This window comes from Oncorhynchus kisutch, unplaced genomic scaffold (assembly GCF_002021735.2).
Source record: "Oncorhynchus kisutch isolate 150728-3 unplaced genomic scaffold, Okis_V2 Okis06b-Okis10b_hom, whole genome shotgun sequence".
NCBI lineage: Eukaryota > Metazoa > Chordata > Actinopteri > Salmoniformes > Salmonidae > Oncorhynchus > Oncorhynchus kisutch.
The window spans coordinates 3,754,744-3,825,522 of record NW_022261983.1 but is presented as its reverse complement, the minus strand read 5'-3'; the positions used below and the strand labels follow the sequence as shown (position 1 = coordinate 3,825,522).

Here is a 70,779-nt window from a genome sequence, read left to right as displayed (position 1 = left end):
GAGCAACAGGACTACATTCAGTACACTTTCACCTGAACTGACTGACTGAAAGACTGGACTGACTGAAAGACGGACTGACTGACTGAAGACGGACTGACTGACTGAAAGACGGACTGACTGACTGAAAGACGGACTGACTGACTGAAAGACGGACTGACTGACTGAAAGACGGACTGACTGACTGAAAGACGGACTGACTGACTGAAAGACGGACTGACTGACTGAAGACGGACTGACTGACTGAAAGACGGACTGACTGACTGAAAGACGGACTGACTGACTGAAAGACGGACTGACTGACTGAAAGACGGACTGACTGACTGAAAGACGGACTGACTGACTGAAAGACGGACTGACTGACTGAAAGACGGACTGACTGACTGAAAGACGGACTGACTGACTGAAGACGATGAGACTGAAAGACTGAAAGACGGACTGACTGACTGAAAGACGGACTGACTGACTGAAAGACGGACTGACTGACTGAAAGACGGACTGACTGACTGAAAGACGGACTGACTGACTGAAAGACCGGACCTGACTGACTGAAGACGGCGGACTGACTGAAGACGGACGGACTGGCTGAAAGACGGACGACTGCTGACTGCTGAGGACGGACGGACTGGCTGACTGCGAAAGACGGACTGATGAAAGACTGACTGACTGAAAGACGGACTGACTGACTGACTGAAAGACGGACTGACTGACTGAAGGACGGACTGACTGACTGAGACGGACTGACTGACTGACTGAAAGACGGACTGACTGACTGACTGAAAGACGGACTGACTGGCTGACTGACTGAAAGACGGACTGACTGGCTGACTGACTGAAAGACGGACTGACTGGCTGACCTGACTGAAAGACGGACTGACTGGCTGACTGACTGAAAGACGGACTGACTGGCTGACTGACGAAAGACGGACTGACTGGCTGACTGACTGAAAGAGGACTGACTGGCTGACTGGCTTAAAGACGACGGACTGGCTGACTGGCTGAAAGACGGACGGACTGGCTGACTGGCTGAAAGACGGACGGACTGGCTGAAAGATGGACTGACTGACTGGCAGAAAGACTGGCTGAAAGACGGGCTGACTGGCTGAAAGACGGGCTGACTGCTGAAAGACGGGGCTGACTGGCTGAAAGAAGGACTGACTGGCTGAAAGACGGACGGACGGACGGACTGACTGGCTGACTGACTGATTGACTAAATGAAAGATGGACTGACTGACTGATTGACTGGCAGAAAGACTGACTTACTGGCTGCAGAAAGACTGACTGAAAGACTGACTGACTGACTGAAAGACGGGCTGACTGACTGAAAGACGGGCTGACTGGCTGAAAGACGGGCTCGCTGGCTGAAAGACGGCTCGCTGGCTGAAAGACGGGCTCGCCGGCTGAAAGACGGCTCGCCGGCTGAAAGACGGGCTCACTGGCTGCCTTACTGATTGACTGAACAAGTCAATCGCACAAACAAAAACCTCTTAACACACTCAAAAATAACATACAAATGATGTGCACAAATACAATACAACTTTACAACAGACATTTGTCTTCTGCTCTGCTCTCAAACTCTCTACATGGCACACATCACACATGCAGTTGAGACAAGCACAGGGTCAAGCCTGCAGTGCAGATAGAATGGAATGAGAATATATTTTTTTACTAATTAGTGTTAACTTTTCTTTGAGTTTAATTTGATAAGTTGTTGACTCTCCTGATATTGGTTGAGAGCTGTGACCTTTAGGAAAAACTGGAGGGATTCAAACCTACAATTCTTTCCTCTTCCCCGAATCATTCTTCTGCTTCCCTTTATCTATCTTTTCACTCACTCACTCACTCACTCACTCACTCACTCACTCACTCACTCACTCACTCACTCACTCACTCACTCACTCACTCACTCACTCACTCACTCACTCACTCACTCACTCACTCACTCACTCACTCACTCACTCACTCACTCACTCACTCACACTCCTCAGGCTTGGCACAGACACTCAGACTCTCACTCGCAGCCCCAGTCACTCTATTCTGCTTGACTGAACACTGGAGTGTCTTGTGGTTAACAGGTATGACTGTCTACTGGCTAGCTGTCTGAAGTCCTGGGAGAACACTATTTCAGTACAATTCAGAAGAAAAAAAATGACCCATGTCTTTTGAGATGTATCAGTCCCTTGCCTCCATTACAACTTCCACCTCTACTTGAAGTGTTGTGTAATTTGAGTGTGAAGGCTACCAAGTAGCAAATTACTATTGGCTTTGTGTATTGTGTTAGTGTAGGAAGTCAGACATGGTGACAACTGAATGGCATGCAGGCAATCTCTTTAGGTTCAGACAAGGACATAGATGTGGAAGAAATGCCAGCTAGCTGCACTAATGCCACTTATCAGACAGATAAACATAGACTGCCTACCTGAAACTTCTGGAAGTGGAACTTTTGAGATGATGTAACACCCATGCACACCAGTATTCCCTGAGCTCCTCTCTTTCTATAGTCTGTTTGTGTCTGAAGTCTGAAGGCCTCAACTCCTCCCATAGGATCCACTAGTGTCAGTGAGACTACTGCCTGAGCACTACTCCGTTAATGTTTATGCACTGCATAGACTCAGCCGTGGCTGTCAGACAGTGATATACACACTCATCTCTCCTCTAAAACTTCACAGAGCTCCAGAGTGAGGTTCCTGGAAGCTCATTACCTCTTCTGTAACAGAGAGCGTTCTCTATTAAGATGAGCTTTGATCTTTCTATAGGGCAAACAGACAGGCAGCAGAAAGACAGATATAAACTCAGCAAAAAAAGGAATGTCCCTTTTTCAGGACTCTGTCTTCAAAGATAATTCGTAAAAATCCAAATAACTTCACAGATCTTCTTTGTAAATGGTTTAAACACGCTGTTCAATGAACCATAAACAATTAATGAACACTCACCTGTGGAACGGTCGTTAAGACACTAACAGCTTACAGATGGTAGGCAATTAAGGTCACAGTTATGAAAACTTAGGACACTAAAGAGGCCTTTCTACTGACTCTGAAAAACACCAAAAGAAAGATGCCCAGGATCCCTGCTCATCTGCGTGAACATGCCTTAGGCATGCTGCAAGGAGGCATGAGAACTGCAGATGTGGCCAGGGCAATAAATTGCAATGTCCGTACTGTGACAGCGCTACAGGGAGACAGGGCGGAGAGCTGATCGTCCTCACAGTGGCAGACCACGTCTAACAACACCTGCACAGGATTGATACATCCGAACATCACACCTGCAGACAGGTACAGGATGGCAACAACAACAGCCCAAGTTACACCAGGAATGCACAATCCCTCCATCAGTGCTCAGACTGTCCTCAATAGGCTGAGAGAGGCTGGACTGAGGGCTTGTAGGCCTGTTGTAAGGCAGGTCCTCACCAGACATCACCGGCAATAACGTTGATCGTCCTACCTGGCACAAACCCACCATCGCTGGACCAGACAGGACTGGTAAAAAGTGCTCTTCACTGACGAGTTGCGGTTTGTCTCACCAGGGGTGATGGTCGGATTCGTGTTTATCGTCGAAGAAATGAGCGTTACACTGAGGCCTGTACTCTGGAGCAGGATCGATTTGGAGGTGGAAGGTCCGTCATGGTCTGGGGCGGTGTGTCACAGCATCATTGGACTGCGCTTGTTGTCATTGCAGGCAATCTCAATGCTGTGCATTACAGGGAAGACATCCTCCTCTTCATGTGGTACCCTTCCTGCAGGCTCATCCTGACATGACCCTCCAGCATGACAATGCCACCACGCACAGAACAAGCTGTATGTCTGATTTCCTGCTAGACAGGAATGTTAGTGTTCTGCCATGGCCAGCGAAGAGCCCAGATCTCAATCCATTGAGCACGTCTGGGACCTGTTGGATGGAGGATAAGGGCTAGGGCCATTCTCCCCCCAAAATGTCTGGGAACTTGCATGTGCCTTGGTGGAAGAGTGGGGTAACATCTCGCAGCAAGAACAGGCAAATATGGTGCAGTCCATGAGGAGGAGGTGAACTGCAGTACACAATGCAGCTGGTGGCCACACCAGATACTGACTGTTACTTTTGATTTGACCCCCCACTTGGTCAGGGACACATTATTCAATTTCTGTTAGTCACATGTTTGTGGAACTTTTTCAGTTTGTCTCAGTTGTTGAATGTTGTTATGTTCATACAAATATTACATGTTATATTTGCTGAAAATAAACGCAGTTGACACGAGAGGACGTTATTTTTTTGCTGAGCTTACAAGCTCCGATCTATGTGGTGATTTGTTTTTAAATGCCCAATGCAGCTGATTTTGATAGTCAATGTCAAATCATTTATGGGTAAAAATTAAGTACATTACCGTAGTAATAGTTGTTAATTAAAAGGGTAAGAAAGAAAATAATCTATAGCTTTTTTAGCAAAACTATTTCTCAAGCAAGAATTTTGCTAGGATCGTCTGGGAGCTGGCCTGTGAAAGGGCCTAATGGGAGGGGCTTAATGGGAGGGATATGTAACCTCAAAACGATCTGTTATTGGTTTGGAACTCTCTTTGTTATTGGTCTATTATTGTATACTGCTTAGTGATGTCACCAGGCAAGCTACAACTCCATCCATGCAAAACCTGCTGATTAGAAGGTCCTGTGTAAATTATATTTTTAACCAGCAAGGAATAACACTGATCACATTATTGCAAACTTTTACAGTGTTAGTTTTAACAGCTGTTGTACAATATACAAAAAACTGAGTTTTGACTGCACTGAGCCTTTAGTGGAGTGTGTGTGTTTAGACTGCCAGGTAGGTAACACTCCTGAGACCTGCGCACGGCTTCATACAAAATCAACAACGCCACGGCTAAGATGGTTTAGGTCAATTAAAAACAACGGGTTGAGTTGATAGCATGACCAAAGCCCTATTGTTAATCCAAGAATGCCAGGCATACTTTTACTTTACATTTTAAGATTAGCTTCATAGAATTACTTCCAGAACGCTAACAGGATATTTGTGTGCTTAGCTAAGTTTCTATGTGTTGTGTTCCTGCAGGCCTAAAGATGCCATCCGGGCGCTGAAGAAGAGACTGAGTGGGAACAGGAACTACCGGGAGGTGATGCTAGGATTGACGGTGAGACAGGCTCTACTTGGGTTCCCAATGTTGACCCACCTAAATCTTTTCAGATGAACAATAGAGGGTGTGTGGTGTTGAAAAGCCTGGAACATACAGGTCACATCACTGATCATGTGTCCTAGGGCATCTGGAGATGTTTTGGAATGTCTTGAGCCCACAATCTGCTACCCAGCGGTAGAACGTGACCAATCAAATCAATCGGATGTATTTTCTAAAGCCCATTATACGTCGGCAGTTGTCACAAAGCGCTGAAGACCCACATTTGGAAAACACTGGATGAGCACACCTGCAGGGACGGAGCGAATCCATCCAGAGCTAGGCCTAGATCTAAGTGATGCTTATTGTCTGAACTCACCCTCAACAACAACCAGTCTCTGGGAAGAGAAACGGACAAATAGACCTTTCACATTTAGAGCACACTTACCACACTTGCAAACACGCCTGCATGCTTAACTAGGACAGTGCTATTATCCGTTACACTTGTTCTTCACGCCTGAGCTTCAAAAAGCCACCAACACACGTCCATGAATTAGCTGTCTGCTGTGTTTCACTGTGACTTCTCCCTCAGGCGATTTCTCAACTGTTAGGTTTTTTATGTCTTCATATTTTCTTTTGTTAATGTGGATCTGCATCAAAGCTCCTTTATTCCATGTCAGATGACAGAAGTCGGCTCTTTATCAATATCTGAGCACACTTCTCTTCTTCCAGGGAGTTTCTGGCTCTCTATCATACTTTCTTACTTCCTGATGTTTTCTATCCTCTCCTCTTTCAAGTTAAGGGGCTTTATTGGCATGGGAAACAGGATATATGTAAACATTCTTTCTTTCTGATGTTTTACCTCTGTCTTTCCATTTCTAGGTGCTGGAGACGTGTGTAAAGAACTGCGGCCACCGGTTTCATGTCCTCGTGGCTAACCGGGACTTCATTGATGGTGTCCTCGTCAAAATCATCTCCCCCAAAACCAACCCCCCCACCATCGTACAGGACAAAGTCCTGGCTCTGATCCAGGTACAGCACATGATAATAATCACATGGCACATGATAAGAAATCCCTAGGTACTTTTACATCTGAGATACGTGGATAGGTATAAGCAACATGGTGAACATTTCACCAAGCCAGTCAGGGGCGCAAGGTGGAGCTCCAACCTCAAATCTCTAAGGCAATTGACAGAGAGCTGTAAGAGGCCAGGCTGCAGCAGTTAGGATAACCCTGCAGTTAGGAAAATTCTACATCCAAAATTAGTTCAGACACCTCAAACAAATCTCTCTAAATACAGTGAGAGGAGGAGAGAGGACACCTTGTACCTGAGCAGCTCCAGGCAGGTAACCAGAGACTGAACACACACACACACCTACACACACACACACACACAGGACTGAAGTCGGCAACACAACACCTGGGCTCTCACTATTTGGCCTTCATCTATCCACTCCTCTCAGATGTCCACCAGGATGTAACAGGGTTGTTTCCAGCCCTTATTCTGTGTTTGTCTGTGTGTTGTCAGGCCTGGGCAGATGCATTCAGGAGTAGTCCTGACCTGACGGGGGGTGGTCCATATTTATGAGGAGCTGAAGAGGAAAGGCATAGAGTTCCCCATGGCTGACCTGGACACTCTGTCACCCATCCACACACCACAGAGGGTGAGACCCAACACGCATCCACACACCACAGGGGGTGAGACCCAACACCCATCCACACACCACAAATCAAATGTATTTATATAGCCCTTCGTACATCAGCTGATATCTCAAAGTGCTGTACAGAAACCTAGCCTAAAACCCCAAACAGCAAGCAATGCAGGTTGTAGAAGCACGGTGGCTAGGAAAAACTCCCTAGAAAGGCCAAAACCTAGGAAGAAACCTAGAGAGGAACCAGGCTTTGTGGGGTGGCCAGTCCTCTCCTGGCTGTGCCGGGTGGAGATTATAACAGAACATGGCCAAGATGTTCAAATGTTCATAAATGACCAGCATGGTCCAATAATAATAAGGCAGAACTGGAGCAGCAGCACGGCCAGGTGGACTGGGGACAGCAAGGAGTCACCATGTCAGGTAGTCCTGAGGCATGGTCCTAGGGCTCAGGTCCTCCGAGAGAGAGAAGGAAAGAGAGAAAGAGAGAATTAGAGAGAGCACACTTAAATTCACACAGGACACCGAATAGGACAGGAGAAGTACTCCAGATATAACAAACTGACCCTAGCCCCCGACACATAAACTACTGCAGCATAAATACTGGAAGCTGAGACAGGAGGGGTCAGGAGACACTGTGGCCCCATCCGAGGACACCCCCGGACAGGGCCAAACAGGAAGGATATAACCCCACCCACTTTGCCAAAGCACAGCCCCCACACCACAGGGGGCGAGACCCAACACGCATCCACACACCACAGGGGGCGAGACCCTACACGCATCCACACACCACAGGGGGCGAGACCCAACACGCTCACACAGGCGTACATGAACCCATGCTAAGGAGGTAGAATCATCTGAAGCAGTGACTATACTGCTGTAGTAGCAGAGCTGTACTATCTACATGTTGTGTTCTCTATAAAGCTCTACTAACTAACTACATGTTGTGTTCTCTATAAAGCTCTACTAACTAACTACATGTTGTGTTCTCTATAGAGCTCTACTAACTAACTACATGTTGTGTTCTCTCTACAGAGCTCTACTAACTAACCTCATGTTGTGTTCTCTATAAAGCTCTACTAACTAACTACATGTTGTGTTCTCTATAGAGCTCTACTAACTAACTACATGTTGTGTTCTCTCTACAGAGCTCTACTAACTACATGTTGTGTTCTCTACAGAGCTCTACTAACTAACCTCATGTTGTGTTCTCTCTACAGAGCTCTACTAACTAACTACATGTTGTGTTCTCTCTACAGAGCTCTAACTAACTACATGTTGTGTTCTCTCTACAGAGCTCTACTAACTAAGTACATGTTGTGTTCTCTACAGAGCTCTACTAACTAACTACATGTTGTGTTCTCTCTACAGAGCTCTACTAACTAACCTCATGTTGTGTTCTCTATAAAGCTCTACTAACTAACTACATGTTGTGTTCTCTATAGAGCTCTACTAACTAACTACATGTTGTGTTCTCTCTACAGAGCTCTACTAACTACATGTTGTGTTCTCTCTACAGAGCTCTAACTAACTACATGTTGTGTTCTCTCTACAGAGCTCTACTAACTAAGTACATGTTGTGTTCTCTACAGAGCTCTACTAACTAACTACATGTTGTGTTCTCTCTACAGAGCTCTACTAACTAACTACATGTTGTGTTCTCTATAGAGCTCTACTAACTAACTACATGTTGTGTTCTCTATAGAGCTCTACTAACTAACTACATGTTGTGTTCTCTCTACAGAGCTCTACTAACTAACTACATGTTGTGTTCTCTATAGAGCTCTACTAACTAACTACATGTTGTGTTCTCTCTACAGAGCTCTACTAACTAACCTCATGTTGTGTTCTCTCTACAGAGCTCTACTAACTAACTACATGTTGTGTTCTCTCTACAGAGCTCTACTAACTAACTACATGTTGTGTTCTCTACAGAGCTCTACTAACTAACTACATGTCGTGTTCTCTCTACAGAGCTCTACTAACTAACTACATGTTGTGTTCTCTCTACAGAGCTCTACTAACTAACTACATGTCGTGTTCTCTACAGAGCTCTACTAACTAACTACATGTTGTGTTCTCTCTACAGAGCTCTACTAACTACATGTTGTGTTCTCTACAGAGCTCTACTAACTAACTACATGTTGTGTTCTCTACAGAGCTCTACTAACTAACTACATGTCGTGTTCTCTACAGAGCTCTACTAACTAACTACATGTCGTGTTCTCTCTACAGGGTCTACCAGAGGTGGACCCAGCTGTACTAAAGTACAAAGCCCCCATCCAGCCCCACGCTGCAGCCACAGCCACCCTCCCCAAGCCTGCAGCCGCCCCGGCTCCGGCCCCGGCCCCCGCCCCCCTCACCCCCATCCTACAGATACCACACATCCCCAACGTACAGGGCCCCATCACCGCCAACCCTGAACAGGTGAGGATAAAGATGGCCTCTGACGGCTAATGTTAAACTACTGCCAGAGTCATGTTCATTAGGTCAAAAACGGAAAAGAACTGACTGGACATTGCCCAATAAAAAAACAAGTTTCTCCTGTCGTCAGGGTTGCGTCAAAGAACTTGATATGCATAATACGGGAGTGCATCTCACTAATGTTAAGTGGCATCCCCTCTCCTCTCTTCCCTTCCTCTCTTCCCTTCTTCTCCTCTCTTCCCCTACTCTTCTTCAACTGCACTGGTATGACATGATATGTGCCATACAGTATGGTTCTCACTTGTTTTCACCTATCAAGTTCTAATAGTTTAGTGAGGATGAAGGAAAGGATATTAAAAGAATTGAGACGCATCCTGTAGGCCTTTATGCACAATCTTGGGCCCTGTTTGAAAACTGTCAACATACATCCTTCCTTCCTCCCCTCCTGGGTGTTATCAAATCAAATTTTATTAGTCACATTTTATTGATAACACCCAGGAGGGGAGGAAGGAAGGATGTATTTTGACAGTTTTCAAACAGGGCCCAAGATTTTCATGGTTAGCAGATGTTAATGCGAGTGTAGCGAAATGCTTGTGCTCCTAGTTGCGACCGTGCAGTAATATCTAACAAGTAATCTAACAATTTCACAACAACTACCGTAGCTGCCTCCACATAGCTTTGATCAGATCAGGGAATACTTTCTCTCTCTGACCCTTGACCCCTGTGTGTCCTCCTCAGATCGCCCGGCTGCGCAGTGAACTGGACATTGTGAGGGGAAACACCAAAGTGATGTCAGAGATGCTGACTGAGATGGTGCCTGGACAGGAGGACTCCTCGGACCTGGAACTCCTTCAGGTCAGAAAATGGACTACATCCAGCATAGAAATACAATTATAGAACATTGACTTGAATGGGGATGCCCAGATACTACATCCCCATAGAAATATAATTACACACAATTTTAAAACCTTTTTGAAAAATCCTGGACGACGCTGGGCCAATTGTGCACCGCCCCATGAGTCTCCCGGTCGGTTGCGACAGAGTCGTCTGGACTCGAACCCAGAATCTCTAGTGGCACAGCTAGCACTGCCTTAGACCACTGCGCCACTTGGGAGGCCCTCAGGATTCCATAACATTGACTTGAATGGGGGCGTTCAGTCTAGTAATTCTATTTCTCTGACACCCCCTCAGCCTCATCCTACTAAAAATATGTCACTGGTCCTAACTGTGGAAGCTTTTCATCATTAAGAATTTGAGACAGCTGTGTATTGCACGCAACATAAAAAAGGAATTCACACAGCGCTCCATCTGTTTAGTTTTTAAAAATACAAGTTAAACCTTCCCTGCGGTAGTCACCCTGCTGCTCAACTGAAATGTGTTGGAACTCATTTAGCCCACTAGGGGGAGTAGTACCACCACTAGGGGGAGTAGTACCTACCCGCTCTAGGGGGAGTAGTACCACCGCTCTAGGGGGAGTAGTACCACGCTCTAGGGGGAGTAGACCACCGCTCTAGGGGGAGTAGTACCACCGCTCTAGGGGGGAGTAGTACTACGCTCTAGGGGGAGTAGTACTACCGCTCTAGGGGGAGTAGTACTACCGCTCTAGGGGAGTAGTACTACCGCTCTAGGGGGAGTAGTACTACCTGCTCTAGGGGAGTAGTACTACCGCTCTAGGGGGAGTAGTACTACCGCTCTAGGGGGAGTAGTACTACCGCTCTAGGGGGAGTAGTACTACCGCTCTAGGGGGAGTATAACTACCGCTCTAGGGGGAGTAGTACTACCGCTCTAGGGGGAGTAGTACTACCGCTCTAGGGGGAGTATACTACCGCTCTAGGGGGAGGACACGGCCTCTAGGGGGAGTAGTACTACCGCTCTAGGGGGAGTAGTACTACCGCTCTAGGGGGAGTAGTACTACCGCTCTAGGGGGAGTAGGTACTACCGGCTCTAGGGGGAGTAGTATAACGGCTCTAGGGGGAGTAGTACTACCGCTCTAGGGGGATAGTACTAACGCTCTAGGGGGAGTAGTACTTACCGCTCTAGGGGGAGTAGTACTACCGATCTAGGGGGAGTAGTACTACCGCTCTAGGGGGAGTAGTACTACCGCTCTAGGGGGAGTAGTACTACGGCTCTAAGGGGGAGTAGTACTACGGCTCTAGGGGAGTAGTACTACGGCTCTAGGGGGAGGTAGTACTACGGCTCTAGGGGGAGTAGTACTACGGCTCTAGGGGGAGTAGTACTACGGCTCTAGGGGGGAGTAGTACTACGGCTCTAGGGGGAGTAGTACTACGGCTCTAGGGGGGAGTAGTACTACGGCTCTAGGGGGGAGTAGTAACTACGGCTCTAGGGGGAGTAGTACTACGGCTCTAGGGGGAGTAGTACCACGGCTCTAGGGGGAGTAGTACCACGGCTCTAGGGGGAGTAGTACTACCGCTCTAGGGGGAGTAGTACTACCGCTCTAGGGGGAGTAGTACTACCGCTTTAGGGGGAGTAGTACTACCCGCTCTAGGGGGAGTAGTACTACCGCTCTAGGGGAGTAGTACTACGGCTCTAGGGGGAGTAGTACTACGGCTCTAGGGGGAGTAGTACTACGGCTCTAGGGGGAGTAGTACTACGGCTCTAGGGAGTAGTACTACGGCTCTAGGGGGGAGTAGTACTACGGCTCTAGGGGGAGTAGTACTACGGCTCTAGGGGGAGTAGTACTACGGCTCTAGGGGAGTAGGTACTACGGCTCTAGGGTGAGTAGTACTACGGCTCTAGGGGGAGTTAGTACCACGGCTCTAGGGGGAGTAGTACCACGGCTCTAGGGGGGAGTAGTACCACGGCTCTAGGGGAGTAGTACTACCGCTCTAGGGGGAGTAGTACTACCGCTCTAGGGGGAGTAGTACTACCGCTCTAGGGGGAGTAGTACTACCGCTCTAGGGGGGAGTAGTACTACCGCTCTAGGGGGAGTAGTACTACCGCTTTAGGGGGAGTAGTACTACCCGCTCTAGGGGGAGTAGTACACCGCTCTAGGGGAGTAGTACCACCATAGTACCACCGCTCTAGGGGGAGTAGTACACACCACTCTAGGGGGAGTAGTACCACACCACTCTAGGGGGAGTAGTACCACCATAGTACCACCGCTCTAGGGGGAGTAGTTCCCACCACTCTACAGGGAGTAGTACCACCACTCTAGGGGGAGTAGACCACCATAGTACCACACTCTAGGGGGAGAAGTACCACCATAGTACCACCACTCTAGGGGGAGTAGTTCCCACCACTCTAGGGGTGAGGAGAGGGGAACAACAAATATTCCTGTACTTGCTTAAGTGACAGTTGGTGTAGGGTGAAGTTGTCCCTAGATGCTGATCTTGTTAAAAGTAACAAGTAATTAAAAGTAACAAGTTTTTAAAGAGCAGCAGCAAAATAACAATAGCGAGACTATATACAGGGGGGTACCGGTACAGAGTCAGTGTGCAGGGGGGGCACCGGGTAGTTGAGGTACTGTGTACATGTAGGTAGAGTTATTACAGTGACTATCCATAGATGATAACAAAAGAGTAGCAGCGGTGTAAAAGAGGGGGAGGGGCAACGCAAATAGTCTGAAGCCATTTGATTTGCTGTTCAGGAGTCTTATGGCTTGGGGGATAGAAGCTGTTTAGAAGCCTCTTGGACCTAGACTTGGTCCTCCGATACCACTTGCCTTGCGGTAGCAGAGAGGATAGTCTATGACTAGCGTGGCTGGAGTCTTTGACAATTTTAGCTCCTTCCTCTGACACCTCCTGATTTTGAGGTCCTGGATGGCAGGAAGCTTGGTCCCAGTGATGCTCTGGGCCGTTCGCACTACCCTCTGTAGTGCTTTGCAGTCGGAGGCTGAGCAGTTGCCATACCAGGCAGTGACTGAGGGTGTGATAGATAGGTAGTTGAATCAGGTGACCATTCCACTGTTTTATGAGGTGACTTTAGGTAATACAGTTAAACTGTGATTCAATAAATGAAATGTAGGTGTTGTGATTTCTCTTACTAAGTAACACAACTGAGTCTAATGATGGACATGTATGGCTACCTGCTGGCTAGAGACCCGTTTTAGAGAATTCTAGTCATCCACCTTCTGAGAGACAGACTCACCTTTCCATCAGTGATGCCCTGTCCTCACCTTGTGTCTGTCTCCTCACCCTGTGCGTGTTTGTGTGTGTAGGAGCTGAACAGGACGTGCAGGGCCATGCTGTCAGTGTCCTCACCCTGTGTGTTTGTGTGTGTAGGAGCTGAACAGGACGTGCAGGGCCATGCTGTCTGTGTCCTCACCCTGTGTGTGTTTGTGTGTGTAGGAGCTGAACAGGACGTGCAGGGCCATGCTGTCTGTGTCCTCACCCTGTGTGTGTTTGTGTGTGTAGGAGCTGAACAGGACGTGCAGGGCCATGCTGTCTGTGTCCTCACCCTGTGTGTGTTTGTGTGTGTGTAGGAGCTGAACAGGACGTGCAGGGCCATGCTGTCTGTGTCCTCATCCTGTGTGTGTTTGTGTGTGTGTGTAGGAGCTGAACAGGACGTGCAGGGCCATGCTGTCTGTGTCCTCACCCTGTGTGTGTGTTTGTGTGTGTAGGAGCTGAACAGGACGTGCAGGGCCATGCTGTCTGTGTCCTCACCCTGTGTGTGTTTGTGTGTGTAGGAGCTGAACAGGACGTGCAGGGCCATGCTGTCTGTGTCCTCACCCTGTGTGTGTTTGTGTGTGTAGGAGCTGAACAGGACGTGCAGGGCCATGCTGTCTGTGTCCTCACCCTGTGTGTGTTTGTGTGTGTAGGAGCTGAACAAGACGTGCAGGGCCATGCTGTCTGTGTCCTCACCCTGTGTGTGTTTGTGTGTAGGAGCTGAACAGGACGTGCAGGGCCATGCTGTCTGTGTCCTCACCCTGTGTGTGTGTTTGTGTGTGTAGGAGCTGAACAGGACGTGCAGGGCCATGCTGTCTGTGTCCTCACCCTGTGTGTGTTTGTGTGTGTAGGAGCTGAACAGGACATGCAGGGCCATGCTGTCTGTGTCCTCACCCTGTGTGTGTGTTTGTGTGTGTAGGAGCTGAACAGGACGTGCAGGGCCATGCTGTCTGTGTCCTCACCCTGTGTGTGTGTTTGTGTGTGTAGGAGCTGAACAGGACGTGCAGGGCCATGCTGTCTGTGTCCTCACCCTGTGTGTGTGTTTGTGTGTGTAGGAGCTGAACAGGACGTGCAGGGCCATGCAGCAGCGGGTGGTGGAGCTGATCTCCCGGGTCTCCAACGAGGAGGTGACAGAGGAGCTGCTGCACGTCAACGACGACCTCAACAACATCTTCCTACGATACGAGAGGTGGGCATGACAATACACACACACAATTAGGCTTACTTGACTTCATAGGCTTACAGCTACACCAAGTCCACTGGTGAACAAGGATATCTGCTGTGACATGATGTTGCATGTGGAGCACATTTCTACAAGAACACAGTTAATCATCTTGGGCCCCGGGGGACCTGTCTGAAGCATACACTTCTATTGAAGATTCCATGGTCTCAAAAAGTCAAAGCGTTCCTTTCATGTTGTTTTATAGATGACAGAAATGTAAATGTATGATTGATGCCACGTGTTCTTTACATGGAACTCCGAGGACTTGTGGTGTGTTGCAGGTATGAGAGGTACCGGTCGGGTAGAGCGGCTCAGAATAACGGGGTGAGTTATCTCACTGATCTATACATCTATGAACAACTCAACAGGAGTGGATATTAATGTTACTATCTGTCAGTTTGTTGTGATCACCGCAGCACTCTACTCACGCATGCTTACTTTACGCTGACACTCCAACACACACACACACACACACACACACACACACACACACACACTTCCACATCACATACACTGCTGCTACTGTTTATTATCCTGTAGTCTAGTCACTTTACACCTACCGATATGTACATATCTATCTCAATTACCTCGTACCCCTGCCCATCAGATTGGTACTGGTAGCCCATGTATGTAGCCAAGCTACCACTCATTGTGTATTTATTCCTCGTGCTACAGTTTTGGTATATTAATATTCTTTTTGTTATATTATACTAAGAATTTGTTATTGTATTCTGTGTTGTTTGGAAGGTAAGTAAGCATTTCACTGTTAGTCTCCAACTGTTATTTACGAAGCATGTGACAAAATACATTTGATTTGATTGTGTAATTTGTTTCAGTCCATTCTCAATGTATTTTCTGAAATGCGATATGATTTAGATTTGTCAATGTTTGTGGTTAATTTGCTGCATGTGTATAGCAGTTTTATGTCTCTGTGTGTTTCTCTGTTTCTCTGTGTCGTGGTCAGCTAATGGAGGCAAGTATGGCAGCACTCCATTCTATCCCAGCTCAGTCTTGAGATGAATAGAGTCAATGAGGAGAATGTTGAAACATGTCTTACTACTGTAATGTATGGACCTCCTTATTGGACCATATGACATGTTCACATGGAACCTTTTATATAGTGGTGTTGTTCCAGAGAACTAGAATATTCTCTCCCTCTCTCTCGTAAAGCCCTCTGATGTCCGTAGTCTAACGTAGAGGACAGTGATGTGTTGGACTAGTAGACATCTCCATTACCTCCATCCTCCTACCTCTGTTAATTTTCTCTACAAGAGCCACCGCTGTGTGTGTTGACTGTGTTCTGTTGTCTCCCTCCAGATGCTGAGTGAAGCCACAGAAGACAACCTGATAGACCTAACGCCAGGCTCACCCGCTGTGGTCAGCCTCCGAGCCACCTCCACACCCCCGTCCAGCATCCCCCCTGTGACCGCCCCTAGGGCTGGGGCTACAGCCTCCCCTGCCCGGACCCTGATCCAAGACCCTACCTCTGGTCCCTCAACTCTGTCCACTCAGCTCGCCGGCCTGGGTAAGGATGGGGAATGGTTCAATAGGAACGCGAATGATACTCTGTGTACTATATACAAATGATACTCTGTGTACTATATACAAATGATACTCTGTGTACTATATACAAATGATACTCTGTGTACTATATACAAATGCACCAGATGCTAGGTACGCTATACTGTAATGATGCATAGCCCATAGCAAGCAACACACCGCCCATACACACACACACACACACATACACACACACACACACACACACACACACAAGGGCAGTGGAGTGTAAGAAGGTTTCTAATCAGAGCTCTAATGGGAAATAAGCCCTGCTCTATACGTCTCTGTAAATGACTTGCCTGTTAGCCTAAATGATGTTGCTGCACTCCGTGGCACTATGCTCTGGCTTGAGACCTGAGACATAGAAAGGGGGAGAATATGGGAGAATATGCTCCTTTGCTCTACAGTGCTTGCGTCTCAAATGGCACCCTATTGCCCCTATAGTGCACTACTTTTGACCAGAACCCAGGATGAGGACCGGTGCAGGATGATGACTGTCATTGATTCTAGAGGACTGGTGCAGGATGATGACTGTCATTGATTCTAGAGGACTGGCGCGGGATGATGACTGTCATTGATTCTAGAGGACTGGCGCGGGATGATGACTGTCATTGATTCTAGAGGACTGGCGCGGGATGATGACTGTCATTGATTCTAGAGGACTGGTGCGGGATGATGACTGTCATTGATTCTGGAGGACTGGCGCAGGATGATGACTGTCATTGATTCTAGAGGACTGGCGCGGGATGATGACTGTCATTGATTCTGGAGGACTGGTGCAGGATGATGACGGTCATTGTGGACATTTAGATCTCATCTATTTATTTTTCTCTCTTCCCCACACCCCCCTTTACACCCTCTCGCAACTCTTCCTTTCCTCTCTCTCCTCTGCCTCTCTCTCTCTGTGCGTCTCTGCCTCTCTCTCTGCCCTTCCTCCTCCCCTTCCCTCTCTCTCTCTGCCCTCCCTCCCTCCCCTTCCTTCTCTCGCTCTCTCTCTCTCTCAGATGTGGGTGGGGTTAGTGTCAGTGGTACCCTGTCCTCTCTGTCAGGCCACAACCCTGGAGATGACTTTGACATGTTTGCTCAGACCAGGACCAGCTCTCTGGCAGATCAACGCAAAAAGTATGGCTTCCTCAAACTTAGCTCTCCCCTTGGCTTCTAGAACCCCTTCCAAACTTCTAGAACCCTGTTACTATGGATTTGCAGCTTTGATCCTGTCGGACTCGGACTGCTGTGTTGCAGGCTTTTGGTCACAGTCCCGCAATGGCACACCTGATTTATAAAATCTATTTATCATAGTCTTCTAGTTAGACTAACATCAATGTAATCTGGTATGTTAGAACTGGGCTGGAACAAAAGCCTGCAATATGCTGTCCCCCAGGACCAGAGTTGTGAATGTGGTGTTGTCCATTCCTGTTCTAGAGCCACTCTCAGCCTTCCAGAACCATCTCCATGCCACATAGTGGGTCGGCCTCTAACGTGTTCTCTCTGTCTGTGTGTGTGTTGTCAGTGTGAAGTACGAGGACCCTCGAGCCCTGGGTGGGCTTGCCTCAGCTCTGGACGTCAGACAACAGAACGCCACTGGAGGGGTGAGTGCACCAAGGCATGCTGGAGGATGTAGTTTAGATTCACATCCCACCACAATGAAGTGTAGAGTGTGGTTGACGTGCTGTTAAAATGGCTGATAAGGTTAATTTCTCAGCTCATGGTCTCCTCTCTCTGCATGTGATGGCCTGTAGTGTGATGTTAGTTGACCTCTGCTCTCTGTACCACTAATGGCACCCTATTCCCTATATAGTGCCCTTGTCAAAAGGTAGTGAACTATATAGGGAATAGGTTGCCCTTTGGGACACAGGCCTCTGACTTTCCAGGAGTAATACCAGATGAATACAGTAGTAGACCATGGCTAGCCAGCTCTGTATGGTGAACTACACTGTTGGAGTAACAAGCACATACTACCACATGGCTTGTAGTCTAGTATAACTAGGTATTCTAAAGAGCTACATGTAATACTCTCTCTAGACATTTTAAACTATAAACTCTCATTACTTGGTCAATCTGTCATTGCTCAGTAGTGTTTGGTGTTTTTTCTTCTTGTCTTGGTCATTGCTCTCTGTAAGACAGTATTTTGTCACGTTATGGGTGTCAAAGGTCATAGGAAACCATGCTATTGAATTCCACTTTTTGCATGTCACCTTTTCTCCTTCAAATTGTCAAAACTCTTGTATTTATTTTTTTCATTCCACTTCTTGTACCACAGTCAGTCCGTACTAACAAGGCACTTTGTAATCAGGTTCTACACCTGTAAGGCCAGACATAAAGTATTATGAAATCTAAACTCTCTCACACACACACACCGATTACATAAACCGATTACACACACCCTTCACCCTCCAGTGCCAGTTGAGATTGCCTCAGATGGAATGTATCTGCCAGTCTGGGGCTTAGTGATCAGCTGAGGGTTCAAACTATCCTTATTTTCTTCCCCCTTTCCCCATGCGTTCACCTTTTAATTGGAATGATTCTGGCATTTTCCTCTCGTTTGTTCCCCCCCATCCTTTCCTCTCCCTATATTTTCTTCAGTCTAGGTTGTTGCATTGCATTTGATTTCTCTGTTTCCTCTCTGTGCTCTGTTGCTCTGGTCTGGGGCTTCCTCTATCTTGTGTAAGGTGTTGTTCTGTTGTTGATTCAGCTGAGGGTCATAGGGGATGATAACCCAGAGTTGGAGCTGCCCATAGACAGCTGGCTTATTACCCAAGGAATGGTGAGGACTCCATCCTCAGTGTCCTCCCCCTATGTCCAATCACGCCATCATCCATATCCCCCTACACCGCTGGCACCCTAATCACCATCCCCCCCCCATCCATCCCCCTGACAATCCATATCCCAGCACTGCTAAACCAGCTAGCGCCAACAGTAGAATGGAGACACGTCAGAAAAAGCCAGACGACGACTCCAATTGTACAATACCCACACAATGATGAATAAATAAGCTGTTAGAATCTTAATTTGTCCTTGTGTGCTCTGAAAGGAATCTAAACTCCTAGGACCTCTGAGCTGGTGAATATGAGTTATGCATATTCTGAAAACAAATGTGGACTCCCTTCACTCTGTCCCTCCTACTGTTGGTCCTGGTCCTCTCATCCTCCCTTCATGGATGACGTGAAAGGTCTGCTTGGTCCCCAGGGCCAGGTGTGGGTTTTCATCAGTCACAAACAGTTAATGTCTAACAGTCACACACTAAACCCAGGAGAGGTACAGATACTTTACTGCTGCACAACAGGTTATGTTGCCATGGCTGTTGACATTATAGAAATATAATCACTGGAACGGGAATCCCCATTCAAGTCAGTCGGTCTAGAATGGATAGATTGGCGGCCATTTTAAAAGGGATTCTATTTCTATGGTTGACATCAGATTTGTTGTCAACAGTATCATTATTGCTGATTCGACCTGGTTCAAACGTCTGTGTAGCGATAAGTATCATCATCTCTGTCAGATGCATTGTCAAGCTAACGGTCTATAGATACATTTTTATTGAACTACACTGAACAAAAATAGAAACGCAACATGCAACAATTGCAAAGATGTTACTGAGTTACAGTTCATATGAGGAAATTAGTCCACTTAAATAAATAAATTAGGCCCTAATCCATGAATTTCACATGACTGGGAATACAGATATGCATCTGTTGGTCACAGATACCTTTTTTTTAAAATGGGCCTCAGGATCTCTTCACAGTATTTCTGTGCATTCAAATTACCATCGATAAAATGCAATTGTGTTCGTTGTCTGTAGCTTATGCCTGCACGTACAATAACCCCACCGCCACCATGGGGCACTCTGTTCACAACGTTGACATCAGCAAACCACTCGTCCACACAACGCCATACACGTGGTCTGCGATTGTGAGGCCGGTTGGACGTACTGCCAAATTCTCTAGTAAGACATTAAGGTGGCTTATGGTAAAGAAATTAACATAAAATTCTCTGGCAAAAGTTCTGGTGGACATTCCTGCAGTCAAGCATGTCACTTGCACGATCCCTCAACTTGAGACATCTGTGGCATTGTGTTGTATGACAAAACTGCACATTTTAAAGTGGCCTTTTATTGTTCCCAGCACAAGGTGCACCTGTGTAATGATCATGCCGTGTAATCAGCTTGGGACCAACATATGGGACAAACAATAAACATGTTGTGTTTATATTTTTGTTCAGTGGAGATACTATACATATTTAAAGACAACTAGCATAGAAGTCCTGTTTTAACACTGGAACACTAGTGCATTAACCCATTTAACATATTACACCTATTAGCTACAATACTGTTGATGATCTGACGCATTGGTTGCTGTTGTGATTGGTATAAAACTCTTCAATATTGTACCATACTTTATTTATTTTAATTATGGTCCTTCTATGTCAACAGCTGCTCATCGAGAATCTCGTTCTGAAATCATGGGCATTATTATGGACTTGGTCCCCCCTTTGCTGCTATAACAGCCTTGACTCTTCTGGGAAGGCTTTCCACTAGATGTTGGAACATTGCTGCAGGGATTTGTTTCCATTCAGCCACGAGCATTAGTGAGTTCAGGCACTGATGTCATGCGATTAGGCCTGGCTCTGTCGGCATTTCAATTCATCCCAAATGTGTTCAATGGGGTTTAGGTCAAGGCTCTGTGCAGACCAGTCAAGTTCTTCTACACTGATCTCGACAAACCATTTCTGTATGGATCCTTCTTTGTGCACGGGGGCATTTTCATGCAAAAACAGTAAAGGGCCTTCCCAAAACTGTTGCCATAAAGTTGGAAGCACAGAATCGTCTAGAATGTCATTGTATGCTGTAGTGTTAAGATGTCCCTTTACTGGAACTAAGGGGCCTAGCCCGAACCATGAAAAGCAGCCCCAGACCATTATTCATCCTCCACCAAACTTTACAGTGGGCACTATGCTTTCAGGCAGGTAGTGTTCTCCTGGCATCCACCAAACCCAGATGGTGAAGCGTGATTCACCACTCCAGAGAACCCATTTCTAGAGTCCAATGAGGCAAACTTTACACCACTCCAGCCAATGTTTTACATTGTGCATGGTGATGTTAGGCTTGTGTGCAGCTCGGTAGTGAGTGTTGCAACCGAGGACAGATGATTTTTATGCACTTCAGCACTCGGCGGTCCTGTTCTGAGCTTATGTGGCCTACCACTTTATGGCTGAGCTGTTTTTGCTCCTAGACGTTTCCACTTCACAATATCGACACTTACAGTTGACCCGGCGTAGCTCTATCAGGGAAGAAATTTGACAAACTGACTTGTTGGAAAGGTGGCATCCTATGACGGTGCCACGTTGAGTCACTGAGCTCTTCAGTGAGTCCATTGTACTGCCAGTGTTTGTCGAGATTGCATGGCTGTGAGCTTGATTTTATACACCTGTCAGCAATGGGTATGGCTGAAATAGCAGAATCCACTAATTTGAAGGGATGTACACATACTTTTGTATGTCAACTTTGTTGGCCATGCTATGTCAACCCTGTTGGCTTTGCAAAGTTGACTTTGCGTAATGTTCAACAACCGGAATCTGTGAATAAGGCTTAAAAACAATACATTGTGAAGTTGCTGGAAAGGAGTTTAGCTAGCTAGACAGCCAAATCCATATGATCTGACTTTCATATCATTATGCAGATCACGTGACTCTGTGGGATATCCCTTACAGTAACTCACCCTCTGTTTTACCTTTGAGTGAGTTTTCTATCTACCGCTAGTGACCTAGTGTATGGAGCATCCTACACAACAGTACCTGTTGATGTTTTCCTTGATTCTTTGTTTCAACATCTCTCGTCAAAGTCCCAAAAGAGATAATAGAATCTTTAAGAGCACGATACGTTTATGTCCTTCTTATATCGGTACACAACAGTGGAATTTGATCTGATAATCTAGATTCTAAAGACTAGATTGTCGACATGACATCAGTGAATGCAGATGCCTGGCAGCTTGAACATGATCTCTTCTCCATCATAGTGTTCTGCTCTCAACACCACTAGTTTGTGTACTTCTGTGTAACTTCTCAGTATCTCCGTCTCTTGGATCTTTGTGATCGGCAACTAAAAGGAGATTGAAAGAGATCGGCTAGGATTCAGTTACATCGTAATACGGATGTTTTAATGAATGGTTCAGGTTAGGATCTGGGGAAGGTAAACTGATCCTAGATCTGTGCATATGGGTATACTTTCACCCAGAAACATTAAACCAGGAGTGTAAGCTGATCCTAGACCTGTGCATATATGCAAATGTTAGGGCAGCCTTCATGACCATTGACCCCTCTCCTATCAGTCCCGATTGCTGGTACTGTACCCTGAGTCACTCCGACCTCCACATGACACACAAACCATGGCATCCACCCTCTCACCTTCTCCTTTCCATTCTCACTATCACTGCATGATGTCATGCAGCCAGCGTTGCTCATGCTCTGTGTGTGCTTGTGTCATTATGACATTAGTCCTCACTCCCAGTCTTCGGTGGTCCCTGTGATTTGCTGGTTGTCCTTCCAATAAATGATTGACTCATGTGAATTTCCTGATCTACTAATTGACTAATGACCTGGACTAATTAACAGTGTTACATAACTGTAGCTATCAAATCAGCTGGTAGTTTCATGCCTACTCATTAGAACTAACGAGGACAAAATAAATACCTTGGAAGTGGTCTGGGACAAGAGTTTTCCCAGAATCCTGACCATGTGATTTGACCCAGGTAAATCTCTGGGCCCTGGTTATTGCCTATGAACTGGTAATAGCCTATGAACTGGTTACTGCCTATGAACTGGTAATAGCCTATGAACTGGTAATAGCCTATGAACTGGTTACTGCCTATGAACTGGTAATAGCCTATGAACTGGTTATTGCCTATGAACTGGTTATTGCCTATGAACTGGTTATTGCCTATGAACTGGTAATAGCCTATGAACTGGTAATAGCCTATGAACTGGTAATAACCTATGAACTGGTTACTGCCTATGAACTGGTTACTGCCTATGAACTGGTAACTGCCTATGAACTGGTTACTGCCTATGAACTGGTTACTGCCTATGAACTGGTTACTGCCTATGAACTGGTAATAGCCTATGAACTGGTAATAGCCTATGAACTGGTTACTGCCTATGAACTGGTTACTGCCTATGAACTGGTTACTGCCTATGAACTGGTTACTGCCTATGAACTGGTAATAGCCTATGAACTGGTAATAGCCTATGAACTGGTAATAGCCTATGAACTGGTAATAGCCTATGAACTGGTTACTGCCTATGAACTGGTTACTGCCTATGAACTGGTAATAGCCTATGAACTGGTAATAGCCTATGAACTGGTAATAGCCTATGCACTGGTAATAGCCTATGAACTGGTAATAGCCTATGAACTGGTAATAGCCTATGAACTGGTTACTGCCTATGAACTGGTTACTGCCTATGAACTGGTAATAGCCTATGAACTGGTAATAGCCTATGAACTGGTAATAGCCTATGAACTGGTAATAGCCTATGCCCAGGGACCCAATTCTTCTTGTTTATTTTTTCCTGGTCAGGTCATGTAGTCAGCTAGAAATCCTGTCCCTATGCATAATAAATCAATGAGTTGAACATGAAAGAGGAACCTGCACACACAGAGACTGTCTGAGGACTACTGCCATGGCGTTCTCTTCCTCTGATCTTGGTTTTGGTTTGATGGCTTTGTTTTGTTATTTGTCATTTTCCTCTCAGAGCCTCCGGTGAATCTTTTCTTGTTGTTTTTCTTTTGTTTTTGTCATTTCTTTGTTCTGTTGTGTTGTCGGGTCGGTGTGGCGGTGGGTTTATTATTGTGTGGCTTTGTGCCGTCCGCTGGGTTTGTCCATGGCTTTGCTCCATAGATCCCCGTATCGCAGTCCTCTGTCATGGATGACATAGAGGAGTGGCTCTGTGCTGATGTGGTGAGCTTCTTTACCTTGATTTCTCTCGCTCTCTTCTCTCTCTCCTCTCTTTTCTCTCTCGTTTCTTTTTCTTTAGTCACATTTCTATCCATCTCACGTAACCAGGTAGATCACATGTAGTGTTCTAAACTTTAGTTGACCATCTTCCATCCATTCATTATCTGACTAATGGTTTTCCACCAATGATGAGTGATATAACTGTGACCTATCTCTCACATGCTACCATAATGCTAATCTAGAGAATCTATTGGAGTGAAGAATAAAACCTGCCTGTCTAAAGATGACATTGGTATTGTATCATATCACACCAGGTGATGCTACAGTGGTTCTCCCTGATGAATGTGAAAGGTACTCACAGGTCCTTAAAGGGATATAGCAGAGTAAACAGGTTCTGAAAAGTTGGATGGACGAGTGGATGGGTCTATTGAAGTATGGTGGAAGCATGGGTCCGTCACAGTGGTGGAAAGTACATGTTCTGGAAGTACCTCAATGTCAGTACAAAAGCACTGCGTGAGAGTGACCTCCCTGAGTTGTGAATGGTGTCCTGTAGAGGTCAGGGAGGTAAGTAGCTTAGTCAACTTGTACGTAGGGTTGTAACATGTCCGTAACTTTCCCAAAATCCCCTGGTTTTCAAGAAATCCTTGTTGGAAGATTCCTGGAATCAAGAGGGAATAAGCAGGAAATCTGTGAATTCTACTCGGAGATTTAAGGAGAACCAGGGGGATTTTGGGAAAGAATTTTGCAACCCATACTTATTCAATACCGAAGGGAAGACTAATGTTTCGACTTTGACGCTTAACAATGTCCATTTACTGTAAGGCATCTTGGTGAGTCAATGGTTGTGTGCTCCTCCTGGCAGAATGTTATGGATTCACTGATTTCCATTTCTTCTCCTCTGAATAGAAAGGCGATGGTGAGGAAGGGGTGACGAGTGAAGGTATGGATGGATTCAGGGCACTAACACTTGATACTGTAGAAGCTCTCATTAAATGTGGCATAGATTCAGTTTCCTAATTTGTGTCAAAATTCTCTGATCAGCTCTTTAGTACTTGATATATTAGGCTGCGTTTACACAGGCAGCCTAATTCTGATCTTTTGACGAATCCAATCAGATCAGAATTGGGCTGTCTGTTTAAACGCAGCCTTTGTGCTGTTATTCTCAATCCTGCTCCTGGAGAGCTGCAGTACTGCAGGCTTTTGTCTCAGCTTAGTACCATCACACCTGATTCAACCAATCTACTGATCTTCAACACATTGATTGGCTGAATCAGGTGTTTCACTGCTGATATGTGGGGCAAAAACATGCAGTACTGTGCCTCTCCAGAAGGTGCAGCAATGAGGATCACTACGCAAAAAGTCAACAACTGACTAACCATTTGTTTATGTCCTGCTGTTAACAGGGGTTTTCTCTCCTCTTCCTCTAGAGTTTGATAAGTTTCTGGAGGATCGAGCGAAGGTGGTCGATTCCTTCCCATCGCTCCCTGGTGATGAGCCTGGTCCCCCTCTCAGCGCCCCCAGCGGCACCCGCAAGAAGGCTGAACGGACGGAGGATGCCCTCTTTGCCTTGTAGACTCTCCCCCAGGAAACCTCTCTCTCTGAGGCATCTGCAGTACCTAGGTATCCCCTATCCGCCACTCCTGCCAAGCAGCAGTGTAGCTACTGAACTGAACACCAATCCTCCTCCTGCAGAGGACCATGCTTGCTGTCTGCCTGCCCAGCCGCGTTGCATCATGTATTACTATTGAGGTTTTGATCCGTCTGTCAGTGTGGGATGTGTCTGTCGTCTTGTATCTCATCTGCAGCTAGCTACCCTAAGGAGGATATAACCTAACATTGTGAGGATGAGGATAACATGACAAAACCTCGTCTTTATGTTCCTCTGAAGGTGTGAAGGTTAACAGAAAAAATCCTTCTGAAAAAGCAGACCGAGGCATATAGTCTATACAAACAGAGGAGGACTGTGTTATTTTAATAAATGTAGCTTATGAATAATTGATGCATTTATTCTTTTAACGGTTTGTACTGTACTATGTACTAGCGCTGCACTCTGTAGTTGTCTCTCTTTTATTATTTACTCATGTTCCTTTTTTGGTTTCCTTAACCCTTTCATTACCCATTCTACAGTTGTGAAATGTTGGTACAGGGAAAGGCAATGCATGAGGAAGGACTACTGTTTGACAGACTCCATGCTAGTGTTACTCAATTATGGCACAATAGTTCTGCAGGGCCAAATAGCAAACATTACTTACCCGTATCTGCCTGTCTCTACATTTCAAAAGGGAGAAGGAAAAAATATATATAGCTGCAAGCAGCCATGTCAAGGTTCAAGCCCTATGGCACCACAGCAAATATCTGTCACACAGCTTTTATATTTGCTTTCCTTCTTGAAAAGCTGTTGTCAACTTCCCTCCATGTGGTGTGTACATACTGTAGGGAAGGAAAAGGTCCAAAATAGTGTTTTCAATCAGAACCTAAGTAACACCCACCAAATATTTCTGATCGATATTATACAGGGGGTACCGGTACCATACATTGACTCGTTAACGTTACCCCCTGTATATAGCCTGCACATTGACTCGTTAACGTTACCCCCTGTATATAGCCTGCACATTGACTCGTTAACGTTACCCCCTGTATATAGCCTGCACATTGACTCGTTAACGTTACCCCCTGTATATAGCCTGCACATTGACTCGTTAACGTTACCCCCTGTATATAGCCTGCACATTGACTCGTTAACGTTACCCCCTGTATATAGCCTGCACATTGACTCGTTAACGTTACCCCCTGTATATAGCCTGCACATTGACTCGTTAACGTTACCCCCTGTATATAGCCTGCACATTGACTCGTTAACGTTACCCGCTGTATATAGCCTGCACATTGACTCGTTAACGTTACCCCCTGTATATAGCCTGCACATTGACTCGTTAACGTTACCCCCTGTATATAGCCTGCACATTGACTCGTTAACGTTACCCCCTGTATATAGCCTGCACATTGACTCGTTAACTTTACCCCCTGTATATAGCCTGCACATTGACTCGTTAACGTTACCCCCTGTATATAGCCTGCACATTGACTCGTTAACGTTACCCCCTGTTTATAGCCTCGTTAGTGTTCCTTTATTGGTGCTCTTTTACTTTGGTTCATTTAGTAAATATTTTTCTTAACTCTCATATTATTCATAAAACTGCATTGTTGGTTAAGGGCTTGTAAATAAGCGTTTCACAGTAATGTCTGTTGTATTTGGCGCATGTGACAAATGGAATGTGATTAATACTACCACGACAACGGTAAAACAGCCGTATGAGTTGCAGCAGTGACGTTCCTCTCTGGTACTACCTGTACACTATGTAAGTGTAGCGATTTTGAGTTCTTCCAAATACTTTTTAATGACAAAGTCATTTAGTAATTGTTTATCAGAGGAGGTTGGTGGCACCTTAATTGGGAAGGGCGGGAACGTGGTAATGGCTGGAGCGGAATAAGTGGAAAGGTATCAACAACATCAGACACATGGTTTCCATGTGTTTAATGCCCTTCCATTCGCTTCTTTCCAGCCCCTCAGCAGCCTCCACTGGTGTCTTCTGATATTGGGCTATTCTTCAATGTTTTCCTTCCCCTTCTACCATGAGACCAATTTCATGAACTTCATGCACTTTTGGACCCTTGACCGTTTCAGTATGTTTATCCTTGTGTTAATAAGATGGGAACTGTTTTTATAGGACACAAGACATTTTCTTAGACTAATTGCATATGATTTTATATCTTTATGAAATTTCAGCCCTTTTCTGCTCTACAAAGCACACTTTACAGACAGTCGTAAATAGAAAAACGGACCCTTTTCCTGATATGGAAATGAAAGGAATAGTGCAGGTGAAATATGGCACTGAAAATCGAATCAAATTGTACATTTATGATGGCGTATTGGTAGCATACTTCACAGGAAATAGTTATTGCAAACATGCATGTACGTATGTTTACATAAATATGTGTATATACATCAGAAATATGTGAGTATTACCTGCAGTACATGTTTAAAAGTCCAACTGAATTATTAGCTTTTGTGTAGGTCGCTAAGTCGAAAGGCTAACTCATTAATGTATTGTTTGGTCTCCTGGTTGTATATGTACAGTAATGTCATGCAGGAAAATGAATTCCTCCCAGATCCTTTCTACTTTGGGGAAGCTCCCCTGCTCTCCTCTCTTTACAAATACATGTGTGGAACAGAAATAGGTTCGGCTGTGCTTCGGGAGGATGACCAAAAACGTTATTTTTACCGTGTTTTATGTGTTTTTACTGTGGTCTAAATTGTCTGGTAAAGCTTCCTGTCTTTTATTTTTGAGGATTACAGTGGGTAGTAGCTGTGGGCTGTGACTCTGCTAGTGGGACTCCCCCTTTTAACCTGTTAACATTCTATTTTACTTTGCTTACCTACAGTAGGTAATGGAGTTAGATGAGGGCATAACATTCTCTTCCTGTTGTCAGGAAAACATGGGCTACAGACCTTTGAGGCAAAAGAGGTTCGTTCTTCATTTCAACTCTTTTGCCAGTACTTTTCAAAGTTAATGCTTATAAAGCTTCTACAATTAACACCAAATGAATAACTACAAAACGCCACGACGTTTCACTTCAATAGGAACTATGTGTTTACTTACAAGTATCCTTATATACTTATCAAAGTTGTGTATTATACTGTAAATGAGATACTCAAATAAGTAAAAAAGACCTTACTGTATTTTATTGAAAAACATCTGCTTCCAGATCAAACATTATTTGTAACAATCATTTATAAATGTTAGAGGGTGATATTACAAACAAGTACATTATTTGTAACAGTCATTTATAAATGTTAGAGGGTGATATTACAAACAAGTACATTATTTGTAACAGTCATTTATAAATGTTAGAGGGTGATATTACAAACAAGTACATTATTTGTAACAATCATTTATAAATGTTAGAGGGTGATATTACAAACAAGTACATTATTTGTAACAGTCATTTATAAATGTTAGAGGGTGATATTACAAACAAGTACATTATTTGTAACAGTCATTTATAAATGTTAGAGGGTGATATTACAAACAAGTACATTATTTGTAACAGTCATTTATAAATGTTAGAGGGTGATATTACAAACAAGTACATTATTTGTAACAATCATTTATAAATGTTAGAGGGTGATATTACAAACAAGTACATTATTTGTAACAGTCATTTATAAATGTTAGAGGGTGATATTACAAACAAGTACATTATTTGTAACAATCATTTATAAATGTTAGAGGGTGATATTACAAACAAGTACATTATTTGTATGATTTGTCTTGGGCATTAATGTTTGAATGTGTTTTAGAATACTGTAACAGAATAAACTGTTATTAATGCGCTTGAACTCCTGTTTCATTCTTGTCCTAGTTGGTCTTCTGTTGCTTTAATTCCACCTCTTATGAAATAGTAGCATACATTTTACAATCAACAGTTGCTGTTCCTCTTATGTCTTAAGGCTGGACAAAGCATAGAGATGTTTGAACTAAGATTCTTTGTTACTGAACAAATATAACATGTCACTTTAAACAGTTGATTTCTATGTGTGTCACTTTTTATTTTTATAACCAGAAAGCGTTATGTATATGCTTACTCTTTTACGCTGTCCTCCGATCAGATGGTTGTGTGAACCTGTTGGGTTGCTATGGATCATGTGAACCTGTTGGGTTGCTATGGATCATGTGAACCTGTTGGTTTGCTATGGATCATGTGAACCTGTTGGTTTGCTATGGATCATGTGAACCTGTTGGTTTGCTATGGATCATGTGAACCTGTTGGTTTGCTATGGATCATGTGAACCTGTTGGTTTGCTATGGATCATGTGAACCTGTTGGTTTGCTATGGATCATGTGAACCTGTTGGTTTGCTATGGATCATGTGAACCTGTTGGTTTGCTATGGATCATGTGAACCTGTTGGTTTGCTATGGATCATGTGAACCTGTTGGTTTGCTATGGATCATGTGAACCTGTTGGTTTGCTATGGATCATGTGAACCTGTTGGTTTGCTATGGATCATGTGAACCTGTTGGTTTGCTATGGATCATGTGAACCTGTTGGTTTGCTGTGGATCATGTGAACCTGTTGGTTTGCTGTGGATCATGTGAACCTGTTGGTTTGCTATGGATCATGTGAACCTGTTGGGTTGCTATGGAACATGTGGACCTGTTGGGTTGCTATGGATCATGTGAACCTGTTGGGTTGCTATGGATCATGTGAACCTGTTGGGTTGCTATGGAACATGTGGACCTGTTGGGTTGCTATGGAACATGTGGACCTGTTGGGTTGCTATGGAACATGTGGACCTGTTGGGTTGCTATGGATCATGTGAACCTGTTGGGTTGCTATGGAACATGTGGACCTGTTGGGTTGCAACAGGAATGAGCTATTGGACATTAACCCAATGTATCTCTTCACTACCTGCAAACTGGTTGAAATATGTAATTTCAACAGCAAAACTAGTTAAATGTTTTTTCAACCAGTTTTGCTCACCGAGTATGGACATGGGGGAGCTGGAAATTGTGTCCTCCGGTGTTCTGTTGAGGAACAGCTGTTTTTCCTGAGTAGGAAATGTTCCGGTCTAGACTAAATGGTCAGGAGAACTCTTGTCCGTCCTGTATGATGATGTGGGTGTTCTATGGCTGTGCTGTTCTGCAATTCATTACTTTGGTTTCAGCTTTCTATTGTGTGACCTGATTATGCACATATTAACCAATAAAACACTAGCAACGTGTGACCTCTACCAACACTTTGTTTATGGTTATTTTCTTGTGTGTATTACATTTGTCTTTGCGATGGCGTTAGTATATGAAATATGATAGTGAACACACATGGTAAATTCAGGCAAAGATGAGCTCATAGTTCAACCTGGCGTAGTGGCCCACTGAGTGATGCAACAGACTCACTTCTTGCACCATGTTATTCATAGCACTGCATGTTTCCCCTGCTCTGAATCTTTCCCCTTATACAGTGGTGCAAAAAAGTATTTAGTCAGCCACCAATTGTGCAAGTTCTCCAACTTAAAAAGATGAGAGAGGCCTGTAATTTTCATTTATAGGTACACTTCAACTATGACAGACAAAATGAGAAGAAAAAAAATCCAGAAAATCACATTGTAGGATTTTTAATTAATTTATTTGCAAATTATGGTGGAAAATAAATATTTGGTCAATAACAAAAAGTTTATCTCAATACTTTGTTATATACCCTTTGTTGGCAATGACAGAGGTCAAACGTTTTCTGTAAGTCTTCACAAGGTTTTCACACACTGTTGCTGGTATTTTGACCCATTCCTCCATGCAGATCTCCTCTAGAGCAGTGATGTTTTGGGGCTGTTGCTGGGCAACACGGACTTTCAACTCCCTCCAAAGATTTTCTATGGGGTTGAGATCTGGAGACTGGCTAGGCCACTCCAGGACCTTAATTCTTCTTACGAAGCCACTCCTTCGTTGCCCGGGTGGCGTGTTTGGGATCATTGTCATGCTGAAAGACCCAGCCACGTTTCGTCTTCAATGCCCTTGCTGATGGAAGGAGGTTTTCACTCAAAATCTCACGATACATGGCCCCATTCATTCTTTCCTTTACACTGATTAGTAGTCCTGGTCCCTTTGCAGAAAAACAGCCCCAAAGCATGATGTTTCCACCCCCATGCTTCACAGTAGGTATGGTGTACATGACATTCTCCCAATCTTCTTCTGGATCATCAAAATGCTCTCTAGCAAACTTCTGCTGTCCTTTTGACAGCTCTTTTTGGTGTCCTTTGACAGCTCTTTGTTCTTGGCCATAGTGGAGTTTGGAGTGTGACTGTTTGAGGTTGTGGACAGGTGTCTTTTATACTGATAACAAGTTCAAACAGGTGCCATTAATACAGATAACGAGTGGAGGACAGAGGAGCCTCTTAAAGAAGAAGTTACAGGTCTGTGAGAGCCAGAAATCTTGCTTGTTTGTAGGTGACCAAATACTTGTTTTCCACCATAATTTGCAAATAAATTTATTAAAAATCCTACAATGTGATTTTCTGGATTTTTTTTTTCTCATTTTGTCTTTCATAGTTGAAATGTACCTATGATGAAAATTACAGGCATCCCTCATCTTTTTAAGTGGGAGAACTTGCACAATTGGTGGCTGACTAAATACTCCCCCCCCCCCCCCCCCACTGTACACCTCCCCTCCCATGCCAAGGTAATTGTTTCCTGTTGATGTCCATGCAGACACTCCAGATGTATTCATGCAACAATTTCAACGATTTTACTGAGTTACAGTTCACAAAAGAAAATCTGTCCATTTTTAAGTAACTAAATTAGGCCAAATCGATGGATTTCACATGACTGGGAATAGAGATACCTTAAAGTAGGAGCGTGGATCAGAAAACCAGTCAGTATCTGGTGTGACCATCATTTGCCTCATGCACCAAGACACATCTCCTTCGTATAGAGTTGATCAGGCTGTTGATTTTGGCCTGTGGAATGTTGTCCCACTCTTTAATGGCTGTGCGAAGTTGCTGGATATTGGTGGGAACTGGAACACGCTGTTGTACACGTCTATCCAGAGCATCCCAAACGTGCTCAATGGGTGACATGTCTGGTGAGTATGCAGGCCATGGAAGAACTGGGACATGTTCAGCTTCCAGGAATTGTGTACAGAACCTTCCAACATGGGGCTGTGCATTATCATGCTGAAACATGACGTGATGGCGGCGGATAAATGGCCTCAGGATCTCATCACGGTATCTCTGTGCATTCAAATTGCCATTGATTAAAATGCAATTGTGTTTGTTGTCTACCTTATGCCTGCCCATACCCCCACTGCCACCATGGGGCACTGTTCACAACGTTGACATCAGCAAACCCCTCGCCCACATGACGCCATACCCTCTGTCTGCCATCTGCCCGGTAAAGTTGCAACCGGGATTTATCTGTGAAGAGTGCACTTCTCCAGCGGGCCGGGGTCCATCGGGGGTGAGTGTTTGCCCACTGAAGTCCGTTACGATACAGAGCTGCAGTCAGGTCAAGACCCTGGTGAGAATGACGAGCACACAGATGATCTTCCCTGAGACGATTTCTGACAGTTTGTGCAGAACTTCTTCAGCTGTGCAAACCCAGTTCCAGCAGCTGTCCGGGTGGTTAGTCTCAGACCATCCCGCAGGAGAAGAAGCCGGATGTGGAGGTCCTGGGCTGGCATGGTTACACGTGGCCTGCGGTTGTGAGGCCGGTTGGACATATTGCCAAATTCTCTAAAACGACATTAAGGTGGTTTATGGTAGAGAAATTAACATTAAATTATCTGGAAACAGTTCTGGTGGACATTCCTGCAGTCAGCATGCCAATTGCAGGCTCCCTCAACTTGAGATATCTGTGGCATTGTGTTGTGTGATAAAACTGCACATTTTAGACTGGCCATTTATTGTCCCCAGCATAAGTTGCACCTGTGTAATGATCATGCTGTTTAATCTTGATATGCCACACCTGTCAGGTAGTTGGATTATCTTGGCAAATGAGAAATGCTCACTAACAGGGACGTAAAAACAAATGTGTGCACAATTCGAGAGAAATAAGCTTTTTGTGTGTATGTACATTTTCTTTTTTTTCTTTTTTTCAGCTCATGAAACATGGGACCAACATTTTAGATTTTTGTTCAGTTTAGATCTGCCTGGATCTCCCTGACTGAATACAGTGCACACCCATAGACCTCTCTATTGGATCTATGCTGATAACTGACTGCTCCTTTGGCTGCCTGTTGAGCATCACACTGATCTCCTGGTGTGTTACCAGATTCAAAAGAGCATCATGTCAGTCAGGACAACAATCGCCCCAGGCAACAAAGGCAGTCCTGCTGACAGCAGGCCGGGCCCCTATATACTATATCTTTCCTGCTCCACTGCTTGCTATTCAACAACTAGTTTGCAGCTGTGCTACTGTCGGTCGTTGACCCATTTCTTTCCAGTACCACACCTTTGTTGTGCCCCCTTTGTGTGTGCTTGTGTTTTGGTGAGCTCACACACAGCTCACATGTCCTACTACAATCCACATATCGGATAATTCGATCATGGTTATTATTGTTGATTTATCTAATGGTCTTTTTAGAGAGCCATTACTTTGTGTTAATTGCTTAATTACCATGGTTTGAATAATGTGTTTTTGTTATTTATTCTTTGAAGAAAATATTTGCGTTGACTTTATGCTACATGTCATTGTCCAACCAAAGGGGACTTCCATGAGCTTTGTTAAATCAACCCTGTTAATCTCGTCTTGCCCTAAAAGTTTTGAAGCCGCACTGTACTATGTCCCTCCATATATTTAGCCTGCACCCCCTTCCCCTCCACGACTCCAGGAGAAATACATGATGTAACCACGGGAGCCAAAGTCGTGATGTCAGATCACCCCACTCGGTTTCCGAGTTCCCCATTGGTCGAATTCTCTGGTTCTACAGACAGAGTCATCACTACGGGCCACACAAGCTTGAACAGTTGTTAGCCCACCCCTGCTTGGCGTTGATTGGCTGTTAAGGACAAGCCCATAATAAACACCCATGCTGTTGTTTTCCAGAGGATAATGCCGTTTTCTCGATTATAAAACGTCATTAATGCATTATATAAGTACAGACCACGAAACAAAACAAATATTAAAAACATGACATTTCCACGTTCAATTGATGTATTTAGCACTTGAAGAAGCTTATTAACTTTGGATATGTATTTCCCCACAGTGTTCATCCTACATTATAGTAGTTTTCAAGAAACACTGCTTTTTATTCTTTGCAATAGCCATGCACAAATGTAAATACCATGGACACTGTATATCGTCCTGGAGTTGCCAGTCAAAAAAAAGGTATGAGACCATGAAGGGGGAGTCAGAATTCACAAGTGGTCGGGGGTTGGCTTGAACAAGTGTCACTCATTAAGCGCTCTGTAACTAGCTGGCTAAGCATGTGGATCCTCAATGAGCACTGTTTAGCGTGAGAAGTGTGCCTCTTGGGCATCAATATGAAGACAGAAGAAGGCACTATTTGACAGATCAATAACAGAGTTTATCTCACTGGAATAATTGCAAATGTAGCTAGATACACAAACATCGATTTAAGTGGAAATCGTAAGTTTTTAGCCACAGTGAGTTAGCTAACCATAACGAGACAGCAAAAATGAACTTGTCTTTTGACGATCAATCACTGGATAATCTGGATCCAACCATATCCCTAAATGACCCCAGCGATATTGACACGGCTCTGCTCAATGACATTGATGGTAAGAACGTTAAGCTTACTAGTAAGCTAGCTAGCAAAACGGACAACTTGAACTTGGTAACGCGTTAGCTAGTTAGCTATTGTTGTTGCGAATGTTATCTAGCCAAACAAGTGACAGCAATAGTAGCAACACATACATGAAACAGCTTGTACACAGAGTTACTGAGTGAGGTATCATTAACTACGTATAGGCACCCAGTGAGTAATTTAGAATGATGTACAGCTTAGTTAGCAAGTTAGCTAACTTACATTAGTTATACATTAGTTACCTTAAATCAAATTAACGAGCTTTATATTTGACTCAAACAGTAACGTTATGTGGTAGTAGGAGAAGGCTTCCTTCTCTCAGGGTCGAGGAGAATCCTAGTTAACCTTATGGAACTAGCTAGCTACTGTCTGAGTTCGGTGCTTGTTTATCTGTTTTTGCGTTTTGGTTCTGATCTAACTCTAGACACATTTATATCTGCTATTTTGCATGTTATTGATAAGTTAAAACAATGTGCATACTACACGAGCTGATAGTTCACTGCTAGCTTGTGTGTGATGAACGGAACAGACGCTAGTTAATGTGCCCCGCCCCCTCCAACTTGTCCTACTGACATCACGACGAGGTTAATTTCGAGCGTTCCCTGTCGGGTTCATTTCAAGAGGCGTGAAATAAGTCCATAACATGAATCATGATCTGATGGTTGCTTTTTTCCCATCCATATATAATTCATATTTATGTATGAATGAATCATATGTTGCAGTCTTATTAATAAAATGTTCATCGTTTATATTTAAATTAGTTAAGTTATATCGAACCTAGTTACCTTAATGCATCAGTGCATTCAATTGAATGGTGGCTATTCGATTCGTTGGTGATATTAACTAATGTTATTTGTCAGTATAATCAATGGTTGGTTGTTTGCCAACAACTGCTCTGCTGCAGCATCTCACCCTTCATTGATTCCACGCACTACCCTAAAAATTGACCGAGAGTAACCCAGCACTAAATTGTCCCATAGTAACCCCTTCTCATTGAAACCACAAGTGCTTCCTCTCTTTCTATCTTGGGGGCTGGTCTGCATTGCAAGTGTCTGAGGCACTTTCTGATTGGTCGGCAGCGATCACCTCATACAAAACATTGGTTTACAAATCCAGGCTAGTCAGACTGGTGTGCCAGTGCAGACAGAGAGCAAAGGCAGAAGCATGAAGTGTGTTCTGTTATTACTAGACCTAGTCCTTATAACATATGACTATTAGCTTGATGATTTGGTCTAAGATTAAACAAAATGGTCTTTCTCCTTGCCAGGGAACAGCCTCCTCACTGTGCTGCCTGAAACTCATTTGGGATAGCCTAACCTACAGCCTATTTCAGTTAGAAATCCAGAAGCTATAGACAATATTTGTGAGCATCTCTAGCTGATTAAACAAGTATACTATACAGTGTATTACCCTAAAACAAGGCCTGTTGTATTATTAGAGAATAAAGATTTCAGTGTGAGTAATTAACTTGCTACTATTACTCAGTTCCATGTTCTAATGTAAAGTGCTACCATGCCATGTTTACGTGGAGGGTGCAGCATAGCATAGTAAACATCACCCTTTTCATCAACACTCAATTCTTCTTGCGTCTCCATCCTCACCTACTCAGGGTTGTTGTCCTTTTGACAGACCGTGTGCATCATAATGCTGTGAATAGTAGTGAAGTAGCTTCAGGTCTGGGATGGTGTGACTGTGATCATAGTGTCTATTGTGTTGCCTGTCTCGCTGTGGCCCTTTTGGAGCCCATTAGAGTGGCATAGAGCCAGTCTGCTCTGCTGCAGTGGCCCCATAATAACTGCATTACTGACCAGGACTGAACTGAGCTGGCCCCATTTACTGTCCTGCTCTACTTCTCAGATCAGGGCTCATATCCACAAAGTATCTGAGTATGAGTGCTGTTCTAGGATCAGATCTTTTGTCTTCATGATAATCTGATTTATTATGATCAAAACTGATCTTAGATCAGCACCTACTCTGGGACACTTTGAGCCCAGTTCTTGGTTTTTCTAGTGGAGTTAGGGCAGAGATTAAGTGACACATTAACATGTGGTGTGGCGAGAGAGATGGGAGAAATGCTCTGTCAGTCAGTCACCCAGTGGTTCAAGTCTTAATTAAAGCCTTTAGTTGACAATCACGAAACGCTCCGATTGGGTTACAGGGTTTTATCTCTGCTCCATTCAGAGGCCCAGAAACGTGGTTTGGTCATTGGGAGGCACGCTGATGCACCCATCCCGTTAGCGAGATCATTTACACCAACATCAGCTGGATTGCAGCGCGCCAAATTAAATTACTAAAAATATTAAATTTTCATGAAATCATAAGTGCAATATAGCAAAACACAGCTTAGCTTGTTGTTAATCCACCTGGCTTGTCAGATTTCAATAAAGCTTTTCGGCGAAAGCTATCCAAGCGTTTATGTAAGAAGATCTGTCTCAGTCGGCAAAATGTTAAACAGCTAGCAGCCACGTTGGTCACGAAAGTCAGAAAAGCAATAAATTAAATCGCTTACCTTTGATCTTCGGATGTTTGCACTCACAAGACTCGCAGTTACACAATAAATGTTCCTTTTGTTCCATAAAGATAATTTTTATATCCAAAATACCTCCATTTGTTTGGCGCGTTATGTTCAGAAATCCACAGGTGCAAGCGGTCACGACATCGCAGACAAATTCCAAATAATATCCGTAATGTTCACAGAAACACGTCAAACTTATTTTTTATAATCAATCCTCAGGTTGTTTTTTCAATATATAATCGATAATATATCAACCGGTACTTTAGCTTCGTCAATAGGAGAGAGAGACACAATGGCTGCTCCAAACTTTTGCGCAAGCAAAATTCTGGGAACACCCAGCTGACGCGATGTGATCTTTCTCGCTCATTTTTCAAAATAAAAGCCTGAAACTATGTCTAAAGACTGTTCACACCATGGGGAAGCCGTAGGAAAAGGAATCTGGTTGATATCCCTTTAAATGGAGCGAAGGCAGGCTATGGAACATGGAGCTTTCAAAATAGAAGCTACTTCCTGATTTGATTTTCCCCAGGTTTTCGCCTGTAATATCAGTTCTGTTATACTCACAGACAATATTTTGACAGTTTTGGAAACTTTAGAGTGTTTTCTATCATAATCTTACAATTATATGCATATTCTAGAATCTGGGCCTGAGAAATAGGCAGTTAAATTTGGGTATGTTTTTCATCCAAAATCAAAATACTGCCCCCTACACGCAAGAGGTTTTTAAGATGTTCAAAATGAGTGCAGTATGGAGTGAACAAAAGGCTCTGCTGTGTGTGTGTGTGTGTGTGTGTGTGTGTGTACAGCTGTTTGTTCCAGTCTAGCTTTAACACATGATTCAACTAATCACAGTCTTCAACTTAGATTACTTTGTTTTAGTTTTGCCTTAATTGACCCTCTTCTCCTGATTTCTGTGGCAATGTCATGGTTAACAAGGCATCCCCTGTCTCTCTCTGTCTCTGCTTCTCTCAATCTATGGAGTACTCTGACTATATCCCCATCTCTCCTCAGACATGCTGCAGCTCATCAACAACCAGGACATGGTGGAGTTCAACCAGGACATGGCGGGTCTCTTTGACCCCCCTCAGTTCACAGGGGTCACCCCTACCCAGGACCTCCCTGCCCTCAGCCTGCCCCACTCCACCACCTCCCCTCCATCCACCACCACCTCAATCCTGAGCAGCAGCCCCCACCTTGATGCTCTCCTGGGGCCCCCCATCATCCGCAGTTCCTCCCCCCCAGACAAGGCCTTCCACCCCCCCACCTTCCAGCAGTCGCCCCTGGCCCAAGTCACCACCTCCACCCCTGTACCACTACCTAGGCCGCAGCCAGCTCCCCAGCAGGGCTCTCCATCAGCCCAGGCTGCTCAGGGTGTCAGGCAGCCCAAGGTGGACCTGCCCCTGCCGGTCCTCTCCCCCCCAGCCCCTGTTCCAGTCCAGCTTCCTCCCCCAGCCTCCTCCCCCCATACTGTACCCGGCCAGAGCCCCGTGTTCAGCGCCGTCCCCCAAGCCCTGTTCACCTCTCCTGCCCCCCAGCAGTCTCAGGCCCACACCCAGCAGATACGGATTAACTACAGCACCCAAAATGGCTACAAAGGTGAGGAACAGATTGTCTCCATTCCTCTGTATTAATAGTTGAAATGCTGGTAGTAGATGGATGAGAGTCAGAAAATAAGGCCAAGGGAGCAAACGAATGCAAGGATACGTAAAACTGAGTCACTCCCCCTAATCCTAACCCCTTCCACGTGGAGATGAAACATAGCTATTTTAATGGTTGTAGGGGTTTCCCCATGGCCCTCCCTGTTCAGCCACGTCCTGCCAGATAATGGGAGGGAAGGAGGGACCCCACCATGTGTTGCTAGTAGTAGAGCCACATGGTCGTTAAGACGTCTTATTTATGATGCAGAGCAGGGCCATGCTGCTGTGTCTGGATGAGAGCAGAGCATGACTGGAGGAACAGTTTACACATGCTCACACTCCTACTGTCTCACCCACTCTCACACACACTCTCTCTCTGTCTCTCTCTCAAGGCGAAAGGTAGGGACTGACAATGGAAACTGGTATACAAAGCACAAACATTCACTCCCTGAAGAAAGCCCACTTGGTGTTATGAGGAGGTAGAGTTGTGTTCTATGGTGCAGTAACAGTAGTAGTTCAGCATGTTTCCAAAAGAGAGTCAGTGGGTTACTCAACAACCTCCGCTGACTGTCAGTCAAAATCCCAATCTAATACCCGTTGGTCAGAGTGAAGGACCGTCCCTGAGGCTGAGAGGGTTTTTTGTCTACACTCTCTATGAGCCATATTCAGATATACACACCTTGCATACCTGTGCAACACTGTCCCTTTAAGTGTCTCGCTACACTCGCATTAACATCTGCTAACCATGTGTATGTGAAATTAAATTAGATTTGAAACTACAGTAAGATTTCTGCCCCATGCAGCCATGCCCCAGCATTACAAACCTATTGACTCTGTGTAGACCAATGTCTTTACAGCCACCTGTACTGTTATGTTACACACTGCCTGCTACAGTCATCATATCGTATGTTTTCTAGAGGTCAAAGGTAATTCCTACAATGATAATCCATACTGTTATCGGTCAGTGACTCAAGTGTCTTTATAGCTACCAAACGTACCGTAGTGTACACTCCCCGCTTCAGCCAGTATCCCATAATGATATCACTTACCAGGGGAAAGGTCATACACTACTAAGCCACGCAAAAAATGTATGTGAACTTTGGCCTCGCCAAAGACTTATGGTGACGACAGTTTATATGGTGTTTTAGTTTTACAGCTGGTTTTACAGCTTGAACTATTTCAAACACAATTGAGTCCATACTAGCAGGACGTTTTGAACCCAGAAACAAATATTTATGTACTCCCTCCTTGTTTCAGGCAGTTTTCTTCCGTTTGGTGCCTAATGAACATGACCCTGATTATTTTTCTAGCTGTCAATCATCAAGGAGGCCCCGCCCAGCCCATGGTCAGCCTGTCGTCGTCCCCTTCCGGTGTTCAGCCAATGACCATCCAGGCTCTGACCACCACGGCCCCCCTCCTGACCACCTCAGCAAGCCCCCCAGCTCAGACCATCGCATCACATCACATTCAACAAGTTAGTTTGTTCACCTGGAGTGAGTGCGTGTGTGTGTTATGTTTGATGAGACTCATTAACCCTAAGAATATCAACACACCAGAAAAATTTGTTCTATGCATTCAAACCTATTATTGTCCTAGTATTTCTTTCATTTCTAATTTATTTCAATGGAACAGAACTGCTCCCTCAGGCTTATAGTCTAACCCTCCATCTCTCCCTCTCCCTCGCTCTCTCTCTCTCTCCCTCGCTCTCTCTCTCCCTCGCTCTCTCTCTCCCTCGCTCTCTCTCTCCCTCGCTCTCTCTCCCTCGCTCTCTCCCTCGCTCTCTCTCTCTCCCTCGCTCTCGCTCTCTCTCTCTCCCTCTCCCTTGCTCCTCCTCCTCTCAGGTATTGCTCCAGCCCCAGTTTATCAAGGCTGAGTCTCTGCTGCTGACCACCTTGAACCGTGACCCCTGTATGGTCACTACTGTGGCCTCTCCATGCATCACCTCCCTGGCCACCACCACATCCCAGACCACCCACTCACTGCAGGTAGGAACCACATCCCAGACCACCCACTCACTGCAGGTAGGAACCACATCCTAGAGCACCCACTCACTGCAGGTAGGAACCACAGCCCAGAGCACCCACTCACTGCAGGTAGGAACCACATCCTAGAGCACCCACTCACTGCAGGTAGGAACCACATCCTAGAGCACCCACCCACTGCAGGTAGGAACCACATCCGAGAGCACCCACCCACTGCAGGTAGGAACCACAGCCCAGAGCACCCACCCACTCACTGCAGGTAGGAACCGCAGCCCAGAGCACCCACCCACTCACTGCAGGTAGGAACCACATCCTAGAGCACCCACTCACTGCAGGTAGGAACCACATCCTAGACCACCCACACACTCCAGTTAGGAACCACCACCCACAGCCCAGACCACCCACTCACTCCAGTTAGGAACCACCACCACAGCCCAGACCACCCACTCACTCCAGTTAGGAACCATCACCACAGCCCAGAGCACCCACTCACTCCAGTTAGGAACCATCACCACAGCCCAGAGCACCCACTCACTCCAGTTAGGAACCATCACCACAGCCCAGAGCACCCACTCACTCCAGTTAGGAACCATCACCACAGCCCAGAGCACCCACTCACTCCAGTTAGGAACCATCACCACAGCCCAGAGCACCCACTCACTCCAGTTAGGAACCATCACCACAGCCCAGAGCACCCACTCACTCCAGTTAGGAACCATCACCACAGCCCAGAGCACCCACTCACTCCAGTTAGGAACCATCACCACAGCCCAGAGCACCCACTCACTCCAGTTAGGAACCATCACCACAGCCCAGACCACCCACTCACTCCAGTTAGGAACCATCACCACAGCCCAGACCACCCACTCACTCCAGTTAGGAACCATCACCACAGCCCAGACCACCCACTCACTCCAGTTAGGAACCATCACCACAGCCCAGAGCACCCACTCACTCCAGTTAGGAACCATCACCACAGCCCAGAGCACCCACTCACTCCAGTTAGGAACCATCACCACAGCCCAGACCACCCACTCACTCCAGTTAGGAACCATCACCACAGCCCAGAGCACCCACTCACTCCAGTTAGGAACGACAGCCCAGACCACCCACTCACTCACTCCAGTTAGGAACCACCACCACAGCCCAGACCACCCACCCACTCACTCAAGTTAGGAACCACCACCACAGCCCAGAGCACCCACTCATTCCAGTTAGGAACCACAGCCCAGACCACCCACTCACTCCAGGTAGGAACCACCACCACAGCCCAGACCACCCACTCCCTCCAGTTAGGAACCATCACCACAGACCAGACCACCCACTCACTCCAGTTAGGAACCATCACCACAGACCAGACCACCCACTCACTCCAGTTAGGAACCACCACAACAGCCCAGACCACCCACTCACTCCAGTTAGGAACCACCACCACAGCCCAGACCACCCACTCACTCCAGGTAGGAACCACCACCACAGACCAGACCACCCACTCACTCCAGTTAGGAACCACCACCACAGACCAGACCACCCACTCACTCCAGTTAGGAACCACCACCACAGCCCAGACCACCCACTCACTCCAGTTAGGAACCACCACCACAGCCCAGACCACCCACTCACTCCAGTTAGGAACCACCACCACAGCCCAGACCACCCACTCACTCCAGTTAGGAACCACCACCACAGACCAGACCACCCACTCACTCCAGTTAGGAACCACCACCACAGCCCAGACCACCCACTCACTCCAGTTAGGAACCACCACCACAGCCCAGACCACCCACTCACTCCAGTTAGGAACCACCACCACAGCCCAGACCACCCACTCACTCCAGTTAGGAACCACCACCACAGACCAGACCACCCACTCACTCCAGTTAGGAACCACCACCACAGCCCAGACCACCCACTCACTCCAGGTAGGAACCACCACCACAGCCCAGACCACCCACTCACTCCAGGTAGGAACCACCACCACAGCCCAGACCACCCACTCACTCCAGGTAGGAACGAGATGGTAGGAATAGTAATGTCATAAAGTAGTAACAGCATTTAGAAATAGTAATTTTCCCGAATAAAAATAGTCTAAAAGTATTTTTATGGTAGTGGAAGAATAGAAAGTATTGTGGTGTATAGAACATCGTGTCAAACATACTGCCTGTTTGAGGGGGAAACAAACTTAATATACTTGATGATGACTAAAACTGAATGGAAACTGTAGAAATGATCTTGGACCTACATTCATACAGTTTCCTCTGTCCAGCTCACTAATGCAAAATTCCAAAAAACGATGGATAGAGAACAATTTCTTTTGACGGCAATGACGGCAATGGTATCTACCACATTTTCATTACGGCCCTCTGGACGTCGTTGAAGCCCGAATGAGTTTGACACCCCTGATCTAGATGCTACTTTAGTGATTGTCTTCTTAGAAACAATGTCTCTCCTCCCTCATTCTTTCTCCCTCCATCTCTTTCTCTCCCTCCTCTTTCTTTCTCCCTCCCTCTCTTTCTCTCCCTCCCTCCCTCCCTCTTTCTTTTTCCATCCCTCCTCCCTCCCTCCCTCCCTCTCTTTCTCTCCTCCCTCTTTCTTTCTCCATTCCTCCCTCCCTCTCTTTCTCTCCCTCCTCTTTCTTTCTCCCTCCCTCCCTCTCTCTCTCCTCCCTCTTTCTTCTTCCATACCTCCCTCCCTCTATCTCTCTCTCCCTCTAGGCTCTGATGAGTGGTGGCACCTTCCTGACCACAGTGCCAGTGATGATGGACTCTGACAAGCTGCCCATCAACCGTATCACAATCAGCAGTAAACCTATGGGCCTGCCCCCCAAGGGCGAGAAGCGCACCGCCCACAACGCCATCGAGAAGCGCTACCGCTCATCCATCAACGACAAGATCCTTGAGCTTAAAGACCTGGTGGCCGGGACTGAGGCCAAGGTATTAATATTGGAAATATATACGTATATTTAAAAAAAATATATATATATTTGCAAAATATTATTTGCAACATACATTTTAAGCAGGAGATTCCCATTGAGATACAGTAGAGCTTTCAAAAACTGAATCATCTGACAGAGAAAAGTAACTGGCTGTGTCCAAATACCCATACTAGCGTACTACATTCTGTATACTCATTTAGGCTGATCTAGTTTAAGTCACTCGTCTTTTCCGACTCGAGTGTTTGACAACAGCTGATAATTAGATAAATTGACACGCTGTACCAAAACGAACGAATAGCAGGAGTCAACGCAATCGCATATTAGATGACACATTTGGAGTACTATTACATTTTTTTCAAAAGTACTATACGTTATATATTTTTTGCGTACTGTTTAGTACGCTAGTATGGGTATTGGGACACGGCCACTGTTTTGTTCATGGATTCCAATGTCAAGACGTTAATGCTGTGTTCGTATTATATCGAAGAAAAACTCATTGGTTGCATTCAAATGCATACTGTTTATCAGAGGCTCTTAAAATCTTGCATTAAATTTGTATTCACCTTTTTCCATCTGCTAAGCTGCTCAACAAGATGTATTCCCCTTTTTCCATCTGCTAAGCAGCTCAACAAGTTGTTGTATTCACCTTTTTCTTCTGCTAAGCTGCTCAACAGGTTGTTGTATTTACCTTTTTCTTCTGCTAAGCAGCTCAACAGGTTGTTGTATTTACCTTTTTCATCTGCTAAGCTGCTCAACAGGTTGTTGTATTCACCTTTTTCTTCTGTTAAGCATCTCAACAGGTTGTTGTATTTACCTTTTTCTTCTGCTAAGCAGCTCAACAAGTTGTTGTATTTACCTTTTTCTTCTGCTAAGCAGCTCAACAAGTCGGCAATTCTGAAGAAGGCAATAGACTACATCCGCTACCTGCAGCAGTCCAACCAGAAACTGAAAAAAGAGAACATGGCCCTGAAGATGTCTGCCCAGAAGAACAGTGAGTGGTTCTTCTCCTCCCTGCCCTGGCTCTTCTTCTCCTTCTATGCCTGCCCTTTCCTCTCTTCCATCCTCCCTTTATCATGATCCTATTGTTATTCTTTATGAAGAATAAGGATTCTGCGTGGCTAAAGCTTTTAATTGCTTAAAGAAGTGCTTTGTGAAATGCAGTCATTGTCTGATAGCTAGTGCTGGTTGTGCTCGGATCAAGAGCTGGGCCCGTATTCATGGCTGATGGCCCGTATTCATGGCTGATGGCTGATCTAGGATCAGGTTCCCCCTGTCCATATAATTGTATTAATTATGATTTAAAGGCTAAACTGATTCTAGATCAGCACTCTGAGATACTTTATGGATACAGATATAGTTGTCATAACAGTGTTGAGGTTGGCCTGAACTATTGTGAGGTTGATCCTTTCTTTCTCTACCTCCCTCCTCTCTTTTCTCCTCCTCTCTCCTCCTTCCTCTCTCTCCCTCCTCTCCAGAGTCTCTGAAGGACCTGGTTGCCATGGAGGTGGATGGCCCACAGACGGACGTAAAGAGCGAGCTACCCACCCCGCCGCCATCCGACGTGGGCTCTCCCACTTCCTACTCCCACTGTGGCAGCGACTCAGAACCCGACAGCCCCATGGGGGAGGACAGCAAGGTGGGTTTCACAACCTGAGACGTGAAACCTCACTGAAAAGCATTGAGTGGAGCCAGTCAGGATACTGGATGTTACCCGTAACTAGGGTTGACCTTTTTGTGGAATATTCAGAGGTGGGAACTTTCCGTGGGAGTTAACGGGAATATATGGGAATTAATATTAATACCATTTAAATATAGATGTTTTTTGCATTGGATATATTTACCATATCATATGGAGACATAAACATAAACATTTTACCTTATCATAAGTAGACACAATTGCAAATGATGAAATCCTTCCAATAGGAAAAAAAACGATTTAGTTACTAATTTAACTTTAATTAAATGAGTTGACTCTTCACATGGGAGGATTTTACTGAACAACAAAAAGGGAATATTGAATGATTCCCAATGATCCATGGCATCTCCCAAAAATGTTTTCAACATACATCTGTAAAATGATAGTCTAGAAACTAAAGCCTTGGTTGTCTTCCTCTCAAGCTTCCATGTCTTCTCCCTGGACCTGCTCAATGTCCACCTCTTGAACATCAGACTCTGAGGCCTCATCTTCACTATCACTTTCTAACCTTGTTGAGGATGGCTCATTGTCAGACTCAAAAAGCCTCAAATATGCCTGGATGGCCACCAAATTTTCAACCCTTGTGTTGGTCAGCCTGTTGCGGGCTTTGGTTTGTGTGTTCCCAAACAAGGACCAGTTGCGCTCTGAGGTGGCTGATGTTGGTGGGATTTGGAGGATGATGGAGGCAACAGGGGAAAGAGCCTCAGATCCACAAAGTCCCTTCCACCAGGTGGCTGATGAGATATGTTGGCACGACTGCCATATTGCATCTCCATCCCAAAGCTCTTGCTTGGAAGTGTACTTCGACAGACTGCCAAGAACCTTGCCCACATCCAGGCCAAGGTGGCGAGACACGGTAGTGATGACACCATAGGCCTTGTTGATCTCTGCACCAGACAGGATGCTCTTGCCAGCATACTTGGGGTCCAACATGTACACTGCAGCGTGTTTGGGCTTCAGGAAGAAGTCTTAATGTTTTTTGATGTATTTCAAAACTGCAGTTTCCTCTGCTTGGAGCAACAGTGAAGTGGGCAGGAAAGTACGGATTTCTTCTCTTACATCTGCATCTGCGAGTCTGAACATCAGACAGGATGGCATTGTCTCCCTCAATCAGTGCAATGGCTACTGCTATAGGTTTCAGGCTGCTTACCACTCTCTCCCAAAATACATCATCCAGGAGGAGGATGGGGCTGTCCATATCGGCAGACTGTTTCTTGGAGAGACTCCTTCCCCTCCAGGAGGCTGTCAAACATGATGACAACACCATCCCAACAGGTGTTGCTGGGCAGCTTCAATGTGGTGCTCTTATTCTTCTCACTTTGCTTGATGAGGTAGATTGCTGCTATAACTTGATGACCCTTCACATACCTAATCATTTCCTTGGCTCTCTTGTAGAGTGTATCCATTGTTTTCAGTTCCATGATGTCCTTGAGGAGCAGATTCAATGCATGAGCAGCACAGCCAATGGGTGTGATGTGAGGGTAGGACTCCTCCACTTTAGACCAAGCAACCTTCATGTTCGCAGCATTGTCTGTTACCAGTACAAATACCTTCTGTGGTCCAAGGTCATTGACTGTCTTCAGTTTATCTGGCTGTGTGCCTGGAGTTAAGCGAGAACTTGGGTAAATGAGGGAATACGATAATAAGTTATAGTTCTTAGTTGTAATTCCCTGATTCCAATTCTAGTTCCAGTTCCATCTCTGCCTCTTGCTTTAGTTGTATTTCTAACCCTGACTCCTTGTGTTCTGTCCTCTCCCGTCCAGCCGGCGGTCAATCTGATGGACACGTCCACTCCGGGCAGTGCTGGCATGCTGGACCGCTCCCGCATGGCGCTGTGCACATTCACCTTCCTCTTCCTCTCCCTCAATCCCCTGGCTGCCATGCTGTGTGGAGGGATGGGCTCCAGCACCACCGCTAACAACCAAGCAGTGCATCCTGGGACAGGCAGGATCATGCTGGGCCTAGACAACGCAGGTATGGAGGGAGGGAGGGAGGGAAAGAGGGAGGGTGGCGGAGGTGTGTTATCTTACTCCTAGTGAGTTCATCTAATACTCCCATGTGTATTTTCTTGTCCAAGTCCATCTCTTCTTTGTCTGTGTGTGTGTTTGCGTGCGCGTCTCAAACTCGTTATGTGTTGTTGTATCTCCAAAAGTAATTCTGTATGGGTGTCTCCAAAAGTCATCCTCTCTCTGTGTTCTCCTCCTAGCTGACTCGTGGGGCTGGATGGACTGGGTGCTACCCACTCTGTTGGTGTGGCTGCTGAATGGTGTGCTGGTGGCTGGGGTTCTGGTCAGAGTGTTGGTCTATGGAGAGCCAGTCACCAGGCCCCACTCTGGATCCTCCGTGCTGTTCTGGAGGCACCGCAAGCAGGCAGACCTCGACCTGGCACGGGTGAGAATATGGAGAATGTGATTTCGTCAAAATGGCATCCTATTCCCTATATAGTGCACTATGTAGGGAATAGGGTGTATGGTGTTCACTCACTGCTGTACAGTGGTTCTTCCTTTAAAAGTTACAAGCTTGTGCTGCGACCATTAGTGCTAGATGGTGGCATTCTGTCATTGCGCCACACTATCACAAGGCAGAGTTAGAACGCTGATCTATCGATAGTCTAAACTGTGGCACAAATTGACTGTCTTTTCTTAAATTAAGGCATCAGGCAACAACAAAAAAACTGTCGCTGTGTGCCTGGAGTTAAGCGAGAACTTGGGTAAATGAGGGAATTACACTTGACATGTGGACTGCCGAATTTCCCAAAAATAGGCACGCTGGGCTTTTGGTTTCTCTCCCTCTAAAAACAGAAATAAATCATTCTAAATAACAAAACTGGCTTTATTTACAAATTATTAAGAATGTCTCACCCCGTGTTCAAGAATGGCCTTTTTCCCTTTATTCAGATTATAACCTCTCACTTTCAATTATTTGAAAACAAAATCATCTCTAAAATATCATATTGTGGTTAAACTCAAATATTCTAATAGAAAAAAAAATAAACGTTATTATTGGAACCTTTTTTATCAAGTGGAAGTGGAGAAAAGTAAGGAACTTGTCTGTCGGCCCTGCATTAACCTCTAGTGACACCCCATCCCGTGAACGGGACCGTTGTCATCATCTGACACTAATTAGCATAACGCAACGGACGTCAATATTCCTAGAAAATATTCCTATTCATGAGACACAGCTTAGCCCTTTGTTAATCACCCTGTCATCTCAGATTTTCAAAATATGCTTTACAGCCACAGCAAGACAAACATTTGTGTAAGTTTATCGATAGCCTAGCATTTTGTCCAGCTAGCAGCAGGTAACTTGGTCACGGAAATCATTAAAGCAATCAAATTAAATTGTTTACCTTTGATGAGCTTCGGATGTTTTCACTCACGAGACTCCCAGTTAGATAGCCAATGTTCTTTATAGTATATATTAAAAAATATATTTTTTATACTTTATATTATTTTTGTAGGTGAAATAGCTCCGTTTTTTTTCTTCACGTTTGGCTGAGAAATTGCCCGGAAATTGCAGTCAGGAAAACGGCGAAAAATATTCCAAATTAGCTCCATAATATCGACAGAAACATGGCAAACGTTGTTTATAATCAACCCTCAAGGCGTTTTTCAAATATCTATTCAATAATATATCAACTGAGACTGGTGGCTTCTTAGTAGGAGAAAGAGAAACAATGGCCGCATTTGTCCTTTACGCACCAAACACTATGAGAGACTTCAGCTGACCACTGACGCAATGTTGACGTTCAGGCTCATTTTTCAAAATAAAAGCCTGAAACTATGTATTGTGACACTAGACACATTAGGGAAGCCATAGAAAAAGGAATCTGGTTGATAACCCATTCACTGCTCAATAGGGACGCATAGGAATGCAGAGCCTTCTAAATAAGAGTCCCTTCCTGTTTGGATTTTTCTCAGGCTTTCGCCTGCAACATCAGTTCTGTTATACTCACAGACAATATTTTTACAGGTTTGGAAACTTTAGAGTGTTTTCTATCCTATGATGTCAATTATATGCATATTCTAGCATCTTGTCCTGATAAAATATCCCATTTACTACGGGAACGTTATTTTTCCAAAAATGAAAATACTGCCCCCTAGTCACAATTTAAAGACCAAAATTGGTAAAAGAAAATTGTGATAAATAAAAATATATACCGGTTTCATTTAAGGACCAAAAAAATGCCAGCTGTGCCATTATAGATTGTAAAATAGTTGGGAAGAGAAACATATTGTTTTTTTAATGGTAACTGTGTTCATAAAAAAACGATGACATTGTGACCAGAGAGAACAGATGAAATTGACAGTTTTCATCAAACCAGCTTCTTTCAATGGTGCCACACGTTCCAGGGTTAGGACTGTAACCACCAGGAGGACTTGAAAACAATGTTTCCATAACCTACTGCAGGCCTGAAACCTAAGGGTTTAACCTTCTGAATGAATGATTATATTGAAGATAGAAGCCGCCTCTTAATGAGTACCGAGAGCCCATCTTATCCAATGATTATTATTGTTACTATTAACCCTGCATTATAGTTCTATAAAAGCCCCTTAGATAGTAGATAACGTTTTCCAACACTTGTTTTTCACAAGGGCTATTAGCAGGACAATAGACATGATGTGGTCCCAAAAACACCTCTCTGACATAGGGTCCAGCATATCTCTTGATGTCATTGAATGTCTCGCCAGCTTTGATCCATGGCTGGCCTGCAGCACGCAAAGTTATTTGTTTGTCAGACGAATCATTGGGTCAAAACAAGAGAACACACATGGTTAATGTTCTGAGGAAGAAAAAATAAATAAAAAATAAATAAAAATAATAATAATAATTAGATAGTGTCTTACAGAGCCTTTCCGTAAGTTCACTCCAGTTTCTTCAACTGTCTTTTGACGGTAATTAGAGTGATGTTGTGCCGTGATGCCAGCACATTCCAGACTGCCTTTGCCGATCGCTCATCATCTTCAACCATCAGTGAGTCGATGGCTTGAATAGTCTCGATGTCAAAATGTGCAGCATACAGTAAAGACCAACAGTCAATTTATTTAGGCATTATTATTAGGCCTATTTTACAGTATTGTAGCCTACTGTACCTGTTCATTTTCCTGGGCTTTCATGTTCGGCATAACACCGGCAAATAGCACTGTCCGTGACCATAATCCCCAAGTCAAACAGTATTTTACCCACATGTTTAATTATTTAAGACTCTTTTCTCTTCTCTGTGCTGGAGTTCTTTTAAGTCGTCCACCCCTGATGGGCTATCAGCAGGACAACAGGCTGCGTTGTTTTCTAACCTCATCTGGATGGTTCCATAACTAATTACTATTACTATTAATATCACTGAATGACAGAAATATTGGAATAAAGTAGGCTAATGAAGCCAACAAATTGTTGCTTACTGGAACACCCAAAGTCAATAATAATAATAATCCAATTGTTATAAGAGGATTTGAAGCAGTAGCCTACCAGCGTGTAGCTTTTAGCCTACCAGCGTGTAGCTTTTAGCCTACCAGCGTGTAGCTTTTAGCCTACCAGCGTGTAGCTTTTAGCCTACCAGCGTGTAGCTTTTAGGCTACCAGCGTGTAGGTTTTTCAGCACCGCTTTGCGCTCCTCTAAGACAAGCATGGGGACTAGACTTGATAAATCAATGAGATTTTCATTTTCACTGAATCTATTTGGGTATTGGTTAGCCTGCAATTAGGGTGTGGAAATGTTCTGATTACTTTGCTCTTCACTCGCAGTCACTTAGTAGCCTACTCCCGACCGGTCACGTTGTACAGTGCCATATTTTCCTAATGGAAACGCAGAGGCTTTCGTTTTTCTTGGAATAGACACACCATAATATTAATCAAATTAATTAAGCTACATTTCTTATTCAATCCCGTGTACTATGTTCTTACAAAACGGTTTTAAATTTGGTAGTACAGCCAATTATTAAAAACAGTCAAATGCTTCTCAAAGATGCCCTCTGGTGGTCAAACTAGCAGTAACTAGCATTAATGGCAACAATGGCTAACACTTAAATAACGTGCCATAGAATTCTGCGGCAGCCCGCAAGCTGTGCTGCAGTGCAACGCAACTTTTAGGAAGAACCACTCTATAATGTAGATAGAAACGGGGCAATCCAAGAGGTTGCTATAAAATGAATGTCAAAACAGTTTTCTGTCATAAATTACACAGAATGAATCATTAGATTGTTCTCTACAATATTATAACCTTAATAAACTTGTACTTTACACGGTTGACAAATGTAATGTTCATTTGCTGTGACCATTTAGACTACACCGCTGTAGGTTGTATCTCTTTCAAATTTGGTGTTGTGAGGGTTACTTACCCACCTCTCTCCCTCCCCCAATAGGGAGACTTTGCCCAGGCCAGTCAGAACCTATGGACCTGCCTCAAGGCCCTGGGTCGCCCGTTACCCACCTCTCAGTTGGACCTGGCCTGTGCCGCCCTGTGGGCCCTGCTCCGCCTCTGCCTCCAGCGATTAGGGGTGGGTCGCTGGTTGGCTGCCAGGGCTGGGGGGCTCCGCGCCAGGGGGCTCCGGGAGGATGCTCGCATGAGCAGCCGCGATGCTGCCCTGGTCTACCACCGCCTGCACCAGCTGCACATGACCGGTAGGTGGAAATGGGACTTGACCTGTGGCTCAAATGCTAAGGGTAAGGCTAACCTTGTCTACCGTGTCAATGTTACCAGCTAGTTGATTGATATGATTTAAGTGTCATATACCTACCGGTACCCAGCCCACATGGGCTTACAAGACACTACAGAACAAAATAACATTTTACAAATGATATGCATACAGTGATCATTGCCGGTACAGCTACCATCTAGCAGCGCTACACAACCGGCTACCACCTAGCCGCCCTACACAACCGGCTACCATCTAGCCGCCCTACACAACCGGCTACCATCTAGCCGCGTTACACAACCGGCTACCATCTAGCCGCCCTACACAACCGGCTACCATCTAGCCGCCCTACACAACCGGCTACCATCTAGCCGCCCTACACAACCGGCTACCATCTAGCCGCCCTACACAACCGGCTACCATCTAGCCGCGCTACACAACCGGCTACCATCTAGCCGCGCTACACAACTGGCTACCATCTAGCCGCGCTACACAACTGGCTACCATCTAGCAGCGCTACACAACCGGCTACCATCTAGCAGCGCTACACCAACAATACATTTCTCCTTCTCCTCCAGGCATTATGAACAAACTGAGCAATCTCAAACATGCCCTGTTAAGCCTCCGCTCGTCCCGTTATCACCACCGTGTCCCTGCTCGTCCCGTTATCACCAACGTGTCCCTGCTCGTCCCGTTGTCACCACCGTGTCCCTGCTCGTCCCGTTGTCACCACCGTGTCCCTGCTCGTCCCGTTGTCACCACCGTGTCCCTGCTCGTCCCGTTATCACCACCGTGTCCCTGCTCGTCCCGTTATCACCACCGTGTCCCTGCTCGTCCCGTTATCACCACCGTGTCCCTGCTCGTCCCGTTATCACCACCGTGTCCCTGCTCGTCCCGTTGTCACCACCGTGTCCCTGCTCGTCCCGTTGTCACCACCGTGTCCCTGCTCGTCCCGTTGTCACCACCGTGTCCCTGCTCGTCCCGTTATCACCAACGTGTCCCTGCTCGTCCCGTTGTCACCACCGTGTCCCTGCTCGTCCCGTTGTCACCACCGTGTCCCTGCTCGTCCCGTTGTCACCACCGTGTCCCTGCTCGTCCCGTTGTCACCACCGTGTCCCTGCTCGTCCCGTTGTCACCACCGTGTCCCTGCTCGTCCCGTTGTCACCACCGTGTCCCTGCTCGTCCCGTTGTCACCAACGTGTCCCTGCTCGTCCCGTTGTCACCACCGTGTCCCTGCTCGTCCCGTTATCACCACCGTGTCCCTGCTCGTCCCGTTATCACCAACGTGTCCCGTAACCAGAATACCTCAGGGTTGTCACCAACGTGTCCCGTAACCAGAATACCTCAGGGTTGTCACCAACGTGTCCCGTAACCAGAATACCTCAGGGTTGTCACCAACGTGTTCCGTAACCAGAATACCTCAGGGTTGTCACCAACGTGTCCCGTAACCAGAATACCTCAGGGTTGTCACCAACGTGTCCCGTAACCAGAATACCTCAGGGTTGTCACCAACGTGTCCCGTAACCAGAATACCTCAGGGTTGTCACCAACGTGTCCCTGCTCGTCCCGTAACCAGAATACCTCAGGGTTGTCACCAACGTGTTCCTGCTCGTCCTGTAACCAGAATACCTCAGGGTTGTCACCAACGTGTCCCGTAACCAGAATACCTCAGGGTTGTCACCAACGTGTCCCTGCTCGTCCCGTAACCAGAATACCTCAGGGTTGTCACCAACGTGTTCCTGCTCGTCCTGTAACCAGAATACCTCAGGGTTGTCACCAACGTGTCCCTGCTCGTCCTGTAACCAGAATACCTCAGGGTTGTCACCAACGTGTCCCTGCTCGTCCTGTAACCAGAATACCTCAGGGTTGTCACCAACGTGTCCCTGCTCGTCCTGTAACCAGAATACCTCAGGGTTGTCACCAACGTGTCTCAGATCCTCATACAGTGGGAAATAAAACAAACACTAAATGGATTCAGATTCCCCCAAGATCACACAGTAGGTACATTCTCTCCTCTGCAGTACTACTGTCCAATACAGAGTTATCCACTAGCTCCCTACTCCTACACACTTTTTATGTAGACCTGAGAGGAATGGATGTGTGTTTTCAGGAGTCTTTGTCTGATAATCCTGTGTGTTTTCTGTGTTTGTTCAGACAAGCTGTCTATAATCAACGGGTGTGTGTGCAGGTAAGCTGGGCGGTAGCCACCTGTCTGCGGTTCACATGGCTCTGAGTGCTGTAAACCTGGCCGAGTGTTCAGGCTCCTGTCTCCCCGTGGCCACGCTAGGAGAGATCTACGTCTCTGCAGCCCTACGAGTCAAAGCCAGCCTACCCAGACTCCTTCACTTCTCCTCCGTGAGTAACCGAGTTAGGTTACCAAGTGGTGTGGGTATTTGTGAGAGTGGGGGCGAGGGGAAGGCGTTGGCTATAATGTGTGGTTTGTTGCTCAGTGTATCGTGTGTGTCTGTCTCTGTGTCTCTACCTCGTTACTCACTCCTGTATCTCCATGTCTCTCTCCATCCCCAGCGTGTGTTCCTGAGCAGTGCCCGCCAGGCGTGTCTCTCCTCCAGTGGCAGTGTCCCCCCGGCCATGCAGTGGCTCTGTCACCCTCTGGGCCACCGCTTCTTTGTGGACGGGGACTGGGCCGTCCGCAGCACCCCCAAAGATAGCATCTACAGCCAGGCAGGGAACACAGGTCAGTACTGTAGACACACCTACTGCACTGTCGGAACTAGAAGCACAAGCATTTCACTACACCTGCAACAACATCTGATAAACACGTGTATGTGACCAATAGCACCTTATTCCCTGGTATATGGTGTACAACTATTGACAAGAGCCCCTCAGAAGAATGAGCGTTGAGAGGCTCTACAGGTGGACAGCTTGTGTCTTTATGAAAGGAAACACCTGTCATGGAAACTGGTTATGATGAAAGCAATATGGGCAACAAGTTTTCATTGTCTAGGTTGCCATGACTATGCTAACCCTAATTCTTCTCTCTCTGTCTCCGTAGTGGACCCTCTGGCCCAGGTGACCCAGGCCTTTAGGGAACACCTTTTGGAGAAGGCTCTATACTGTGTGGCCCAGCCCCGGGGGGAGAAGACCCCCAGTGATGGAGAGGGGTAGGTGCAACACACAGCCAAATAGTGTTCTCAGGTTATCTGCAGAAGTCTTAAAAGTTGACTTTATCAATTTTAGCGTGGTGGCTAAGTTAGCTGACGTTTCTAGTGGCTGTGGAGAACCAGGGTGTGGAGAACCATCTAACATTGAGTTGTAAAATACAGAATGTTGACTTTAATATTTTAGGCCTTATTTTGTCTTAAATTGTCTACAATCACTTTTTGAACAAGCCTTTTACGTGTGTGTTCTCAAGGAGAACTAAGTCTTTTAAATACTTTTAACTAACTACAGTTGAAGTCGAAAGTTTATATTCACCTTAGCCAAATACATTTAAACTCAGTTTTTCACAATTCCTGACATTTAATCCTAGTAAAAATTCCCTGCCTTAGGTCAGTTAGGATCACCACTTTATTTTAAGAATGTGAAATGTCAGAATAATAGTAGAGTGATTTATTTCAGCTTTTATTTCTTTCATCACATTCCCAGTGGGTCAGAAGGTCACATACACTCAATTAGTATTCGGTAGCATTGCATTTAAATGGTTTAACTTGGGTCAAACGTTTCGGGAAGCCTTCCACAAACTTCCCACAATAACTTGGGTGAATTTTGGCCCATTCCTCCTGACAGAGCTGGTGTAACTTAGTCATTTATTTTTTACCTTTATTTAATTAGGCAAGTCAGTTAAGAACAAATTCTGATTTTCAATGACTGCCTAGGAACAGTGGGTAAACTGCCTTGTTCAGGGGCAGAAAGACAGATTTTTTTTAACCTTGTCAGCTCAGGGATTCAATAGTGCAACCTTTCGGTTAATAGACGAACGCTCTAACAACTAGGCTACCTGCCGCGGTTTGTGGGCCTCCTTGCTCGCACACGCTTTTTCAGTTCTGTCCTCAAATTTTCTATAGGTTGGGGTCAGGGCTTTGTGATGGCCACTCCAATACCTTGACTTTGTTGTCCTACGGCCATTTTGCCACAACTTTGGAAGTACGCTTGGGGTCATTGTCCATTTGGAAGACCCATTTGTAATCACGCTTTAACTTCCTGACTGATGTCTTGAGTTGTTGCTTCAATATATTCACATAAGTTTCCTCCATCTATTTTATGAAGTACACCAGTCCCTCCTGCAGCAAAGCACCCCCACAACATGATGCTGCCACCCCCGTGCTTCACGGTTGGGATGGTGTTCTTCGGCTTGCAAGCCTCCCCCTTTTTCCTCCAAACATCATAACGATGGTCATTATGGCCAAACAGTTCTATTTTTGTTTCATCAGACCAGAGGACGTTTCTCCAAAAAATACGATCTTTGTTCCCATGTTCAGTTGCAAACCGTAGTCTGGATTTTTTATGGCGGTTTTGGAGCAGTGGCTTCTTCCTTGCTGAGCGGCCTTTCAGGTTATGTCGATATAGGGCTCGTTTTACTGTGGATATAGATACTTTTGTACCTGTTTCCTCCAGCATCTTCACAAGGTCCTTTGCTGTTGTTCTGGGATTGATTTGCACTTTTCACACCATAGTTCATTCATCTCTAGGAGACAGAACGCGTCTCCTTCCTGAGTGGTATGACGGCTGCGTGGTCCCATGGTGTTTATACTTGCGTACTATTGTTTGTACAGATGAACGTGGTACCTTCAGGTGTTTGGAAATTGCTCCCAAGGATGAACCAGACTTGTGGAGGTCTACAATTATTTTCTGAGGCTGATTTCTTTAGATTTTCCCATGATATCAAGCAGTGGCACTGAGTTTGAAGGTAGGCCTTGAAATACATCCACAGGTACACCTCCAATTGACTCATGATGTCAATTAGCCTATCCGAAGCTTCTAAAGCCATGACATAATTTTCTGGAATTTTCCATACTGTTTAAAGGCACAGTCAACTTAATGTATAACTTCTTAACTTCTGACCCACTGGAATTGTGATACAGTGAATTTTAAGTGAACTAATCTGTCTGTAAACAATTCTTGGAAAACTTACTTGTGTCATGCACAAAGTAGATGTCCTAACCGACTTGCCAAAACTATAGTTTGTTAACAAGAAATTTGTGGAGTAGTTGAAAAACAAGTTTTAATGACTCCAATCTAAGTGTATGTAAACTTCCAACTTCAACTGTAAGCTGTGTGTGTTCTCTCAAGGACAACTAATAGTATTTTAAATACTTTTAACTAACTCAGCTGTGTGTGTGTTCCTCAGGGAGAACTAATAGTCTTTTAAATACTTTTAACTAACTAAGCTCTGTGTGTGTTCCTCAGGGAGAACTAATAGTCTTTTAAATACTTTTAACTAACTAAGCTGTGTGTGTATTCCCCAGGGAGTATGCGGATGCTCTGGAGTACCTTCAGCTGTTGACTAGTGCATCAGACGCCGCCGGAGCCAACACCCAGTCCTTCGCCATCGGATCCAACATGGCTACCGTCACTGGTATGACTTATATTTATATGTCTTTATGCTGTGGTCCGAGTTTCATCTCTGCAGTTCAGGCACAATACTGGGTGTCTCTCATTTAGGGTGTACTTGACAGTGTATCTGTAGTCTAAAGTGGCTTCCTCTTCTTATCTCCTTTCCTTCAGTCACACTGATCTTCAGTAACATGTCTCTATCTTCTGACATTGCATCCACTGATCCCTGTGTTGTCAGATCAGTGCAATCAAAGACAAGGAGAGGAAGCCACTCTAGACTGTTGAGATGCCCCCTCAGATAGCCTCGCTCCTTTCAGCACCTCTCTCTCTCTCGCTCATTTTCTCTGAGAGGAGATGGGAGGTTAAAAGGCATGGTCCTCTGCATCGCTCCATCTTCCAGTCCTGTCAAGCCTCTAATCATCTTGAAGAAGTAGCTAGAGAAGGAAGAGCTTTTGAAAGGAGACTTTTCTTGGCATGGTGTTAGATTTCCCAGTCAGCATAGCTGTCTCTTTGTGTGAGTGTGCGTTTGATTGGATGTGATTTATTAGGATCTCCATTAGCCGACGCCAATGGGAGCTATTCTTACTGGAGTACGACACATAACCAAAAATACATTACAGACAAAATACTTAACATTTTAAAGTGTGTGTGTGTGTGTGTGTGCATCTATCAGTTACACATACGTCAGTACATACACACAACAAGTAGGTCACATGGGGGAGAGGCGGTTTTTATTATTATTTGTAAAAATGTATTTCACCTTTTTATTTAACCAGGTAGGACAGTTGTGAACACCTTTATTTAACCAGGTAGGCCAGTTGTGAACACCTTTATTTAACCAGGTAGGCCAGTTGAGAACACCTTTATTTAACCAGGTAGGACAGTTGTGAACACCTTTATTTAACCAGGTAGGCCAGTTGAGAACACCTTTATTTAACCAGGTAGGACAGTTGTGAACACCTTTATTTAACCAGGTAGGCCAGTTGTGAACACCTTTATTTAACCAGGTAGGCCAGTTGAGAACACCTTTATTTAACCTGGTAGGCCAGTTGTGAACACCTTTATTTAACCAGGTAGGCCAGTTGAGAACACCTTTATTTAACCAGGTAGGCCAGTTGAGAACACCTTTATTTAACCAGGTAGGCCAGTTGAGAACACCTTTATTTAACCAGGTAGGCCAGTTGAGAACACCTTTATTTAACCAGGTAGGCCAGTTGAGAACACCTTTATTTAACCAGGTAGGCCAGTTGAGAACACCTTTATTTAACCAGGTAGGCCAGTTGAGAACACCTTTATTTAACCAGGTAGGCCAGTTGAGAACACCTTTATTTAACCAGGTAGGACAGTTGTGAACACCTTTATTTAACCAGGTAGGCCAGTTGAGAACACCTTTATTTAACCAGGTAGGCCAGTTGAGAACACCTTTATTTAACCAGGTAGGCCAGTTGTGAACACCTTTATTTAACCAGGTAGGCCAGTTGAGAACACCTTTATTTAACCAGGTAGGACAGTTGTGAACACCTTTATTTAACCAGGTAGGCCAGTTGAGAACACCTTTATTTAACCAGGTAGGACAGTTGTGAACACCTTTATTTAACCAGGTAGGCCAGTTGTGAACACCTTTATTTAACCAGGTAGGCCAGTTGAGAACACCTTTATTTAACCTGGTAGGCCAGTTGTGAACACCTTTATTTAACCAGGTAGGCCAGTTGAGAACACCTTTATTTAACCAGGTAGGCCAGTTGAGAACACCTTTATTTAACCAGGTAGGCCAGTTGAGAACACCTTTATTTAACCAGGTAGGCCAGTTGAGAACACCTTTATTTAACCAGGTAGGCCAGTTGAGAACACCTTTATTTAACCAGGTAGGCCAGTTGAGAACACCTTTATTTAACCAGGTAGGCCAGTTGAGAACACCTTTATTTAACCAGGTAGGCCAGTTGAGAACACCTTTATTTAACCAGGTAGGACAGTTGTGAACACCTTTATTTAACCAGGTAGGACAGTTGTGAACACCTTTATTTAACCAGGTAGGACAGTTGTGAACACCTTTATTTAACCAGGTAGGACAGTTGTGAACACCTTTATTTAACCAGGTAGGACAGTTGTGAACAAGTTCTAATTTACAACTGTGACCTGGCCAAGATAAAGCAAAGCAGTGCGACACAAACAACAACACAGAGTTACACATGGAATAAACAAGCATACAATCAATAACACAATAGAGAAAAAAAAGGGGAAAAAGAGTCTATATACACTGTGTGTAAATGGCGTGGGGAGGTAGGAGGTGTGGGCTTTGGGGATGACCAGTGAGAGGTACCTGCTGGAGCGCGTGCTACGGGTGGGTGTTGTTATCGTGACCAGTGAGCTGAGATAAGGCGGAGCTTTACCTAGCATAGGCTTTTATAGATGACCTGGAGCCAGTAGGTCTGGCGATGAATATGTAGCGAGGGCCAGCCGACTAGAGCATACAGGTTGCAGTGGTGGGTGGTATAAGGGGCTTATAATAGACTGCATCCAGTTTGCTGAGTAGAGTATTGTAAGCTATTTGTTGTGCCGTGAGGTGTTGCTTTATTTGTTTTTTGAAACCAGGTTTGCTGTTCACTTGTGCTATATGAGATGTAAGGGAGTTCCATGCACTCATGGCTCTGTATAATACTGTATGTTTCCTAGAATTAGTTCTGGACCTGGGGACTGTTAAAATACCCCTGGTGTCATGTCTGGTGGGGTAAGTGTGTGTGTTTGTCAGTGCTGTGTCTAAGTTGACTATGCAAACCATTTTGAATTTCCAACATATTAATATTTATTATAAAAACTCTTAGCCAAGAGAGACTGGCATGCATAGTATTTATATCAGCCCTCTGATTACAAGGAAGAGCCAGACGTGCCGCTCTGTTCTGGTCCAGCTGCAGCTTAACTAGGTCTTTCTTTGCAGCACTTGACCATATGACTGGACAATAATCAAGATAAGCTCTAACTAGAGCCTGAAAGACTTGCTTTGTGGAGCGTGGTGTCAAAAAAGCAGAGCATCTCTTTATTACGGACTGACGTCTCCCCAGCTTTACAACCATTGAATCTATATGTTTTGAACCTGATAGTTTACAATCTAAGGTAACACCAAGTAATTTAGTCTCCTCAACTTGTTCAACAGCCACAACGTTCATTACCAGATTCAGCTGAGGTCTAGAACTTCGGCAATGATTTGTACCAAATACAATGCCCTTAGTTTAAGAAACCACTTTATTATTGGCTACCCATTCCAAAATGTACTGCTACTCTGTTAAGGGTTTCAGTGACTTTATTAGCTGTGGTTGCTGATGCGTATATGGTTGAATCATCAGCATACATGGACACACATGCTTTGTTTAATGCCAGTGGCAGATCATTGGAAAAATAGAAAAGAGTAGAGGGCCTAGAGAGCTGCCCTGCGGTACACCACACGTTACATGTTTGACATTAGAGAAGATTCCATTAAAGAAAACCCTCTGAGTTCTATTAGAGATATAGCTCTGAATTCATGATATGGCAGAGGGTGAAAAGCCGTAACGCATACATTTTCTCAACAGGTTATGGTTAATAATATCAAAGGCTGCACTAAAATCTAACAGTAAAGCTCCCACAATCTTCTTCTTATATATTTCTTTTGTGCCAGTCATTTGTGCCAGTGGAGTACATGTTGAGTGCCATTCTCTATAAGCATGCTGAAAGTCTGTTGTTAATTTGTTTGTTTGGTCAAACACTATTTTTTTCAACAGTTTGCTAAGTGCTGGCAGCAAGCTGATAGGTCTGCTGTTAGAAGCAGTAAAGGCCGCTTTACCACTCTTGGGTAGCAGAATGACTTTGTCTTCCCTCCAGGCCTGAGGACAAAGACTTTCCTCTGGGCTCAGATGAAAGATATGACAGATAGCAGTGGCTATAGAGTCAGCTACCATCCTCAGATGAAAGATATGACAGATAGCAGTGGCTATAGAGTCAGCTACCATCCTCAGTAGCTTTCCATTTGTAGTTTTTATTGAACCCTTATTTAACTAGGCAAGTCAGTTAAGAACAAATTCTCATTTACAATGACAGCCTACCATCTAAGTTGTCAATGCCAAGAGGTTTGACATTATTGATCGATGACAATAATTTTTCCACCTCTCCCACACTAACTTTACAAAATTCAAACTTACAATGCTTTTCTTTCAGTATTGTTTTTGTTATGCATGAATACGATGGCTCACTGTTCGTTGTTGGCATTTCCTGCCTAAGTTTGCCCACTTTGCCAATGAAGTAATCATTGAAATAATTGTCAACATCAAATTGTTTTGTGATGAATCAGCCATCTGATTTGATGAAAGCGGTGTTGGCCCAATGTTAAGCAAAGGAGGTCTTCTCCCTTGGAGAGATGTGGCTATCAGTATAGCTGCAGTATTAGCAGGGTGTGACCATGCCAGAGGGGGAACATGCCAGAGAACAGCTGGATTTGATCATGTGTGAAACGGAGAGAGATAAAGGAGGGATGGTGTCTGTGTTTCAGCATGTCTGGATAGTCCCACATAGATGTTCTAAACCTGTCAACATCATGTCAACTAACTATCCTCTAACCTTCAACATACATTTAAACCTAGCCCTAAACCTAAACTCTTCCCTAAACTTAACCCCAGGCCTCACCCAAAACATAACCCTTGCCCTTATCCTAAACCTAGCCCTAAACCTAAACTCTTCCCTAAACTTAACCCCAGGCCTCACCCAAAACATAACCCTTGCCCTTATCCTAAACCTAGCCCTAAACCTAAACTCTTCCCTAAACTTAACCCCAGGCCTCACCCAAAACATAACCCTTGCCCTTATCCTAAACCTAGCCCTAAACCTAAACTCTTCCCTAAACTTAACCCCAGGCCTCACCCAAAACATAACCCTTGCCCTTATCCTAAACCTAGCCCTAAACCTAAACTCTTCCCTAAACTTAACCCCAGGCCTCACCCAAAACATAACCCTTGCCCTTATCCTAAACCTAGCCCTAAACCTAAACTCTTCCCTAAACTTAACCCCAGGCCTCACCCAAAACATAACCCTTGCCCTTATCCTAAACCTAAACTCTTCCCTAAACTTAACCCCAGGCCTCACCCAAAACATAACCCTTGCCCTTATCCTAAACCTAAACTCTTCCCTAAACTTAACCCCAGGCCTCACCCAAAACATAACCCTTGCCCTTATCCTAAACCTAAACTCTTCCCTAAACTTAACCCCAGGCCTCACCCAAAACATAACCCTTGCCCTTCTCCTAAACCTAACCCCAAACATAACCCTGAACTTAACCCCAGCAAGCTGTTGTGTATCAACAGAGTTACAGTTGATATCTCTAGATCAGCTACAGGAACTATCCCAATAATAACCTGTCTCTGTGTGTATTTTCTTTATTGACTGTGTGTAAACCTTGTCTGGGACCTCCAGGCTGTGACCTTCATTCCAAATGGTGGTCGTCGGTTGCCGTGGTGATCATTAACTGGCTTCAAGGAGACGACGCAGCGGCTGAGAGACTGTACCCCGCCGCCGAGCACCTGCCCCGTAGTCTACAGACTGCAGAGTGAGTGTACACGCACGCAAGCGCGCGCACACACACATACACACACAGCCGAGGGACTGTACCAAGCTGTAGTAGAACATTCCGGAGTGACATACAGATTACCACACACACACACACACACACACTTCCCCAGTTCTTCTCCACCACCTTTCTGAAAAGAGTTGTTCATGTGTCCTCAGGAGTCCGTTGCCCAAGGCGTCTTTGAACACGTTCCGAGCGGTGCGCGCCATGCTGACCAAACCAGAGAACTGTCAGCTGAGTCTGAGCCACAGTGAGAGGGCCAGCGGCCTGCTGAGAGACAGCCTCAACCTGGGACCACACTGTCACAGCAGCAGCCTAGACAAGGTACACACACACATATATACACACACACACACACACACACACACACACACACACACACACACACACACAGCAGCTATGGCCAGAGCTGTGGTGCATTGTAGTTGCATTGCATGTGTCTCTCAGCTGGGTGCAATGTTCCTGCAGTGCAAGACAGAGCTGGGCCCTATACAGCACAATGGGCAGGAGACATCAACACACACTGTTACTGCCTTTCAAACTAATGTCATTTTCAATACGCACACCATAAGGTTTGCTTCTCTCTCTGTCTCTGTCTCTCTCTCGGTCTCTCTTTCTCGGTCTCTCTCGGTCTCTGTCTCTCTCTTGATCTCTCTCGGTCTCTCTCTGTCTCTCTCTCTCTGTCTCTCTCTCTCTCTGTCTCTCTCTCTCTCTCTCTCTGTCTTTCTGTCTCTCTTGATCTCTCTCTCTTGATCTCTCTCTTGATCTCTCTCTCTCTCTTGATCTCTCTCGGTCTCTCTCTGTCTCTTGATCTCTCTCGGTCTCTCTGTCTTTCTCTCTCTCTCTCTCTCCCTGTCTCTCTCTCTCGATCTCTCTCTGTCTTTCTGTCTCTCTCTCTTTATCTCTCCCCAGGTGGTCCAGTTGCTGCTGTGTGACCTGCTGCTGGTGATGCGGACTAACGTGTGGCGTCTTCAGCAGAGCTCCAGTCCCGGGGGTCTCTCCTTGCAGGCCTCCCCGGCCGAGCTGCACGGCTTCCAGCAGGACCTCTCCTCCCTCAGGAAGCTGGCCCAGAGCTTCAGGCCCGCCATGCGCAGGGTAGGACGTGGAGGAAGACATACATACACATGTAGACACGGGCACATACATGTATATGGACACAGGTTGATCTAGGTAGATTTCTCACTTCTCACTCATCAAACACTGTTCTCTCTCTCCCTCTCAGTTGTTTCTTCATGAGGCAACCGCCAGGCTGATGGCTGGGGCCAGTCCCACGCGAACACATCAGCTCCTGGACCGCTCGCTCAGACGCAGAGCCACCCCTGGAGCCAAGACGGGTAACTGCAGGGAGGGGTTTTTGTAGTTTGCGTGTGTGAGAAAGGTTCTGTGGGTTTTGTGTGCCTTTTTTAAGCCTTTCATAATGAGGTCTAAAGGGACACGGCGCGATATGAGTGTTATCTGTGTAGTATCCCTCTCTGTATCCCCACAACTCACGTGTGTGTGTGTGTGTGTGTGTGTGTGTGTGTGTGTGTGTGTGTGTGTGATTCTACAGAGGAGTGTGAGATGCGTCCTGGCCAGAGGGAGCAGGCTGAGGCGGTGATGTTGGCGTGTCGCTACCTGCCCCCCTCCTTCCTGTCGGCACCGGGCCAGCGGGTGGGCATGCTGGCGGACGCAGCCCGGACACTGGAGAAGCTGGGGGACAAGCGCACCCTCCACGACTGCCAGCAGATGATCATTAAGCTGGGCAGCGGCACCACTGTCACCTCTGCCTAGACGATACAGAGCGAGGCAGAGAGACCAGCCCCACACACACACACACACATGGATGAAGGAGGTTTTTGGCATTTGGCCTGCAGCTGACGAACAGACATACAGACAGTCTAACTAGACATTGAGAATCATATCAGGCATACAGACAGACGAATGAACATACCTGACAGTTACCTGCCATTAGTTTCATATCACCTGTCAGTAGACAGCTCTCAGAGTGACAGTTTAGCAGGGGAGGACTTCACCCCAGTAAAGTGTTGCTGTTGACATTGTTGACATGATCTGTCATGTAAGCTAGTCCTCATCCACCAGGATATATAGGTTCACATTTCTGGTTCTTTTCTATTCCCCTGCGTGAAATGCACTGTAGTGGCGGAGTGTGTCTACTGGGTGGAGTTCTGCCGCCCTCTGCAGGACTGTGAAGGTGTGATGGCTGGGAGTGTGTGTGTGTGTGTGTGTGTGTGTGTGTGTGTGTGTGAGAGAGAAGGGGAAAGGTTTTTACCTGCAGTTGTACACTACTAGCCCCATGTTTTGATTGGACGATGCACCTTACAAAGCGAAGCACTCTGTTGTGATTGGTGTGTTTACAGAGTGGTTGTCTGTCTGACTGGCTGCGGTGGGAGGAGCAAACTGCGTTGGGACAGACTGGTCTTTTTGAGGAGCACAACATTTCAGAAATATATGGTATAGAGCAGACGGGTTTCTCTATCATGTTGAAAAGAGGACCATGACAGATCTATACATTGTGTTTCTATCTGCGATGGTCTGAAATGTTGCATCTCTGTCACGTCGTTTAATCTGCACTGGCCCAGAGGGGCTGTATTTGAGGAGTTCTATAATATTGTAGCTTTTCCTTTTCATATTATTTTCTTTATTGTTGTTGCTGTGTATATATTTTACAATGTATTTATAATCTGTCTGAGATTTGTTCTGCTGATCAGTATTTTCCATTGGCCGGGTGATCATTTACTTTCCACCCTCATTGTGTAGCATAGCCAGAGGCACCCTATTCTCTATATAGTGCACTACTTCCTATAGACTCTAGTCAAAAGTAGTGCACCCCAAAAGGGAATAGGGTGCCATTTGGTATGTGTTACTCAACCTATGTTTGTTGCCATAGTTGGTAAGTGTATCAAAAAAGGGGACAGTGTCCATGTGCTTTTGGGGCCAAGGAGTGTCAAAGACCATTCAATATTGTCATCAGACTCATGTGAGCGTTTGCACTATTGCGCAAGGTGTGTGCTGCCACTATGATGATATCAGAAAGAGTTGGAGGTGTTGAGTCCTCGAGCGATAGGCTCCAGTCTAGGGTTGAGCCGCTGGGCCACCCATAACAGAACATTGACTTTAATGGGAATGTCCATTCCAATAATTATATTTCTATGGTGGTGCCCCCCCCCCCCCAAGTCACTCCGTTCAAGACCAATAGCTTACAAAAGAGCCCGAGTCTCATCTAGTATTTCTAGATCTCATGATTTAATTGACTCTTGTTATTATCATCTCTTCTTCAAAAGAAGGCCTGTAGCGAGGCTGCCACACCCTCCTGTAGTCAGGCCCCTGGGTCCTGTTCACTAGGCCCCAAATGGAAGAAAATGGGTTCTTGTCCAATAAGAAACTGTCATTTTTTGTTTTCCGTTGAAAAACGTTTTTAAAACGTGTGCTCCTTTTGAACAGGACCCATATGTTAAAAAGACAGAGTGAAAGAGTTGTGTGTGTGTGTGTGTGTACAACCCTGTTCCAGAACCACAGTTTTTGTTTTCAGAAGACTAAAACCCCATTTGGTTCTTTAGCATGCTTTTGTTGTGTTTATCCCAGGACATGCTAGTTTGTAATAGTGTATCATTGTAAATGACTGACTGAGGGACACTGGACTGATGATTCCTTCCCAGTGTGTTGGGTCAGTCTGTGGTGTGACTGTGTTAAATCATCACAACCACATCTGAACATGTAGTATTATTATTATTATTTAGTTTCTTAATCAACATATTCTTTCCTTCCCTGTCTTTCTCCTTCTTTGCTCATTGGTTTATTCCTGGATATGTAAATAAAAATACCATTTTGTAAGGAAATGCCTCAGGGTCTCTTGTGGTGCTTTGATGGTGGCGGGGGTTTGAGAGAAACTGAAACTACCCAACTGTTGCTAGTCCTGATCCTACAAGAAAATCTGATGTTCCCTTGAGAAAGGCACTTAACCCTAATTGCTCCAGGGTCACTGTTGATAATGGCTGACCCTGGCTGTGACCCCACTCTCAGATGGTGTCTCAGGGAGAGTGGGATAGGCAAAAAAAACATTGTATTGAACCTTTATTTAACTAGGCAAGTCAGTTAATTAAGAACAAATTCTTAATTCCAATGACGGCCTAGGAACAGTGGGTTAACTGCCTGGGTTAATTTACATGGGTATTATTACACACGTGTATATGTGTGGGTTCATTTACACATGGGTATTATTACACACATGTATATGTGTGAAATAGGACAAATATAAGCACCCGCCAAATAAATGTTATTATAAAAGTGTCAAAATGAAAACTAATCATGAAAAACAATTAGTAAACTGAAATAAAATAATTAACAAACCAGTTTGAAATCAGTTCTATATTTGGCTCCAAAACAAACTAAATAAAATAAAAACCATCATGAAATTGAAAAAAAATGTTTTGGGGCATGCCTTTTGTCACGCTGCTGAATCTGGCGGGTAAATTCATACCAATTTGACTGGAGTGTGGCGGGAGATTCCCAAAGGCTGGGGCTACAGAGCCTCCCTTCACTCCGGCGCTGCCAGAGTCTCCCGTCTATTCGGGGCCCGCTGAAAGGGTCCCCAGTCCGGGGTCGGCGGCGAGGGTCATTGCTCCAAAGGTGCCACCGAAGTGGGCCCAGACTAAGGTGGAGTGGGGTCCATGTCCAGTGCCAGAGCCGCCACCGCGGACAGATGGTGGGGGGTACTGTCACGTCCTGACCTTAGTTCCTTTTTTATGTCTCTGTTTTAGTTTGGTCAGGGCGTGAGTTGGGGTGGGCATTCTATGTTTTGTAGTCTAGGTTTTGTATTTCTACGTGTTTGGCCTGGTATGGTTCCCAATCAGAGGCAGCTGGCAATCGTTGTCTCTGATTGAGAACCATACTTAGGCAGCCTGTTTTCCCACTATGGGTTGTGGGTAGTTATTTTCTGTTTAGTGTGTTTTGCACCTGACGGAGCTGTTTCGGGTGTGCTTTTGTTGTTTTGTATTTAGTGTTCAGTTCTATTTGATAAATGATGAACACGTACCACGCTGCACTTTGGTCCTCACCTTCTTCCACCAACAGCCGTTACACTGTGTTTTTCACTCTCGGAGGCACAGAGCAGTTTTTAGCAGAGGGTGGGAAAGGACATGGAGCACAGAGCGGTGGACAAGCACCACTCCATAAGAGAGCGATGAACAGGATTTCCACCCACAACCCTGCTCACAGGCTCTGCACCACACTAACATAAAACTAGCATTCATACAGTCATTTGGGCTATTATCAGCAGTAAAATACTGTGAAAGTTTTACTGCAGCATGCTGTCAATTATGGTGCATTGTGGGAACATTTTGTGTGTGGGGGGGGGGGGGGGGGGGGGTAATTGCTGTATATGGCATTTTTGGTGGGTTGAAAACATTTTGACCACGAGTGGTATTGTTGTTTCTGTCTTATTTTGAGGAGTGTCTTATAGGAGGCTATATTAAGAGTGCTGTACCAATTTAACTGGTATGTGGTAGTAATGCCCCATCAATTTAACATTGGGGACAGATTAGAGTGGCAGCAAGTCTTAAACCTTTAATGCTTGAGCATTTTTCCATGTCTTTTTTAATCTGTTTTGCCCTGTAGTGGCTGTCAGTTTGGAAAGACATGCTCCTGAACTTTGGCGATTACTAACTATTTTTTAAATCTCCCGCTTTGGGCTGGATGTGTCAATGTGTAGTTCATACATGCAGAATTAGTCTTACCTCAATTAGCCACCAAATCCCGAGTTTGAAAGCAACTGTTTTTCCTAGAACTGTGCTCCCGTTGAGGGCCAGCCCCCTAGCAATTACAGTTATAGCCTGTGCTTGACTTGGACTGAAATAGGTGCCAGTACTCATTTCGGGTGCCGGTTTTGTTTACATTTATGTGCAGGAGCTCCACAATACTGTTGAGCTAATAAGAGGTGCAGGAGCTCCACAATACTGTTGAGTTAATAAGAGGTGCAGGAGCTCCACAATACTGTTGAGCTAATAAGAGGTGCAGGAGCTCCACAATACTGTTGAGTTAATAAGAGGTGCAGGAGCTCCATAATACTGTTGAGTTAATAAGAGGTGCAGGAGCTCCACAATACTGTTGAGTTAATAAGAGGTGCAGGAGCTCCACAATACTGTTGAGTTAATAAGAGGTGCAGGAGCTCCACAATACTGTTGAGTTAATAAGAAGTGCAGGAGCTCCACAATACTGTTGAGTTTATAAGAGGTGCAGGAGCTCCACAATACTGTTGAGTTAATAAGAGGTGCAGGAGCTCCACAATACTGTTGAGCTAATAAGAGGTGCAGGAGCTCCACAATACTGTTGAGTTAATAAGAGGTGCAGGAGCTCCACAATACTGTTGAGTTAATAAGAGGTGCAGGAGCTCCACAATACTGTTGAGTTAATAAGAGGTGCAGGAGCTCCACAATACTGTTGAGTTAATAAGAGGTGCAGGAGCTCCACAATACTGTTGAGTTTATAAGAGGTGCAGGAGCTCCACAATACTGTTGAGTTAATAAGAGGTGCAGGAGCTCCACAATTCTGTTGAGCTAATAAGAGGTGCAGGAGCTCCACAATACTGTTGAGTTAATAAGAGGTGCAGGAGCTCCACAATACTGTTGAGCTAATAAGAGGTGCAGGAGCTCCACAATACTGTTGAGCTAATAAGAGGTGCAGGAGCTCCACAATAATGTTGAGCTAATAAGAGGTGCAGGAGCTCCATAATACTGTTGAGCTAATAAGAGGTGCAGGAGCTCCACAATACTGTTGAGCTAATAAGAGGTGCAGGAGCTCCACAATACTGTTGAGTTAATAAGAGGTGCAGGAGCTCCACAATACTGTTGAGTTAATAAGAGGTGCAGGAGCTCCACAATACTGTTGAGCTAATAAGAGGTGCAGGAGCTCCACAATACTGTTGAGTTAATAAGAGGTGTAGGAAT

At 45.2% G+C, this 70,779-nt stretch overlaps 1 protein-coding gene and 1 pseudogene across 2 annotated transcripts; both read left to right on the top strand.

The window, feature by feature from the left end:
* LOC109878912 (TOM1-like protein 2) overlaps positions 1–29,416 on the top strand; it is a 37,824-nt pseudogene extending 8,408 nt beyond the window's left edge.
* A 5,519-nt stretch (positions 29,417–34,935) lies between these two features.
* srebf1 (sterol regulatory element binding transcription factor 1) lies at positions 34,936–67,678 on the top strand. 2 transcript variants are annotated; one of them, XM_031813952.1, is made up of 19 exons: positions 34,936–35,312; positions 38,865–39,449; positions 40,801–40,964; positions 41,332–41,475; positions 44,187–44,405; positions 45,284–45,398; positions 45,883–46,043; positions 47,867–48,077; positions 48,310–48,494; positions 52,462–52,720; positions 54,923–55,089; positions 55,261–55,429; positions 55,748–55,856; positions 58,161–58,270; positions 63,685–63,817; positions 63,997–64,162; positions 64,751–64,933; positions 65,061–65,172; positions 65,388–67,678. In XM_031813952.1, exons 1-19 carry the CDS (start codon positions 35,210–35,212, stop codon positions 65,606–65,608), a joined length of 3,516 nt encoding a protein of 1,171 aa, XP_031669812.1. In that variant the 5' UTR covers positions 34,936–35,209; the 3' UTR covers positions 65,609–67,678. The 2 variants fall into 2 exon arrangements, with proteins under 2 accessions (XP_031669812.1, XP_031669811.1); XM_031813951.1 differs by having other exon boundaries at positions 45,281–45,398.
* Positions 67,679–70,779: the final 3,101 nt, after the last annotated feature.

What these genes read in the sequence shown, in the direction of transcription:
- srebf1 (XM_031813951.1), top strand. Translation starts at nt 35,210, where the DNA reads ATGAACTTGTCTTTTGACGATCAATCACTGGATAATCTGGATCCAACC. An exon ending in GACTCCTTCACTTCTCCTCC is followed by an intron (nt 55,090 to 55,260) that starts GTGAGTAACCGA and finishes CTCCATCCCCAG; the next exon opens with CGTGTGTTCCTGAGCAGTGC. An exon ending in ACAGCAGCAGCCTAGACAAG is followed by an intron (nt 64,163 to 64,750) that starts GTACACACACAC and finishes ATCTCTCCCCAG; the next exon opens with GTGGTCCAGTTGCTGCTGTG.